The sequence below is a fragment of the Ambystoma mexicanum genome, chromosome 13 (genome assembly GCF_040938575.1).
Source record: "Ambystoma mexicanum isolate Mex_15411 chromosome 13, UKY_AmexF1_1, whole genome shotgun sequence".
Lineage (NCBI taxonomy): Eukaryota > Metazoa > Chordata > Amphibia > Caudata > Ambystomatidae > Ambystoma > Ambystoma mexicanum.
In genome coordinates this window covers 553,128,323-553,200,411 of record NC_090938.1, presented here as the reverse complement: position 1 = coordinate 553,200,411, position 72,089 = coordinate 553,128,323, and positions in this window count along the sequence as shown.

Below are 72,089 nucleotides of genomic sequence, written 5' to 3'. Positions count from 1 at the left end.
CTCCTTACCTCCATCCCTTCGAGCGGATCAATTACACATGAATTTCAGACATAACTGCATCAACTGGATTAAAGTCAATGGGCCTTATTACGAGTCTGGCTGTAACCGAGCCGTAAAAACCGGCAGGTTACCGCTAGACCCATATTACCATTCCGCCTCCATGATTCCTGGAATCACCGGGGTATTACAACCCCAGTGACCCGGGAATTCCAGAGGTGGAATTGTGCAAGTCCCCATTCCCATGGAGTCCGATACTGGGACTGCCGGGAAGGCGGCAGTTCCATACAGGGCCCCTCATCGCTTTCCATGGCATGCCTGAAAAGGGCAAAAAGAAAACCCAGTGACCATATTACCACAAGCACATTTTTCTTCCCTTTCAAATCTATCCTAATTTCGAATAACTTTACCACAAAGCCAGTCACAGGTGGACATGGCCACTTTAATCCTATGTTTTGTACCTTCTGGTCATGGCGAGTTGCCACATTGTCCGGATCATGACCTTATACCATGACCCCGACATTCTAGCCACTGCCCATGGCTACAGCCTACCCCTCAGTCACTAAAGCTATACCGCTAATTTTTTAAACTACTTTATGACACTTGTCAAATAGGAAAACACTGCCACATTTGCAAAACTATGCTTTTCGATCCTGGCCAATGAGCCTTACGCAAATTTGCTTGCTGGAAATCCACCCACGTTTCAATTTTTCAAAACTGTCAAATGAATGCACATACAACCGTCATATAAGCTCTGCACAAAATCCCAACCAACTTTGTAAACTCATTTGAAATCACGTCACAAATATTCCACCCATCATCATCACCCCTCAACTCCCCAAACATTATTTCATAAGTTTCACAAGTGCAATGGTCAGAAAATATTATTGTCCAGAGAGTTCGACCATGTATTTTTATACATACGTTTATCTACCGCAAACATTTCCAATTTACAAACATCTGAAATCTGGCAGCAGGGCGCGTCCATCTTGTGCTATTGTTATCCATTGCTGCATCTGCCTAAGGTAAACTGGCCTGACGTCACTAAATCATATGCCCCGCCCCTGACCCTCACATCACCAACCCTAGTGATATTCAACACCTTTCTCAGCAACGTTCCTCTTCAGCGTAGCCAAACGCGCCCATAATCACCTACGTGATGTGACGCAGAACCCGAAAGTCAACACACATCGACTAACAACACAGCACGTCACAATTCAAAATATTAAACCGTTCTTTAAAAGAAAACAATAACACTTTACAATTTGTAAAGTAATTTTATTTCACAATAAACTCTCTGAGAACATCTGACTATTCCCATATTCAATCAAATTGCAAATTTGTTACTTCACTCGTGATCCAAAATGTTAATCGTGAGGCACATGTTGTTCTTTTTCCATACACAAAGTGTTCGTTTTCGATAAAGGAACCGCTTGGGTTGCACAGTGAATTGCAGGGCTTCTGCATCAACTTGGGCCTAGACCACCATAAAAGATGTTATGTTACTCCTAATCGCTACTGCAGCATACGGGCACATGGGTCCTGGGCGATCGTCCCAAAAAACAGTCACTGTGAGCCAGCCGTTGACGACTACGTGCACCTGGTGATTGAAGAAGCCATCAGTTGGCATCTGGAATCTATGGCAATCGCAGTAAGGCAGCATGTAGCTATTTGGAAAACATAACAGAAAATATGTATCAATACCTGACCTTTGTTACAATATATCTATTGATTTCTTAATTCGGCATAGAGTTTAAATTTACGATTAGCACACACATCAAACAATTTCAACAAGGACCAAAAAAACATGGAAACTGATACACAATTCGACATGGTCCTACATGACATTTTAATGAAATATTAGCGTTGAACCCGGGTGAATCTAGTGGTAGTCTACATGCACCTAGATTCTGCACTCTCCATAACCACATAAAAAATACAACCACACAAAAAGATAGTATGTGAGTTACATTGCCAAAATGAATCCTCAGAAAATAATAAGTTAAAGCTTGTTTCGGTATACAGTCGTCAAAATCAAAATTACATTACATTTACCATTTCCATTCTCTTGCCGTAACTCAGACCGTAATGGTCACTGCGCTCGCACCAAAGAATCTTCATGAACTGATTTTACATGTTCCTTACATACTTTTGGAATGCATAACCTTATCAAATGTTCATTATTACAAACCTCCTCTCACTGCATTCCTGACGGAATATTCCCTTTCTGTCAAGGTCAAAAAACAATTGACCCTTATACTTTGTGTCCCATTCGTGGGCTTCCTTAGCTTGCAACTAAAAAATCAAAGCTGGTGACCTTCACTCAGAATCTAAATACATTCTCACTTTGCAACAACATGGCTCAACGCATTCATGAGAACTCGTATTCTCATACACGTGCAGGGCCGCTGTTTCCATCAAACACTGCAGGTGGCTGCCTCAGATGCCAGACTCTAGGGGGCGCCCGTCTGACTCCAATATTATTGTAAATACATTGTAACACAGAAACATTAGTCCTTCGCCTGTACTTTACGCACATTATATTGTGGAACACCTCCAAATGTACCGTATGACTTTCATGACAAAAAAACACCACCACCACCACTCCAAAGAGAAAGAAAGCCAAGCAGTTCGTCACAGCCGGTGAGTCTAGGGGAGAGTCGATAAGAAACCGAACTGTGTTGAACAAAAAGTAGCAAGCGGCTAATTTAACTATAAAAGCATAAAGAGCTATTGATAATAGAAGGGGGGAAACCAGCAGCAGAGCAGTCCGGCACCATTTGAGTGCTCACGCAGGAAACTCTGGGCGATTACCCAATGGTGGAAACTACCAGAACCAGAAGGGCTTGGGAAAAGGCAAAAGGGGGTCAAAGTGGTCATACAGGGGTCTTGTAAAATCCTCCGTACAGTCGAAAGTCTTTGACCGACAGATGATTGTGAAGTTAATGGAAGTGAGTCCTGCATGAAAAGAGATGAATGAGAAAGGTACGATTTACAAGATTGTCAAGAATCAACTCAAAGGAGGGATGCCGATAAAAGGGGGCGAAGTTTAAAGTCCTGAAATACTGTATGTTGACAAGAGTGAACCTGACCGAGGGATGATAACAAAAAGGGGCGAGGTCTGAAGTCCCTATTAAGAGTGTGTAGACCGGAGTGAGCCTGGCAAGTAATTGGACTCAGACTAGTAGAAAGAACACACATACATCATATGGGTAGGAAGCGGAGCGTCCTCCCTTTCAGTGAGACTGCATCACCCGGGGGCCCAGATTCCAACCAACTTTCTCCATACAATGCTCTCTCCTTTATGGGGGTATTTCCCTGCCCTTCTCAATTGCGTTCTGCTCCCGGCCAAAGAGCAGATCACAAGTCGAAGGGACAGACGGTGGAAAAACCCAGCGCCCCCCTCCTCTCGCATTCATTCCCAGACTCATTATGATGCACCCTCAGTGTGCTCCGACTGCCTTTCTGTATTCGTTCTTAATGGACAATACAATAACTGTTCTCTTCAGTCAGTCCACTCGAATAATATTTACGTGACCTTGCCCTGTTTTCACTGCTACTTTCTTATTCTGTGAGGCCCGCGGAAACGCAGACTTTATTACTGTGATGGAAGATGTGTTCAAAATAGCTGTGCATTGACGCCATGTTATTCTGCTCGAATTTTTCACACTAGCATTCCACTCCACCCCTTGAACACTCAACTTCCATAACCAGAAGATCGTTCAGAAGAAGCCAAAATCTATGAATCAGTCTCCATATATCAGGAATACATGAAACACAACAACAAAAAACAATCAAAAATATAGCAATACCAAAAAGCCAAAGCAAAGCAGAACGTAGTGCTTCAGGGATCCATGATAATAAGTATTCCCACCAATCTTCGTACCGATCTTGAGTCACCTGGGTTACAACCTTTTTGATGCTTTTAATATGCTTTTCAATAGAGTGGTAATGGTCACCCAGATCAAAAGATCAAAACAACACATACCCTGTATCGGTTCACAACCCAGATTATGCTTTAAAAACAAATAATCAAAAGCTGCCCTATTCTGCAAAATAGCCTTCGTAAAATTTCTATTGCCTAATAATAATTCTATTAACGCTTATGAGGTTTCATTCAGCCCTTTAACTACCAAACAGGCAAGCTTAATGATAGTTGTATAACCACCACCAGCTAAACCCTAAACCCCAACAATAGAAACAGCTAACACCAACACTTCAGCTTCAGAGATAAAATGCACTTCAGAATTATAATCTGGAGTCAAAGCAGTATATGAAGCGGCCCATATAGAATGTGAAAAAGCAGGTTTCATTGGATACATCATTAAACCGAGCCGTGTTTAAGCACATGGGCCACCTGAAATATTGGCAGGAATATAAAAATAAGTAAAGTTACTGCAAGAAAATAACCAACCAGGAGGAAGTTTTACATGTTTCAGCTGGCTAGCTGTAACAATGGTAGTTATACATCATTTTGTTTGAAACATCAGTACACATTTTTATCACTAATAATAATCGTTTCTCAAAATCAGTTTTCTTAATATCTTTATGAAGTTTCAACTGTTGACATGTCTTAATAGAAGTTGGATCACACGCCATGCAGTAGCAGACGTCAGCAGGAGCAATATCATGTGTCAAAATACGGGTCATATTCCTCCATCTGTGAAAAGTGTCATCACAAAACGTGCAGTATTCATAAACAGAGAATTCATTTTGGATGTCTGAATGCTCCACTAAAGAATCATTATGCAGAATACCGAATAAGTTTTTCAAAATCAAAGTAGGCATTGGAATCGCCACCAGAGATGTTGAAATCAAATCAGCAGAGCTGTGCACGTCCGTTAAACAGAAATGCGAAATGTTCAAAACTCGCTGGGCCAAAAAGACCCAATCATTTTCAGGTTGTCTGACCAATGCCGAATATCCATGATGGGAAAAAGAAGCTGTAATTCCAGGAGGAGGCAAAGGCAGGATTTTATTCCTATTCTCAAGCCGTTTCCTGAATGGAATACGATAAACTGCCACAGATGCATCCTCAGGCATATAGTTGATGGGTAGAGCATCAGATTTCTTACAGATGCCCGCTCCACTTGGAGAATAGAAAAATATGCCACATCCTCAGACATGGACCCGGACCCTCCTGAATTGACTCCAACGTGCCACACACAGGCACTCCACCCACTCAGGATCTAAAGCAAGATATCAGAAAAAGGAAAATATCAGTGGGGTACATCACTCACGTAAATAACATTTGTCAGCCGGAATATGCATCCATTTCCTTTCCCCAGGTTCCACGACCAACACTAATTGATCATCCCCAGCTGCGATTACATCAGCTGGCACCGGCGGACCAGTAGGTTTCTCAACCCAAAACTACGACTTTCTCGCCATCACCGAATCCTGGTTGCATGCTGCAGCAGGCCCTGCCCTTATGCTAGCAGTTCCTGATGGCTACACCATCCTGAGAGCAGACAGACGAGAGGCGCGAGGAGGAGGCATTGCTCTCATCGCCAAATCTAGCTCTATGAGATTATCCCCCCCCAGACAGTCAATCCTGTGAAGCCCTCACAGCTAAACTACCCATAGCCAACTCCCAGACTGTTACCATTCACCTCATTTACAGAACTCCAGGCCCCATCGTGTCATTTGAAGAGGATATCTCTACAATTCTCTCAGATAACCTCACAAGTACTACTGATAGGGGACCTCAACTTGGGTTTTAATGACCCACAAGATAAACAAGCAAATATCACTGCCAACATCCTGTCAGAACTAGGCCTTACTCAGAGAGTTAACTCACCGACTCACAACAAAGGTAGAATAATCGACTGGGTGGCGGATCATAATTGTAATGCTGTCATTACTTCCATCACCCCTCAAGCCTGGACTGACCAACACCTCCTGTCATTCACGCTAGATACTATAAAGCCAACACACAAATATACGCCAACCGCTCCCCCCACTCTAACAAGGAACAAAAAGAATATTACAGCGGATAGACTTATCCCTCTTATTCTCCCTACCCTTAATTCTCTACCGGACAGCATGGATCCTAGCATGCTAGTCGATGAGTACAATAAAATTATGACAGCAACACTTGATTCCATTGCTCTTCTTAAAATGGATCAAAGCAAACCTAAATACTTGGTTCACCCCTCACTTGAAAACCCTACGCTTGGAAAAAGAAGATGTGAGGCGTCTTGGAGACTACTTCCATCTGAGGAAAATAGAACTAACCTCAATAATATATCATCTCATTACAAAAAAGAAATATGCTTGGCTAAACAAGAATCTTACAATAACCGAATCTCGCAAGCTAACTCCAGCATGAAGGAATTATTCATAATTTTAAAAGAATTAGAAATACCTACCTAGTGCAAGATACCTGCACTAAAGACAAAACCTGGTGTTCTAACATTCAGCATGCTCTAGCCAATAAAGTTCCCACCCTTCAGGGCAAAATCGCAACAAAAAAAAGCATCTCTAACTACCATGACCCCACCCAACAATACCCCTGTGTCCCCTCACAACCTTTCAACCCGCTTCAGCTTCTGCAAAATCTCTACTCTCGAGGTTGAAAAAGTTATATTATCACTCATACCTTCAAACTGTCAGGGTGACCAATGTCCAGCACAACTCATTACGGATGCGCCGAGGGATCTGGCACCCTTCATATCGAAGCGTATTAATATCTCATTCACCTCGGGCACCATCTCAAGCAACCTTAAAGAGTCTTGGGTTCTCCCACTCCTTATAAAACAGACTCTAGACCCAACCATACCAACCAACTACCGGCCTAGTACTACAGTGCCATTTCTTCTCAAAATAATAGATAAGGTTGCATATCTACAAATTCAGAAGTATTTGTATCTCCACCACCTACTAGGAGCTCGCCAATCAGGTTTCTGCCTACAACATGGAATGGAAACTGCACTAATTGACCTCAAGGCTCAAATTGATTAGCTCAGGGACAAGGGAAAATCAGCCTTACTTCTCCTCCTTGACCTCTCTGCTGCATTTGACCTTGTGGATCACAAGGTCTTATGTAGCCATTTAGACTCAGCTGTGCACTTCTCCAAGGAAGCCATAGTCTGGATTGAATCATTGTTAAGTAACAGGACCATGAGAGTCTTCTCTCCTTCAGCAGCCGCAGACCCTATCTCTATTACTTGCAGAGTGCCCCAGGGATCCTGTGTCTCACCCACCTTGTACAATATATTCACCAAGCCCCTGTTTGATGATCTGGACCATCTTGGTATTACCTACACTAACTATGCAGATGATACACAGATTCGCCTACCACTTTCTGGGGATTATGGTAAGGATTTGGCTTTGGTAAACAGAGTCTACCTCATCATACAGGCATGGATGTCAGCACACAGTCTATGCCTGAATGATGACAAAACTGAAATCATCATTCTGGGCACCAACAATAACCACAAAAAACTAAGCCATGAATACACCTCTTTCATGATCGACAGTAATTCTATCAAAGTTGCCAAAGAGGTAAAAACCTTAGGTTTTTACCTCGATTCCACTCTCACATTTACTAAACAAGTAAACTCCATGGCGTCTGCCACTGCATATACATGCAAACTCATCAGAGCTGGCAAACCATTTCTATCCCAGAACAGTTGCATTATCCTCGCCAGAGCCCTCATCCTGTCCAAACTGGACTATTTTAACTCCCTCTACATTGGGTCCAATAAGCACATACTTATAAGAATTCAAACACTCCAAAATAATCCCATTAGAGCTGCCCTTGGCATAGCAAGGAGAGAGCACATCTCTGAGATCAGGAGACAAAACAACTGGCTATCCACCGACGACAAAATCTGGCTGAAAACCGCCTCGCTCACCTACAAATGTCTGAACAATGCCGCGCCTTGTTACCTCACTGAGAGATTCCGTAGAAAATCCTTGATTAGGCCCACTAGAACAGCTAACACTAACTGCCTTACTGTCCCAAGATTTAAGTTATGCAAGGTTAGGGGCAGCAGCTTTCCGGTTAAAGCCACTCAGCTTTGGAACTCCTTACCTCCATCCCTTCGAGCGGATCAATTACACATGAATTTCAGACATAACTGCATCAACTGGATTAAAGTCAATGGGCCTTATTACGAGTCTGGCTGTAACCGAGCCGTAAAAACCGGCAGGTTACCGCTAGACCCATATTACCATTCCGCCTCCATGATTCCTGGAATCACCGGGGTATTACATCCCCAGTGACCCGGGAATTCCAGAAGTGGAATTGTGTAAGTCCCCATTCCCATGGAGTCCGATACTGGGACTGCCGGGAAGGCGGCAGTTCCATACAGGGCCCCTCATCGCTTTCCATGGCATGCCTGAAAAGGGCAAAAAGAGAACCCAGTGACCATATTACCACAAGCACATTTTTCTTCCCTTTCAAATCTATCCTAATTTCGAATAACTTTACCACAAAGCCAGTCACAGGTGGACATGGCCACTTTAATCCTATGTTTTGTACCTTCTGGTCATGGCGAGTTGCCACATTGTCCGGATCATGACCTTATACCATGACCCCGACATTCTAGCCACTGCCCATGGCTACAGCCTACCCCTCAGTCACTAAAGCTATACCGCTAATTTTTTAAACTACTTTATGACACTTGTCAAATAGGAAAACACTGCCACATTTGCAAAACTATGCTTTTCGATCCTGGCCAATGAGCCTTACGCAAATTTGCTTGCTGGAAATCCACCCACGTTTCAATTTTTCAAAACTGTCAAATAAATGCACATACAACCGTCATATAAGCTCTGCACAAAATCCCAACCAACTTTGTAAACTCATTTGAAATCACGTCACAAATATTCCACCCATCATCATCACCCTTCAACTCCCCAAACATTATTTCATAAGTTTCACAAGTGCAATGGTCAGAAAATATTATTGTCCAGAGAGTTCGACCATGTATTTTTATACATACGTTTATCTACCGCAAACATTTCCAATTTACAAACATCTGAAATCTGGCAGCAGGGCGCGTCCATCTTGTGCTATTGTTATCCATTGCTGCATCTGCCTAAGGTAAACTGGCCTGACGTCACTAAATCATATGCCCCGCCCCTGACCCTCACATCACCAACCCTAGTGATATTCAACACCTTTCTCAGTAACGTTCCTCTTCAGAGTAGCCAAACGCGCCCATAATCACCTACGTGATGTGACGCAGAACCCGAAAGTCAACACACATCGACTAACAACACAGCACGTCACAATTCAAAATATTAAACCGTTCTTTAAAAGAAAACAATAACACTTTACAATTTGTAAAGTAATTTTATTTCACAATAAACTCTCTGAGAACATCTGACTATTCCCATATTCAATCAAATTGCAAATTTGTTACTTCACTCGTGATCCAAAATGTTAATCGTGAGGCACATGTTGTTCTTTTTCCATACACAAAGTGTTCGTTTTCGATAAAGGAACCGCTTGGGTTGCACAGTGAATTGCAGGGCTTCTGCATCAACTTGGGCCTAGACCACCATAAAAGATGTTATGTTACTCCTAATCGCTACTGCAGCATACGGGCACATGGGTCCTGGGCGATCGTCCCAAAAAACAGTCACTGTGAGCCAGCCATTGACGACTACGTGCACCTGGCTATTTGGAAAACATAACAGAAAATATGTATCAATACCTGACCTTTGTTACAATATATCTATTGATTTCTTAATTCGGCATAGAGTTTAAATTTACGATTAGCACACACATCAAACAATTTCAACAAGGACCAAAAAAACATGGAAACTGATACACAATTCGACATGGTCATACATGACATTTTAATGAAATATTAGCGTTGAACCCGGGTGAATCTAGTGGTAGTCTACATGCACCTAGATTCTGCACTCTCCATAACCACATAAAAAATACAACCACACAGAAAGATAGTATGTGAGTTACATTGCCAAAATGAATCCTCAGAAAATAATAAGTTAAAGCTTGTTTCGGTATACAGTCGTCAAAATCAAAATTACATTACATTTACCATTTCCATTCTCTTGCCGTAACTCAGACCGTAATGGTCACTGCGCTCGCACCAAAGAATCTTCATGAACTGATTTTACATGTTCCTTACATACTTTTGGAATGCATAACCTTATCAAATGTTCATTATTACAAACCTCCTCTCACTGCATTCCTGACGGAATATTCCCTTTCTGTCAAGGTCAAAAAAAAATTGACCCTTATACTTTGTGTCCCATGCGTGGGCTTCCTTAGCTTGCAACTAAAAAATCAAAGCTGGTGACCTTCACTCAGAATCTAAATACATTCTCACTTTGCAACAACATGGCTCAACGCATTCATGAGAACTCGTATTCTCATACACGTGCAGGGCCGCTGTTTCCATCAAACACTGCAGGTGGCTGCCTCAGATGCCAGAATATAGGGGGCGCCCGTCTGACTCCAATATTATTGTAAATACATTGTAACACAGAAACATTAGTCCTTCGCCTGTACTTTATGCACATTATATTGTGGAACACCTCCAAATGTACCGTATGACTTTCATGACAAAAAAACACCACCACAACCACTCCAAAGAGAAAGAAAGCCAAGCAGTTCGTCACAGCTGGTGAGTCTAGGGGAGAGTCGATAAGAAACCGAACTGTGTTGAACGAAAAGTAGCAAGCGGCTAATTTAACTATAAAAGCATAAAGAGCTATTGATAATAGAAGGGGGGAAACCAGCAGCAGAGCAGTCCGGCACCATTTGAGTGCTCACGCAGGAAACTCTGGGCGACTACCCAATGGTGGAAACTACCAGAACCAGAAGGGCTTGGGAAAAGGCAAAAGGGGGTCAAAGTGGTCATACAGGGGTCTTGTAAAATCCTCCGTACAGTCGAAAGTCTTTGACCGACAGATGATTGTGAAGTTAATGGAAGTGAGTCCTGCATGAAAAGAGATGAATGAGAAAGGTACGATTTACAAGATTGTCAAGAATCAACTCAAAGGAGGGATGCCGATAAAAGGGGGCGAAGTTTAAAGTCCTGAAATACTGTATGTTGACAAGAGTGAACCTGACCGAGGGATGATAACAAAAAGGGGCGAGGTCTGAAGTCCCTATTAAGAGTGTGTAGACTGGAGTGAGCCTGGCAAGTAATTGGACTCAGACTAGTAGAAAGAACACACATACATCATATAAGATTATGAAACAAAATGGCTTGTTACAAGCCCTTTATTCATACTATATATATATATATATATATATATATATATATATATATATATATATATATATATATATAAACAAACATACATTTGGCTATATATATATGAATTAGAATAAAGGTCACTTCACTGTTAAACATGAGGCAGAAGAAAACTTCATCATGGCCACCAACAACACTGCTTAGTCCCTCAGCAGGTAGGCAAAGAGATCACTGCGTCTAACTGGGTAGGAAGCGGAGCGTCCTCCCTTTCAGCGAGACTGCATCACCCGGGGGCCCAGATTCCAACCAACTTTCTCCATACAATGCTCTCTCCTTTATGGGGGTATTTCCCTGCCCTTCTCAATTGCGTTCTGCTCCCGGCCAAAGAGCAGATCACAAGTCGAAGGGACAGACGGTAGAAAAACCCAGCGCCCCCCTCCTCTCGCATTCATTCCCAGACTCATTATGATGCACCCTCAGTGTGCTCCGACTCCCTTTCTGTATTCGTTCTTAATGGACAATACAATAACTGTTCTCTTCAGTCAGTCCACTCGAATAATATTTACGTGACCTTGCCCTGTTTTCACTGCTACTTTCTTATTCTGTGAGGCCCGCGGAAACGCAGACTTTATTACTGTGATGGAAGATGTGTTCAAAATAGCTGTGCATTGACGCCATGTTATTCTGTTCGAATTTTTCACACTAGCATTCCACTCCACCCCTTGAACACTCAACTTCCATAACCAGAAGATCGTTCAGAAGAAGCCAAAATCTATGAATCAGTCTCCATATATCAGGAATACATGAAACACAACAACAAAAAACAATCAAAAATATAGCAATACCAAAAAGCCAAAGCAAAGCAGAACGTAGTGCTTCAGGGATCCATGATAATAAGTATTCCCACCAATCTTCGTACCGATCTTGAGTCACCTGGGTTACAACCTTTTTGATGCTTTTAATATGCTTTTCAATAGAGTGGTAATGGTCACCCAGATCAAAAGATCAAAACAACACATACCCTGTATCGGTTCACAACCCAGATTATGCTTTAAAAACAAATAATCAAAAGCTGCCCTATTCTGCAAAATAGCCTTCGTAAAATTTCTATTGCCTAATAATAATTCTATTAACGCTTATGAGGTTTCATTCAGCCCTTTAACTACCAAACAGGCAAGCTTAATGATAGTTGTATAACCACCACCAGCTAAACCCTAAACCCCAACAATAGAAACAGCTAACACCAACACTTCAGCTTCAGAGATAAAATGCACTTCAGAATTACAATCTGGAGTCAAAGCAGTATATGAAGCGGCCCATATAGAATGTGAAAAAGCAGGTTTCATTGGATACATCATTAAACCGAGCCGTGTTTAAGCACATGGGCCACCTGAAATATTGGCAGGAATATAAAAATAAGTAAAGTTACTGCAAGAAAATAACCAACCAGGAGGAAGTTTTACATGTTTCAGCTGGCTAGCTGTAACAATGGTAGTTATACATCATTTTGTTTGAAACATCAGTACACATTTTTATCAATAATAATAATCGTTTCTCAAAATCAGTTTTCTTAATATCTTTATGAAGTTTCAACTGTTGACATGTCTTAATAGAAGTTGGATCACACGTCATGCAGTAGCAGACGTCAGCAGGAGCAATATCATGTGTCAAAATACCGGTCATATTCCTCCATCTGTGAATAGTGTCATCACAAAACGTGCAGTATTCATAAACAGAGAATTCATTTTGGATGTCTGAATGCTCCACTAAAGAATCATTATGCAGAATACCGAATAAGTTTTTCAAAATCAAAGTAGGCATTGGAATCGCCACCAGAGATGTTGAAATCAAATCAGCAGAGCTGTGCACGTCCGTTAAACAGAAATGCGAAATGTTCAAAACTCGCTGGGCCAAAAAGACCCAATCATTTTCAGGTTGTCTGACCAATGCCGAATATCCATGATGGGAAAAAGAAGCTGTAATTCCAGGAGGAGGCAAAGGCAGGATTTTATTCCTATTCTCAAGCCGTTTCCTGAATGGAATACGATAAACTGCCACAGATGCATCCTCAGGCATATAGCTGATGGGTAGAGCATCAGATTTCTTACAGATGCCCGCTCCACTTGGAGAATAGAAAAATATGCCACATCCTCAGACATGGACCAGGACCCTCCTGAATTGACTCCAACGTGCCACACACAGGCACTCCACCCACTCAGGATCTAAAGCAAGATATCAGAAAAAGGAAAATATCAGTGGGGTACATCACTCACGTAAATAAGATTTGTCAGCCGGAATATGCATCCATTTCCTTTCCCCAGGTTCCATGACCAACACTAATTGATCATCCCCAGCTGCGATTACATCAGCTGGCACCGGCGGACCAGTAGGTTTCTCAACCCAAAACTACGACTTTCTCGCCATCACCGAATCCTGGTTGCACGCTGCCCTTATGCTAGCAGTTCCTGACGGCTACACCATCCTGAGAGCAGACAGACGAGAGGCGCGAGGAGGAGGCATTGCTCTCATCGCCAAATCTAGCTCTATGAGATTAGCCCCCCCCCAGACAGTCAATCCTGTGAAGCCCTCACAGCTAAACTACCCATAGCCAACTCCCAGACTGTTACCATTCACCTCATTTACAGACCTTCAGGCCCCATCGTGTCATTTGAAGAGGATATCTCCACAATTCTCTCAGATAACCTCACAAGTACTACTGATAGGGGACCTCAACTTGGGTTTTAATGACCCACAAGATAAACAAGCAAATATCACTGCCAACATCCCGTCAGAACTAGGCCTTACTCAGAAAGTTAACTCACCGACTCACAACAAAGGTAGAATAATCGACTGTGTGGCGGATCATAATTGTAATGCTGTCATTACTTCCATCACCCCTCAAGCCTGGACTGACCAACACCTCCTGTCATTCACGCTAGATACTATAAAGCCAACACACAAATATACGCCAACCGCTCCCCCCACTCTAACAAGGAACAAAAAGAATATTACAGCGGATAGACTTATCCCTCTTATTCTTCCTACCCTTAATTCTCTACCGGACAGCATGGATCCTAGCATGCTAGTCGATGAGTACAATAAAATTATGACAGCAACACTTGATTCCATTGCTCTTCTTAAAATGGATCAAAGCAAACCTAAATACTTGGTTCATCCCTCACTTGAAAACCCTACGCTTGGAAAAAGAAGATGTGAGGCGTCTTGGAGACTACTTCCATCTGAGGAAAATAGAACTAACCTCAATAATATATCATCTCATTACAAAAAAGAAATATGCTTGGCTAAACAAGAATCTTACAATAACCAAATCTCGCAAGCTAACTCCAGCATGAAGGAATTATTCATAATTTTAAAAGAATTAGAAACACCTATCCTAGTGCAAGATACCTGCACTAAAGACAAAACCTGGTGTTCTAACATTCAGCATGCTCTAGCCAATAAAGTTCCCACCCTTCAGGGCAAAATCGCAACAAAAAAAGCATCTCTAACTACCATGACCCCACCCAACAATACCCCTGTGTCCCCTCACAACCTTTCAACCCGCTTCAGCTTCTGCAAAATCTCTACTCTCGAGGTTGAAAAAGTTATATTATCACTCATACCTTCAAACTGTCAGGGTGACCAATGTCCAGCACAACTCATTACGGATGCGCCGAGGGATCTGGCACCCTTCATATCGAAGCGTATTAATATCTCATTCACCTCGGGCACCATCTCAAGCAACCTTAAAGAGTCTTGGGTTCTCCCACTCCTTATAAAACAGACTCTAGACCCAACCATACAAACCAACTACCGGCCTAGTACTACAGTGCCATATCTTCTCAAAATAATAGATAAGGTTGCATATCTACAAATTCAGAAGTATTTGTATCTCCACCACCTACTAGGAGCTCGCCAATCAGGTTTCCGCCTACAACATGGAATGGAAACTGCACTAATTGACCTCAAGGCTCAAATTGATTAGCTCAGGGACAAGGGAAAATCAGCCTTACTTCTCCTCCTTGACCTCTCTGCTGCATTTGACCTTGTGGATCACAAGGTCTTATGTAGCCATTTAGACTCAGCTGTGCACTTCTCCAAGGAAGCCATAGTCTGGATTGAATCATTGTTAAGTAACAGGACCATGAGAGTCTTCTCTCCTTCAGCAGCCGCAGACCCTATCTCTATTACTTGCAGAGTGCCCCAGGGATCCTGTGTCTCACCCACCTTGTACAATATATTCACCAAGCCCCTTTTTGATGATCTGGGCCATCTTGGTATCACCTACACTAACTATGCAGATGATACACAGATTCGCCTACCACTTTCTGGGGATTATGGTAAGGATTTGGCTTTGGTAAACAGAGTCTACCTCATCATACAGGCATGGATGTCAGCACACGGTCTATGCCTGAATGATGACAAAACTGAAATCATCATTCTGGGCACCAACAATAACCACAAAAAACTAAGCCATGAATACACCTCTTTCATGATCGACAGTAATTCTGTCAAAGTTGCCAAAGAGGTAAAAACCTTAGGTTTTTTCCTCGATTCCACTCTCACATTTACTAAACAAGTAAACTCCATGGCATCTGCCACTGCATATATATGCAAACTCATCAGAGCTGGCAAACCATTTCTATCCCAGAACAGTTGTGTTATCCTCGCCAGAGCCCTCATCCTGTCCAAACTGGACTATTTTAACTCCCTCTACATTGGGTCCAATAAGCACATACTTAGAAGAATTCAAACACTCCAAAATAATCCCATTAGAGCTGCCCTTGGCATAGCAAGGAGAGAGCACATCTCTGAGATCAGGAGACAAAACAACTGGCTATCCACCGATGACAAAATCTGGCTGAAAACCGCCTTGCTCACCTACAAATGTCTGAACAATGTCGCGCCTTGTTACCTCACTGAGAGATTCCGTAGAAAATCCTTGATTAGGCCCACTAGAACAGCTAACACTAACTGCCTTACTGTCCCAAGATTTAAGTTATCCAAGGTTAGGGGCAGCAGCTTTCCGGTTAAAGCCACTCAGCTTTGGAACTCCTTACCTCCATCCCTTCGAGCGGATCAATTACACATGAATTTCAGACATAACTGCATCAACTGGATTAAAGTCAATGGGCCTTATTACGAGTCTGGCGGTAACCGAGCCGTAAAAACCGGCAGGTTACCGCTGGACCCATATTACCATTCCGCCTCCATGATTCCTGGAATCACCGGGGTATTACAACCCCAGTGACCCGGGAATTCCAGAGGTGGAATTGTGTAAGTCCCCATTCCCATGGAGTCCGATACCGGTACTGCCGGGAAGGCGGCAGTTCCATACAGGGCCCCTCATCGCTTTCCATGGCATGCCTGAAAAGGGCAAAAAGAAAACCCAGTGACCATATTACCACAAGCACATTTTTCTTCCCTTTCAAATCTATCCTAATTTCGAATAACTTTACCACAAAGCCAGTCACAGGTGGACATGGCCACTTTAATCCTATGTTTTGTACCTTCTGGTCATGGCGAGTTGCCACATTGTCCGGATCATGACCTTATACCATGACCCCGACATTCTAGCCACTGCCCATGGCTACAGCCTACCCCTCAGTCACTAAAGCTATACCGCTAATTTTTTAAACTACTTTATGACACTTGGCAAATAGGAAAACACTGCCACATTTGCAAAACTATGCTTTTCGATCCTGGCCAATGAGCCTTACGCAAATTCGCTTGCTGGAAATCCACCCACGTTTCAATTTTTCAAAACTGTCAAATGAATGCACATACAACCGTCATATAAGCTCTGCACAAAATCCCAACCAACTTTGTAAACTCATTCGAAATCACGTCACAAATATTCCACCCATCATCATCACCCCTCAACTCCCCAAACATTATTTCATAAGTTTCACAAGTGCAATGGTCAGAAAATATTATTGTCCAGAGAGTTCGACCATGTATTTTTATACATACGTTTATCTACCGCAAACATTTCCAATTTACAAACATCTGAAATCTGGCAGCAGGGCGCGTCCATCTTGTGCTATTGTTATCCATTGCTGCATCTGCCTAAGGTAAACTGGCCTGACGTCACTAAATCATATGCCCCGCCCCTGACCCTCACATCACCAACCCTAGTGATATTCAACACCTTTCTCAGTAACGTTCCTCTTCAGCGTAGCCAAACGCGCCCATAATCACCTACGTGATGTGACGCAGAACCCGAAAGTCAACACACATCGACTAACAACACAGCACGTCACAATTCAAAATATTAAACCGTTCTTTAAAAGAAAACAATAACACTTTACAATTTGTAAAGTAATTTTATTTCACAATAAACTCTCTGAGAACATCCGACTATTCCCATATTCAATCAAATTGCAAATTTGTTACTTCGCTCGTGATCCAAAATGTTAATCGTGAGGCACATGTTGTTCTTTTTCCATACACAAAGTGTTCGTTTTCGATAAAGGAACCGCTTGGGTTGCACAGTGAATTGCAGGGCTTCTGCATCAACTTGGGCCTAGACCACCATAAAAGATGTTATGTTACCCCTAATCGCTACTGCAGCATACGGGCACATGGGTCCTGGGCGATCGTCCCAAAAAACAGTCACTGTGAGCCAGCCGTTGACGACTACGTGCACCTGGTGATTGAAGAAGCCATCAGTTGGCATCTGGAATCTATGGCAATCGCAGTAAGGCAGCATGTAGCTATTTGGAAAACATAACAGAAAATATGTATCAATACCTGACCTTTGTTACAATATATCTATTGATTTCTTAATTCGGCATAGAGTTTAAATTTACGATTAGCACACACATCAAACAATTTCAACAAGGACCAAAAAAACATGGAAACTGATACACAATTCGACATGGTCATACATGACATTTTAATGAAATATTAGCGTTGAACCTGGGTGAATCTAGTGGTAGTCTACATGCACCTAATTCTGCACTCTCCATAACCACATAAAAAATACAACCACACAGAAAGATAGTATGTGAGTTACATTGCCAAAATTAATCCTCAGAAAATAATAAGTTAAAGCTTGTTTCGGTATACAGTCGTCAAAATCAAACTTACATTACATTCACCATTTCCATTCTCTTGCCATAACTCAGACCGTAATGGTCACTGCGCTCGCACCAAAGAATCTTCATGAACTGATTTTACATGTTCCTTACATACCTTTGGAATGCATAACCTTATCAAATGTTCATTATTACAAACCTCCTCTCACTGCATTCCTGACGGAATATTCCCTTTCTGTCAAGGTCAAAAAACAATTGACCCTTATACTTTGTGTCCCATGCGTGGGCTTCCTTAGCTTGCAACCAAAAAATCAAAGCTGGTGACCTTCACTCAGAATCTAAATACATTCTCACTTTGCAACAACATGGCTCAACGCATTCATGAGAACTCGTATTCTCATACACGTGCAGGGCCGCTGTTTCCATCAAACACTGCAGGTGGCTGCCTCAGATGCCAGACTCTAGGGGGCGCCAGTCTGACTCCAATATTATTGTAAATACATTGTAACACAGAAACATTAGTCCTTCGCTTGTACTTTACGCACATTATATTGTGGAACACCTCCAAATGTACCGTATGACTTTCATGACAAAAAAACACCACTTTTTTGCTTCATGCTGCCACATCCCATCCCATCCTCATCAACCCTCACCTCCCCAGACAGTATTTGATAAGTTTAACAAGTGCAATGTTGTGTTTTTTAATATGTTTTTGCGGCGATGTCCGCTGACACCAAAACACGGATCAAAGATGGCGGACACATCGGAACAATCTGATGCACTTCATGCTCTGCACCATCCAATGAGCAAATGCGTCACATGTCCACGGACATGACGCGTCCGATTAGCCAATCGTTACCTTGCCCACGGAGCGAACAGGGAAGTGTGTCCGCGGAGCAGACATAGACATCACAAATTTTTTTAGACCTACTTTTTGATCGTTTAAAAAAACTAGTGCACGGATATTCACTAAAACCGCTGCTCCTGCTGCAAATTTGGTGAAAATCCGTCCAGTGCTTTGAGCTGTAGCCGGGTGCAAAGTTTATCCCCCATTTAGTCTATGGGAAAAAAAGAAATTTTGGGACACCCCATATAACTTTGCGCACCCGAGTGAGTCCCCGTGGAGTCCCCGCTTTGCCGCTACACGCTGCTGCAGTCTGCTCTGCTCTGCTCTGCTCTGGATATTTACTTTACTTCGCCGGACTACAACGCCCAGCAGGCTGTGCTGGTCCCTGGTGGAGGCGGGCCTACATAAGCCCCGATCCGCGCGCACCGCGCGCGCGCACCCGAGTGAGTCCCCGTGGAGTCCCCGCTTTGCCGCTACACGCTGCTGCAGTCTGCTCTGCTCTGCTCTGCATATTTACTTTACTTCGCCGGACTACAACGCCCAGCAGGTGAAATCAACCTCCAAGAAAGCTTTTCATCTTTTTACTTCATATACAAGGTGGACTATATTAATCACAGCCTATTTATATTTATTTAGGCTGTGCTGGTCCCTGGTGGAGGCGGGCCTACATAAGCCCCGATCCGTGCGCACCGCGCGCGCGCACCCGAGTGAGTCCCCGTGGAGTCCCCGCTTTGCCGCTACACGCTGCTGCAGTCTGCTCTGCTCTGCTCTGGATATTTACTTTACTTCGCCGGACTACAACGCCCAGCAGGTGAAATCAACCTCCAAGAAAGCTTTTCATCTTTTTACTTCATATACAAGGTGGACTATATTAATCACAGCCTATTTATATTTATTTAGGCTGTGCTGGTCCCTGGTGGAGGCGGGCCTACATAAGCCCCGATCCGCGCGCACCGCGCGCGCGCACCCGAGTGAGTCCCCGTGGAGTCCCCGCTTTGCCGCTTCGCCGCGGCGTCTGGGGGTCCACGGGGGTCCACGGGGCCTTTGCTTTCCTTTTTCGTTTTTTCTTTTCTCTCTTATTCTTATTCTTAAACGGTAGAGCATTCTACCACACAGTCTGTTCTGGTCATAAAACTTGTGTCGTTATATTTAAAGCATGACCACTAAAAGAAACGAAATCTATCGTCTTACAACCGATATGCCTACGAACACACGGCTTCGAATAATGTCAGAAACACAGCCTTTGCTGGTTGCGTCGGCGGTCGAAAGACTTCCACCAAGTCCTGCAACAAATATCTGTTCCACGCCTGTCCAACACTTTGCTCAAATCAAATGCAAATCAAAAGAAAAAATGAAAAAACCACCGATGGATAATGCTGACATTCGGAAATATGGCTTCGGGGCGCAGTGTGGAACGACTACCCCAGTACCCCTGACTAATCAGATGGTAACTGTTGCGCATGTTAATGATATTATTGATATGGTACCAATTAACTCTGAAATAGGTAGTGGGAGTGAGCGGGTGCTTATATCAGATGACAACCTGAATTTAAAAGAGACATTGGAAACCTCTAAAATGCCTGCCTCTATGTCAGACAGTATGCTTTTAAAAAATGCCTTGTCTGGTGTTGTGCAACCTGGAGCTGCTGCAACACTTGAAAAACCAAGTGAACTAACAAATGCTCTAGAGAATAACAACTCGGATTGCTCGGCTAGAGCAGAGGGCTCTAAATTATCACAATCTCCAGATATGTTCCATCGTCCTGATTGTGACCTATCGACTCTGGAGGTATCATTCATACCACCAACTCCACGAAGATCGAATAATAATCTTACGAGTCTTGAAAGATCTCTTACTAATCACAAATCTGAAAATCTGACTTTGGAAGTCATGAATATAGCATTAATGGCTCTTGCGAAGCTCTTTGAATCAGTGGATAGCACCTTAAAGTGCCTCACTGCTAATGTTAAAACTCTTGAAAATAATCAAACCAAACTATTATCAGAGATGTCCTTTTTACATGATGATATTAATGTAAAAATAAATAATGTCACTCATTTACAACAAAAAATAGCCGAGTCTCTGGCCCAGAAGCCGAGTTGTACATTAAAAGAAAGTGTGATTGGGACCTGTATAAGCACTCAAACTATAGAAGACCCAGATTGTCAAATCGTAGAAATTATTATGGACTCTCAAATTTGTCTTGAATCACACAAATCCAGTGTTCCATACTCTTCCAAGACAGCGGTTCCCTTCGTACCAGGTATCATAGTAGAAAAAATGGCACCCCAAGAACCTGTCATATTACCCTCCATTGAATGTTCTTCAGCACAAAAAGATAAGAATAAAGAACTAGAATGTACTCAAACACACAAAATGACCTACTCTGTCTTTGATAAAAAAACTATCAATGAAGTGAATGAGAATCTCTCAAAAAAGAAGAGCTCTAACCAAACGGCTGCAAAAAAAACAAAAAATATGAAAACTGTAAAAGCAACAGCCACTCCATCTATCAAACAATTTGTCAATAATATCACAAGGGCGAATTCTAGATCAACAACAGCAGCGAACCTCATAACTAAGAAATATGTTGCTCTAGCAAAATCTAAGAAGCCAAAAAACATCGTCAGCACTCAGTCAGTGGGAATGATCATGGATCATCCTCCATTGAACGATCTGATCACATTAGCAGAGACTGAAAGCTTATCTCTTAGAACTCAAAATAAACACGCCTGTGTGCCTTCGAGAACCACTGTTGAAAAAACAAATGCGGTGAGTGTACCAGATACAAAAGTGACAGATGTAGTTGCATCATCAAGAAAAGCATTAAGGGAGGAAATTGATTTATATCTGGAGACACGTAAATTTGACCCCCCAGTCTTTCCAATCATAACTAATGGTCCAGCAAAATTTTCGACTCTTAATTCTCCGGATCCTACACCTTATGCGATGCCTAGTGAATCAATAAAGCCATCAGTAAAACGAGTATCGTTTGCTGACTCATTGCCATATGCTGATGAGAAAACAACACGAGAGGGGTCTGTTAATAATAACATGTCACAGTCAGATCTAAATGAAATTAAAGAGTCCATTGCACGCATATGGATGTTAAATTCCAAAGCTCAAATGCAAAACTATCCAAAAGATGATAAATTTAAAAAACAATCAAACCTACATCAATTCGCTAACCAAGACCCAAAGCTCACTTCTGATAAACCAACACAGTCTGGCAGAAGACAGCAAACAAAAGTAGAAAATAGACACTCCTTGCTCTTAATGGCACGAGAAGATCTAACTACATCATACAACATGAATCGACAAAGCATTCTTAGACTTTTCTCGGATGTGAAATCCTTGCGAGAGATCGACTCTAATGATATTGATCAGATTGAATTCCCCCGCAGTGAGGATTTAACAACAGTCCTTATATGGTGTCGGTCTCTAATTATTCATAACATCATTTGGGCTGCCCGGAACGAACTATTTGATTTAGGATTTGCACTCTCACGTAATAACAAAGATGAAGGACCTATCAAATCTTGCTTGAAGTCTACCCATAGATTTCAACCATACATCCCTAAACATAGAAATGAAACTGATACACCTATGTACAAGAACTCAAATGTCATTACTAGAGTATAACTAGATCGAAATAGGGAGCAGAGTGATTTGTCGGTGCTAAGTTGGAACACTCGAGGTTTCTCTCATCTTATTAATAACCCTGAGAGCATACTGAGTGATTATGATTTGGTTTTTTTACAAGAGACTTGGCTGTCCACTGCACCAACTTGGAACAATTACGATATACTACTTGAGCCAGCATTGTGTGCCTTGAGAGGTAGACCCATGTCAGGTCTGCTTACTGCATCGAATGCGCTAGCAAATATCCACCTTTCTCCATTGCCTTTTAGCAACCCGTTTATCCAATGCTCCTATATTTCGGTTAGTTCTCTCAAAATTGCTTGTATTAATGTTTATTGGAATCCAATGGGCATTACAACTGCCAAGTTTTTGAAAGATATAACAGATGTCCTGGAAAATGTTATGCTTGTGCGAGAAATTGTATATTTTGTTATTGCAGGTGACTTGAATTTGCATCTTCTTAACAAAGAAACTTTAAAAGATCTTGAGCGTATAAGATTATGGAACAAATTCATGAAGACATGGAATTTAATTATGCTGAATGGCACAAGTGCAGCGGATTCACCTCCATTACCGACATGGCATAGCCAAAAACAGTCAGCAATTATTGATTTTATCTTTGTTTCCAGAAATCTATTCGCGCACACTACTGATTTTGCCATCAAGTCATCACAATACAGTGACCACTGTCCATTAACATTTAAGATCAGGCTGACCCCAGCACCGATTGTTGAAACTCAATCACTTACGGGCAAATACGAAACCAACAATTCTCTAAATCGATTAAAATGGTCTCACGAGTCCTTAACATGCTATCGTGACCATATAAGAACTTATGTAGAAATCTCTGCCATTCGAACTAGGAAAGCTCTATTTAAAACACAAAAGCGACAAGCTCTCAAACTAGCTCCATCTTTAAAGACTCACACATTAAGAGCTATCAAAACTGCATATAGAAATTGGATGAAAGAATACAAAATAACAAAGCAACAAAAAGAAGGAGAAGCTATGTTAGACCAGATTAAGAACAAAAATACAGCACAAATTTGGCAATTCCTAAACTCAGTAACTAACGCATCGCAAGTATCATCTCATATAAATGGAGTGTCGGAAAACGATTGGTGCAATCATTTTTCATCCATATATCTTGCTCCAACCGTAAGCGAGCCCTCGGACATGATAATGTCACCTTTTACTTTAAAATTTGATCAAGATGACATTTTTTTATTATATTAACAAATCAAGCATGTCACGGGCTCCTGGGCCTGATGGACTCTCGAACGCAGTTTTAAAGAAACATATCGATATGTGGGCACCAATTCTGTACTCACTTTTTCAATTAACCATATACCTTCAAAAAATTCCAAGTTCCTGGACACATTCTATCATTGTCCCTATCTATAAAAAAGGAGATAGGCAAAATCCCTTGAGCTATCGACCTATTGCCTTATTAGATGTACCGGGAAAAATTTTCTGTAGGCTAATATTGCGTGATCTGAACAACTGGTCTCTCCAGTATAAGCGTAGAGACCCGTTTCAATCGGGTTTTGTAGCAGGTCTCGGAACAGCTATTAATCTGACCATTCTTAATGCAATTAAACAATCCTATGCCATGCGAAAGCAACCCTTATATGTTGCATTTGTGGACTTCCGCATGGCATTTGATTCCGTTGACCGAGTACGTCTTTTGAGGAAATTGGCGCATTACGGTTGCCCAGGGAGACTGTTAAAAATCGTGAGTTTGCTACACTCTAACACTTCTGTCCAGGTGAAACTTAATTTAGAGGGTCTGTTATCTAAATCTATCCCAACTGAGAGAGGGCTCAAGCAAGGATGCATACTTGCCTCTACTCTTTTCAATCTATTTTTGCTTGATTTGGCGGATGATCTCGCGGCGGCACAATCTGATCCCCCAAAGTTGGGAAATCAAGCTGTTGCTTGGCTTCTGTATGCTGACGATCTAGTCCTCATATCCCAAACTCCAGTGGGCTTCAACACTTATTAAATGTCCTCGACCTTTATGTGACAAAAAATAACCTCACAGTGAATGAACATAAAACACAAATTATTATCCTTGGGAAACAAAAGTTGTCTCTACGGACTAAATATACATGGTCGATATGCAATAAAAAACTACAGATCGTGAACGAATATAAATATCTAGGAGTATATTTTAACAACTTTGCCTCAGAAAATGCACTGGAGACAATAATTCAAACCAAACTAACAGGTTTAATTTCACAGGCCAGAATAATTCATGCAAGATTTGGTAAGTTTACTTGCATTCCAATTATGAAATTTTACCAGCAAAAGGTAATACCTGTTCTTATATATGGTATGGAATCTCTGCTCCCACGAACTCTCAAATTCTGGAATAGTATTGAAGCAAAATTTTGGAAACAAGTATTTGGACTCCCCAAGTCCACACAGAACATGTTACTGAGGTTTGAATTTGGCCTGCTGTCCATTCATGTTCAAGTCACATGGAAAATGTGCATCCTTCTAAGAAAATGTCTTATGGGGATAAATAAGCGAGATAGCCTTGCCATCTTAGCAAATTACCTTTTATTCTCCACTCATTTATTTCCACAAAGATGGAGAACACATGTCATGAATGCCCTTGTTGAAGCACATATATCAATTGATCTATTGATTGCAAATCCGAATCGAGCAAAGACTAAAATGTATCAGACCGATTGGATAACCACTCAAGAAAAATGCCTAAGACTAAAAGACTTTAATAGATCTCTCTTTGGTCACAAGGAATTTGGTAGTATGGCTGAATATCTCATTAAATGTCCATCTGTAAATTTAAGAACGAAAATCTTGCGCTTGCGATTTAATCTATGGCCAGTCAATGAAATTTTGGTAAGACGTGGTGTGGTCACAAAGAAGCAGAGCCATTGTCGATTTTGTAATGATAAATCTCAAACAGAAACGCTTGTTCACATCATTGTCCAATGTAATGCCTTTGTTCCACATCGATTTAAACTGATGAAAGAAATGACACGGGAACATGTCAGTCGATCCTGTGATGAAATATGGTATGAAATTTTCAGTGCAAGAAAAATATCGATCATCATTGCTGCTATACAATTACTTGACATAGCATTTCCTTATGCAAAAAGAATTTCCTAAAAAGTTGTATCCTTTTATACTTGAAAAAGAGGGAAAAATATTTATTTGTAATTTTATATAGTTTTTTTTTATATGCTGTAACTAAATGTTGATTTTATTTGTTTATCTATAAAAAATGAAAATTTGTAAAGTTGTACTAACAACTAAATCAAATAAAAAAAAAAAAAATAATAACTTTGCCCCCCCCCACGGACCAAACCTCAAAAAGAAACTTTGCAAAAAAATTCAGAGTGGGCCATATACTTTTTTTGCAAAGTTTGGTTAGGATTCGTCCATGGGGAGTGAAGTTATAATCCGCCCAAAAAGTGCTTTTCCTATGGAAACAGCAACTTAACCATAACTACACAGCCACTTGAAGGCATGCGTCCCCAACCAGCACGATCCTCCCCGCAATGAGAGGCAATGATAGACTCTCCCAAAATGGGAATAAGGCCAAAACAAGTGCGGGTGAGCGTAAATGGGAGTTTATCAATCAGAATAGGGCATGCAAGGAACTCTGCAAACTCCGAGAGCGCTCTGTCCGACAATAGCAAAGACAGGCGTATATATTTACAAAAAACGTCATCAGAACCTACATACTATAGGGGGCACAAGTTCAATGGGATTGGGTAGCGACGACTAGCTATAGGTGCTGCTGCGATGTGGTTGGCCTTGGCTGGAGGACGTCACTGGTCAGCCTCGTGGGTTGGGCTGGGCCTGGCAGGTCAGCTGGGTTCATCCGGGCGGTGTTGTTGTACCACTGTGGCCAGTGTCAGAGATGAATGTCTTTTCCTGACTTCTTTGCCCTAGGCCATGCACACCGCAGTCATTCAGTCATTGCAATATTATCTTCTTTAGTAAATCTTCCAATAGGTTATTCTACAGGTTAATGCAACATAGGAGGAATGCACCTTGAGAGGGGTTCGATGGCGATTCATCAGTACATGGTTACCAGTATCCTGTTGACCGGGTACCATAGGTCGTGGGGCTGGGTCTCAGGGCATGGGACAGACGGTACATGTCCTCCTGTTTTGTTAGAAGTCGTTATGAATGTGTTGCTATAATGTTGCCATAATATTGGGGGTCCTAATGTTACAGGGGCCATTAACCTAAGATGATCTGGTGGGTTGTGGGGTTTAAGAGGGGGAACCTCTGGATTTGTGTATTCAGGCGGAGGTTTACTGCTTGGCTGTAAATAATGCAGGTGGCGGGCCGTGGCCTTGGGTGCTGCAGAGGGAACTACAAATCTTTGAAGCGGCTCCAGCCTAGTTGGGGGAGGTGGAGCAGCGCAGCGCTGGCCTCTGCTCTCTCGTCTGGCAGGCTTTGCAGGGAGGGAGGGGGAATGGCCTTGCTCATATTCACAAAGGTATCTTCCTCGTGTGTTGCCGACCATAGGTGAAAGCATCATAAACATTCGAATACTATACAATACTCATTGAATCATTCCAAAGCTTGGATTTTAATTTTGCTAAATGCCTCTCAAATATAGCCAGTCCGAGCACATTATTTGTACACTATGTTTTAACAATTACAACATTTTGTTATATGCATATACATTTACAGTAAGTGAGGTAGTAGTGAGGTTGGTGGAGCACATAGAAAACGACTCGCCACCGTACGTGACGGTAGTGTCACATAAGGGGTTTGGACATACACACATGAAGGGTGCATTCTCACACGTCCTTCACATGAGCCCTCAGTATGGTTGCGTTTGTCTTTCTTTGCACTCTAGCAGCATTAGTTTGGTTATGGCGCGGGACCGTGGGGTGTAAACATTTTCAATGATACGCATAACAAATAACCCCCCCGGGACGCTTCTACTATTTGCACATAACTGCAGTGGTGTGGGTGCTTCATTGCTAATGCCATGTGAACATGTATTCTGCCATATCTGTACATTTTACAGGTTTTCTAATCAAAGAGGTTTGTGGAGAAAATGCGCCCATTGCAGGTAGTTTTGGCATTAGTATTTGGGAACTTCTGCTTTTATCTGATGACCATTTTACAGTTCTTTTTCCACCCGGCTCTGCTGGCCGGGTCATGTTGGGAGCAGTGATACACTGCGGAAGGTGAAATGTTACAGTGTTGGTATCTTACACTAGCTCATGTCCGTCTTGTTCGTGGGAACGGGCTCACAGCGGATCTGCCAGGGAGCTGCGGCCACAGGGATAATTGAAACTCTCCAAAGGTGGGGGCCGCGCTGCAGTGCGCCGAGCTCACACTATCTTCATTAGACAAAATGGTTTCTGAGGCCTAGCTAAATTTAATACGTTTGGGCAATGTCTTCAGCAGGTGAGCCATCCACCACCTGGGCCCTGGTGGTAAGGAGGGGACGCCTGATGAGCCATGGCCCTCCCCTGGGGAGGGGATGTAGGCAAGGGGGGTCTTTTGGACCAATCCTCCCCTACATTTCCCCCCTTTCGTTACTTAAGTAACAAATTATTTAAATCCTCCAATCTCCTGCACTCTTCTTCGTCAATTATTGCGTCATCCCATGCAGGTGTGCCTTTTATGGGCATCCACGCTCTACACACCCCCCTTAAGCTCTCACCTCTCCTAGCATACTCATCTGGGGTACAAGTCAGGTATATACATCCGCTCTCTCCTTCCAAGTCTACCCACACCTCCTTGTACCATTCTAGTGCCCGGGGCTCTCTAATGGTGGTATGCCACAATTTATCTACGATATCCTTGTCGTGATACATAGGCACTAGCTGATATCTTGGTGTGTCATCTGTTCCTGTTTGTACCTGCACTTCCTGCATATTTTGTATTGTACCACGGGTGTTGCCCATTGTCACCATCATCATCGCACCATTCGGTACTGCGTTAGCACAACATCGAAGACCCACCTGGCACAGGCAAAAAATAAAGAGGAGGAACACCACAGCCGGCATAAAAAATTTCACAGTCATTCCCAGCCATGATGGAACCCAGGAGAAAATATTGTCGAACCAAGTGCTTTCTTCCGCACCACCTTCCATTCTCATTCTTTCTCCTAGGTTATGTACTGCTTCGATCACATGGGACAGGGAGCCGTTGTCTGCGTCTTCGGAAGGTACGAAAGTGCAGCAGGCACTTCCGATTTTTTGGCAAACACCTCCATCCATCACTGTCAACAGGTCCAAGACATACCTGTTTTGCATGGTCATCAGCCGTAATGCTCTTAGTTCCACTTTTATTACGTTGAACCCTTCTTCAGTGTCATTTGCCAGCTGGATCAGCTCCCAACGTGTTATCTGGAGCCATTTTGCGTTTGCTCTTGCCTGGATACTTGGGATGAGTGAGGCAAAGAATGTTTCTGCCGAGCTGAATAATCGATATCTGTCTGGGATCTGTGCCAGCAACTCTGACAATGCCTTTGATGTGTAGTTTGATGCTCGTCTGTTTCGGGACAGCGCCTCTTCGTTGTTCCCGGAAGACAGGACATAGATTTGTGACTCTGCAGGGGGCTGGGCCGCACTCTGTTGGGTGTTTTCTCGCGTCCTTTTGCTCCCATCAATGTGGCTCTCTGGGATTACCATTAGTGCTGAGTGCAGAGTGGCCATTGAGCAGCTGCCACTCCATGATTGTGGGAGGTGCAGGTATGCCTGGTTGCCACATACCCAATACGTGTCCATCAGGGCCGCTGTCCCTTTTCTTAAATCTGGGATGGTGAGGGTCTTGTTACAGTTCTTGTTTGTCCCCATGGAGGCTTTCCCCTCTCCTTTAAAACACAGTTCATAGTCTATTTCCTTCTGCAGCTTGAAGGGTTTTTCAGCGGCTGTTACCCAAGTTAGTTTTGAAATGTGTTCCTTCCATACTCGTGTGCACGTTTCTTCTATCCATTGCAATTTCTCTGGTGCCACACCCCTCAGCGCTTCAGCCTTACACATTACTTCTTCGTCCTTCCACTTGTTGTCTGAAAAAAGTGTCCCTTGTATTATAAAAAATGGTTCTTCCAGACATACCACTCCTACTGTCTTTGGATAGCAAGTTTTCTCGTTCTGCAGTATCCTAAAAGTAACCTCATGTGCCTGGAAGGTGTTCTTAATTCTGCACAACGTGAGATGAAGGAGACATTGGGCATCTACAATAGGCAACTCTTTGGGTAACAATACCTTGGGCGTGCCTGAAGCATGGGGAATGAGGGAGCAGACATAACAGCTTTCATTTGTTGTTTGTTTAGCTGTCGCACTCATGTCCGCATACCATTTATTTGTCTGGTGGGGGTGTCGCGGGTCTTCCATTTTATCTAGTCCTAACCCATAATACTCATCATACTTCCTCCTCCACGCCTCCCTTTTTCGTCTGTTATTTTTGTTCCTCATGTACTTCCCAGCTTCATGGGCGATAGACAAAGTGGGCCCCCCTTTCTCCTTCCCGTCCCCCTTTGCCCAATCATCATATAATATTTTGTGTGTTGCTATCATTCTTTCATTTTCCTCCTTCACGTTGTCTGTCAGTGTGTTTTTTGCTATGGGGGCAGGCTGGCTGGTGGGGGTGTCATACAACCAAGATATGGCGGAGGGGTTTCGGTTATTTAAGCTGCGGGCATTGTAATTAGATATTTTTGGCGGAGACACTGTGTTATTTTGCATTTCTCCCTGTAGCCCTTCATTTTTCGAGATGACAGCATTGGATGGTGTGGTATAATATCCCCATACAAGTTTAGTTCAGTCCCATACCAAAAAATCACCTTCTTTAGTATTTACACTTGCTGTTGCATTGGTCACAGTAGTGCTGTTAATCCCTCCCCCCTCGTTCATCTCAATAGAGAAGAACGCTATGAACCAATATGTAACCAGGCCAAACATTATTGTAAAAAACAATGTGATGCACACAGACAATCCACACTCAAACGAGTACCTGCATCTCTCAGCTAACAATTCTCTAAATCTAATAAATCTATCCGTTGCAGGCTGCCCGTTAGATGCCATGGTAGCTCCTGTTTGAGATATAAAAGTGCATTAAGTGCATGAATGTAAACATTTTGTTGGCACTACCAGTGCCAGTATATATTGAAAGGGAATGGAAGCGGGTAGGGCTGTAGGGTTGGGGATGCACAGACAAGGGAGTAGACACTGCATATTTTTATCACATCATTAATTACATATAAGTTCACAAAAAGATTTTTTTTTTTTTTAAACACCCTTAAATGTAATTATACTTGTCAGCCACTTTCTCAATCAGGTGCATTTCTGCCACACACACAAGTTCATATTCACTCATTCTTTTCATTTGCATTGTTTGCTGTTGTCTGTGCCCCCTCATCCACCTCTTCCTGCACATTATTATATGCTCTGCATACATCCGTCAAATGTATCCAATACTTAAGGCCCTTCACTTTTACAGCCGTAGGTGTGCAAAACACCACTTCGTATGGGCCATGGAACCGTGGTGCATTCCACCGGCGCACAAAGCTCCGGACATAAATGAATTCACCCGGTGTCAGTTGTACCTGGGCTTCAGGCTCTGTAACTGACCCTGTTGTGTTCCCTTCTTCTCTCGTGAACGGTGGTGAGAGCTGCTTTGATATTGCGCGCGCTGCCCTTGTTAATTTTTTCAAGTAGTCCGTGAACTCCTCTCCCAGTATCGCAGCGCTTCTGTGTGCATCTGAGTGTTTGCGTAGTGGGGAGTGTGCTGTGTGCATTCGTCTCCCGGTCACGATTTCATGCGGGGACAAATGGTGGTCCTTGCTTGGTTGATTTCTCAGCTCAAACAGTGCAAGGGGTAAACAGTAAATCCAGTTCTTTTTTAATGAAAAGCATAGTTTCGATAATCTTCCTTTTAACAGGCCGTTCATCTTTTCTACCACGCCATTACTTTGAGGATGATAAATAGAGCACAACTTGTGCTTTATTCCCAATAGCGTCGTTACTTCCTTGAAGAGTTCGTTTACAAAGTGGGTGCCGTTGTCTGAGCGAATCACGTCACAAATTCCCCAGCGCGGGAATACTTCTCTCACTAGGAATTTTGCAGCGCTTTTAGCATCAGGTCGTGCACATGGGCCTGCTTCCACCCATCTTGAAAATGGGCACACAACCACAATCATGTAACATGCCCCATTACACCTCTCTCCCATGTCTGCGTAGTCAATATGTAGCTCTCTGAAGGGCCCAATCGGTCTTGGAATTGTTCCCCTTAGTGTACGTAATGCCATTCCTGAACTGTATATCTGGCATGTTGTGCACTCCAATGCCAATCTTGACAAGTGCTCCTGAAGACAGGGCACGAACCACTCTTCCTGTATTTCTGCTGCAATGTGTTGTTTCGTGTTGTGTGCTGGGAAGTGTAATTGTTGAAACGCTATTTCTAATAACTTTACTGGCATTACCACCTTTCCTGAGTTATTTTGTCGCCACAGTAAGTCTGTTGCTGATTGGCTGCACCCTCGTTTTACCCACATCGCCTTTTCATCTGCACTTGCTCCTTCCTGCAACTCTAGTATTTGTGAGATAGGCATTGTATTGTATCCTTCTGGAAGCTCCTCGTTTGTCTTCTGCTGTAGCATGTACTCACCTGCTTCATATTTCTCAAAGTATGAGGCTTCTTTGGCAGCCGCGTTCGCTGCCGCGTTTCCCAAAGACACAATGTCTGTGTTGGACGTATGTGCTTGGCACTTCACTATTGCTACCATCGTGTGATCTCGTAGGGCTTCAATTAACTCCTTCAGTAATTCTGCATGTTGCACTGGAGTCCCATCTGCTCGTCTAAACCCCCTCCGTCCCCATCTTGCCAGACCCCCATGTACTGTTGTCGTCATATAAGCTGAATCCGTGTAAATTGTCACCGCGCACCCTTTAGCTGCGTGCAATGCTTCTATTAGGGCAATGAGTTCTGCTGCTTGTGCTGAGAAATGTGATGGAAGGCGGTATTGCACTAGTGTCTCATACTCACCGTCTTCTAATCTCACCACTGTCATACCCACATGTTTTTCTCCTGTGTTCACGTCAATTGATGCTGATCCGTCTACAAAGTACACTTCCCCCTCGGTCAGGGCATTCTCGCACACCACTGTGTCCTCCCCTCTTTCTCCTGTGTAAGTCGCACAATCGTGTTCCTGCATGTCCTCTAGTGTGCATGCTTCTGTAATGAATGTTGCCGGATTCACTGTCCTGCATCCCACCACATGGATATTGGCGCTGGACAATATTATTTCATAGGCGGTTGCTCGCTGTATGGTCAGTGTGCTCTTTGACCTTTCCAGTATTGCAAATAATGAATGTTCCACATACAATGTCACAGGGCATCCCATTACTATTGTGGCACTTTTCTCATTTGCGAATGCGGCTGCAGCGAGCGATTGCTCGCACGCGAAATGTCCTTACATCACAGCATCCAAAGTGCCACTATAGTAGGCCAAAGGTTTGTGTCCTAGGGACGTCTTTTGTGTCAGTACAGCTGTCATGAGTGTCTCCTTGCAGTGTGAGAACAGGTAAAATTCGCGCCCATAATCAGGATTTGCGAGCACTGGAGCGCTTGAAATCAACTCTTTTAATGATTTGAAGGAGGCGCTCATTTCTTCTGACCATTCTATTTTCTTGTTCTCCTGTTGGGCCTCCTTGAGCGGTTGCAGTAAGGGTCTGGTGTATGCTGCATAATCTAATATCCATGCTCGGCAATAGTTGCACATTCCCAAGAATTTCTGCATCTCCTTCACTGTTGTGGGTTCTCTTACTGATCTTATTGCTTCTACCCTGTCGGGGATTATTCTTTTTCCATCTTTTGATATTAGCTGTCCCAAGTATAGCACTTCTGTCAGGCAATATTGTAACTTTTCCTTGTCTACTTTGTACCCCTTATTGGCCAACAGGGTCAGGAGTGTTATTGAATCTTTTCGGCATGTTTCTTCATCCTGTGCACAGACGAGTAAATTGTCTACGTATTGAATGATTATGCTCTCAACTGATAAGTTTCCCAAGTCTTCATGTAATATGCGGTTGAATATGCTCGGGCTCTCACAGTATCCCTGTGGTAATCTACAATGTTCATATCTCTTCCCCCCTAGTGTAAATGCTGTCAGGTATCTGCTCTCTTCGGCCAAGGGGATGGAGAAAAATGCGTTTTTCAAATCGACCACCGTGAAATGTGATGCCGTTTTTGGGTTGCTGCATAATATTGATGCAGGGTTCGGGACCAAAGGGAACTCTTTCTGTATTACATCATTTAGGGGGCGCAAATCCTGGATCATCCTCCAAGACCCTCCCTTTGCTTTTTTAATTGGGTAAATGCATGTGTTACATGGGGAGTTTGAAGGCACTATTATCCCTTGTGCTAGTAGTGCATTTATTGTCTCTTTTATCCCTTCTTCAGCTTCACGGGACAATGGATATTGTTTCACTCGGGGTAGAATCGCTCCTTGTTTGAGCTTTATTGTCACTGGTTGTACTCCATGCAACAACCCTACGTCATGGGGGCCTGTTGTCCACAAATTATTTGGTACTAGCCTCATGTCATCATCGAAGAATGAAGGTGGTGCTCCCACCACTGCCATCAGTTGGACAGGGATTTCTCTAGCCTGAATCAAAATGTCACAGGGCATTGCTATTTCCATTACTATTTCACCATCCCCTTCCGAATCTGAAAAGAGATCCTCATCAGTTAAGTCTCTCAGGGCAATATTGGCATTGGTACACAGTACTGTACGCCACTCACATCCTTCTATATCCATTCCAATCATAGAGATCCTTTTTGCAGATACCTGTACAGCGTGCAAGTCTAATGATACCACTGATCCTGGTGCTATGTCAGGGTGCACTATTGGGTGGAAGAGGAACTCCGCCGGTATTCTCCAATCCATTCTTTTCAGCTCAGGAACTATAAGGGCCAGCGTCTTTAGTCCTTCAATAAACATTCTCTCGTCCACTGGCAAACCACGTATTTCTGGTGCAGTTGTGTGAGCCTGTACTACCAGCATCACACGTAATGGGCATATTCCTGGTGTTGAACACACTATACCTCTCTCAGTGAATGATATTGTCATATTGAGTCTCTTCGGCCCTTGTACCCACCTCGTCCCGCTCGAGGGGCCCACTCTTGCCACTGCGGACCTCCGCCCTGCTCCTGCTCGTTCCACTGCCGCTGTCCTGCTCCTGCCCAATTAGTTGCCATCCTTCCTTGTATTGCTACCAGCCCCTCCTCTTCCTCATCTCCCTCCCTGCTGTGTGGGAGCGCGGCTACTGCTGCTGCGACCTTCACCAACTTTGTCTGCACTAGTTTCCCTTCGTCTGCCAATCGTTTCTGCGCCACCTCCTTCTCCCTTTCTTTTATTCGCTTACAGTGGTGCACTATTATGCTCTGAATTTCAGGCCATCCCTTCGCCTCAATACCTGCTATCTTGTCGAGCGCCTTTTGCACCTCTTTTGGGAGCCCCCTCTTTATAATGAAGTAAAATAACGTTGTCGATTGATACCAGGGCGTACCCGTTTCTGCTCTCCACATCTCTTGGACCCGAAAAAATGTAATCCATAGCATCTTCCCCATCATTCATTGTACACTGCATTACTGACTGTAAGTCTGGAGTATCTGGAAACGTTTCCCGCAAAGCATCCCACACCCTTGCGCGCACTGTGTTAAAGGAGGCCCCATCATGGCGATCGCAGTCTAATGTTACTCCTGGGAAACCAGCCTTGACCCATAATCTGTTGGCCTGATCCCCCACTGCTGATACGAGCAAGCTCTTCACATCCCCTATTGCTAGGGGTACCCCGGCAGTGTGTTTCTCAAAGGCGTATATCCACTTGCTCGCCCCTCCGGATAACAGGGGCAATAACTTTAGTAAGTTGGCCTTATCCATTTGAGCCCAGGGTATGTAATTCGGCCTCCCTCCTCCCCTATGTATTAGCGGGAGCTGCAACTTTCCCTTCGTTGTCGTATCTGTACCTGCCTTCACTCCTGATTTTCCTAATGATGCCATTTTCCCCACCCGGTTCCTTAATCGCCCCGTCCACTCATCGTCCAGTGTTCTCATTGAGCATGCACCATCCAACCCTTCGCTTCCCCCTCCCATTGCCATACTCAACCTGTCGCTTTCTTCCAAATCATCCCTTATATCACATAGTAGCTCCTCCCTGTCCCCTATAGGCCTCTCTTCATTGTCAGTACATCCCTCTCTTGTCTCTAGTTCAATTATTCATGTTGGTTCTTCCTGGATTCTGAACAGTATCTCGCCTTTTTTCCACCCTTCTTCAAATGTTCTACCCTCGCTCTGCGCTCTAGATGCGTGCTCTGATCTGGCTGCATTAAGTGCGGTCCGCTCACATATGCTTTTTATCCTCGAGAGCTCGTCTTTCGCTATGGAGAGCCTTGATTCTAGATCGTCTGTTAGTTTTTCTATGTCCACCCTCGGTGTGCTCACCTGAGCTCGCTCCGTATGACTCTCGTATGGAGGGGGTGCTGTTGGCCCTTGGGTTGTGATAGTTGTCGGTGGGGGCACATAAGTAGGGTCACTGTATCCCTCTGCGGGCACTGGCTTGTTTAGTATTGGGTACAACCTTGTTACCTCTATCGGTGGCTCTTCTTCTGGCAATACTTTATCATCTTTTTGTATCATTAGTGGATTATCAGTGGTAGATGGTAGATTAGGATCTAATTCCCTTGCCTTAGGCGGCGGTATCTCTTCAAACAGCCTCCAGAGATCTAATATTTCTCTACTATTATGCAACTGCTTCCCCTTGTATTTCAAACAAATGCATGTGGCTACCATTTCTAGGACACTCTTGTCAAATGAACCCCCTTCGGGCCATATCTGAGGCAACCCCTCTCCCTTCAACTCTGTGATCCATTGGTCATGATATTTCTTAATCCGTTCCGTGTACCCAGGTAGGTTCTTGCAAATATGTGATAAGGGTGTTTCTGCCCCCATACCTTGTGCCCACCTGGTACTTGTGTATCTCTATGTATCTCGATATCTCAGTACAAACGTATCACCATGTGAGTTCGCGTATTTTATGTCTTACTGAATCCGGGGGACCTTCGTGTTCCTCCCTCTGCCTGCACACCATGAGATTGGCTGCGCACAGCCTCTATTCTATTCTCTTTGGGGGCACGTACAAGAGCAAACCATCAGTAATCTCAACAATGTTCACCCAAAAATCAGAAAGGTACACACTTACTTCACCTTATTACTCTTGTCTTTATGATGCTTTGTCTTGTTTCACTTACCATGACCACTCAATGGCTATACATTTCTGACCATTTGTACACAACCATTACACCAAATTGTCTCTTGACACATACAATGTTCACACACCCCTCTGTAACACTCTATTCACAGTTCAATTTGTCCTCCCTTTCCTCCCTGGCCGGCTGTCCCTGTCCGTCTTATTCAGATATATGTATATATATATATAAGTTTGATCTTCAATTTTAGGGTAAAACTCTCTGTCTCTTTACTCTATCTCTTTGGTTTTGTACTGACCCACTTTTATTTTTCCCGTAACCCTAAAGAAAAGAATAGAAAGAATAGCAGTCACTAATATATTCTCTGTGTCTCCCTTTGCCAGACACTTTTATCTTATTTTCCACTTCTTCATATATTCCCAGTACTAGTCAAGATAGCACTATGCGGCGCCGCCTTCCACCCCTTCTCGGAGCTAGGTTCCCGTCACTTTTATCTCTTTATCACCTCTTAATCCTAATGGCCATATGCAAAGAAAAGCAAAGAAAGTTTAAGATGGTCCTTAGTAGACCCAATGTGCCCCTTTTTACCCCGCCTCGTTCCCTGTCCTAAATTTCCTCCTCTACTCCCTTTATGATCGCTCGCACTCAATACTCACGTTCCCGTCTTGAACCGGGAGTCTCCGAAACTAGGTCCGTCCAGGCAGTGCTGCCGTACGCTCAACAGTCAGCCCCGGCTCCGGCGAGCGGTACTCAAAGGGGATTTTTCAACCGGGATCCCGTACCCTCTCTCTGTTGAGTGCGCACTTCTGAGCGTACCGGTCGCCGTTGGCGGGCAGCCTCCCGGAGCCGGCGCACTGTGCGTATCCCTTTTCGACCGGAGATTTTCGTGCCAAAAGGGGACGGTAGGGATATGTTGGGAAAAAATAATAATCACGCTTTCGGGGTCACCACTGAAGGCATGCGTCCCCAACCAGCACGATCCTCCCCGCAATGAGAGACAATGATAGACTCTCCCAAAATGGGAATAAGGCCAAAACAAGTGTGGGTGAGCGTAAATGGGAGTTTATCAATCAGAATAGGGCATGCAAAGAACTCTGCAAACTCCGAGAGCGCTCTGTCCGACAATAGCAAAGGCAGGCGCATATATTTACAAAAAACGTCATCAGAACCTACATACTATAGGGGGCACAAGTTCAATGGGATTGGGTGGCGACGACTAGCTATAGGTGCTGCTGCGATGTGGTTGGCCTTGGCTGGAGGACGTCACTGGTCAGCCTCGTGGGTTGGGCTGGGCCTGGCAGGTCAGCTGGGTTCATCCGGGCGGTGTTGTTGTACCACTGTGGCCAGTGTCAGAGATTAATGTCTTTTCCTGACTTCTTTGCCCTAGGCCATGCACACCGCAGTCATTCAGTCATTGCAATATTATCTTCTTTAGTAAATCTTCCAATAGGTTATTCTACAGGTTAATGCAACACAGGAGGAATGCACCTTGAGAGGGGTTTGATGGCGATTCATCAGTACATGGTTACCAGTATCCTGTTGACCGGGTACCATAGGTCGTGGGGCTGGGTCTCAGGGCATGGGACAGACGGTACATGTCCTCCTGTTTTGTTAGAAGTCGTTATGAATGTGTTTCTATAATGTTGCCATAATATTGGGGGTCCTAATGTTACAGGGGTCATTAACCTAAGATGATCCGGTGGGTTGTGGGGTTTAGAGGGGGCACCTCTGGATTTGTGTATTCAGGCGGAGGTTTACTGCTGGGCTGTAAATAATGCAGGTGGCGGGCCGTGGCCTTGGGTGCTGCAGAGGGAACTACAAATCTTTGAAGCGGCTCCAGCCTAGTTGGGGGAGGTGGAGCAGCGGAGCGCTGCCCTCTGCTCTCTCGTCTGGCAGGCTTCGCAGGGAGGGAGGGGGAATGGCCTTGCTCATATTCACAAAGGTATCTTCCTCGTGTGTTGCCGACCTTAGGTGAAAGCATCATAAACATTCGAATACTATACAATACTCATTGAATCATTCCAAAGCTTGCATTTTAACTTTGCTAAATGCCTCTCAAATATAGTTAGTCCGAGCACATTATTTGTACACTATGTTTTAACAATTACAACATTTTGTTATATGCATATACATTTACAGTAAGTGAGGTAGTAGTGAGGTTGGTGGAGCACATAGAAAACAACTCGCCACCGTACGTGACGGTAGTGGCACATAAGGGGCTTGGACATACACACATGAAGGGTGCATTCTCGCGCGTCCTTCACATGAGCCCTCAGTATGGTTGCGTTTGTCTTTCTTTGCACTCTAGCAGCATTAGTTCGGTTATGGCGCGGGACCGTGGGGTGTAAACATTTCAATGATACGCATAACAAATAACCCCCCCCGGGACGCTTCTACTATTTGCACATAACTGCAGTGGTGTGGGTGCTTCATTGCTAATGCCATGTGAACATGTATTCTGCCATATCTGTACATTTTACAGGTTTTCTAATCAAAGAGGTTTGTGGAGAAAATGCGCCCATTGCAGGTAGTTTTGGCATTAGTATTTGGGAACTTCTGCTTTTATCTGATGACCATTTTACAGTTCTTTTTCCACCCGGCTCTGCTGGCCGGGTCATGTTGGGAGCAGTGATACACTGCGGAAGGTGAAATGTTACAGTGTTGGTATCTTACACTAGCTCATGTCCGTCTTGTTCGTGGGAACGGGCTCACAGCGGATCTGCCAGGGAGCTGCGGCCACAGGGATAATTGAAACTCTCCAAAGGTGGGGGCAGCGCTGCAGTGCGCCGAGCTCACACTATCTTCATTAGACAAAATGGTTTCTGAGGCCTAGCTAAATTTAATACGTTTGGGCAATGTCTTCAGCAGGTGAGCCATCCACCACCTGGGCCCTGGTGGTAAGGAGGGGACGCCTGATGAGCAATGGCCCTCACCTGGGGAGGGGATGTAGGCAAAGGGGGTCTTTTGGACCAATCCTCCCCTACACACTTCCGATTACTGTGGCTGTGTAATGTGTATATATATATATATAGTGGCCATGTAGTTATGGTTAAGTTGCTGTTTCCATAGGAAGAGCACTTTTTGAGTGGCTTATAACTTCGCTCTCCCTGGACGGATCCTCACCAAACTTTGCAAAAAAAGTATTTGGGTCACTCTGAATTGTGTCCTGAAATGTTCGCAAATAAACAAGATGGTGGTGTTCTGAAGACGCTTCTAAGAACACTCCCGGTGTCCTGGAATGTTCGTAGGGGGTGTCCTGAGGACACTGTCCGTATTGTTCTCTGTCAAGTTGAATGTGTTCTAAGAACACCCGTGGTGTCCTGAAATGTTCGCAAATAAACAAAATGGGGGTGTTCTGAAGACGCTTCTAAGAACACTCGCGGTGTCCGGGGAGTGTTCGTAGGGGGTGTCCTGAGGACGCTGTCCGTATTGTTCTCTGTCAAGTTGAATGTGTCCTAAGAACACTCGCGGTGTCCTGAAATGTTCGCAAATAAACAAGATGGTGGTGTTCTGAAGACGCTTCTAAGAACACTCGCGGTGTCCGGGGAGTGTTCGTAGGGGGTGTCCTGAGGACGCTGTCCGTATTGTTCTCTGTCAAGTTGAATGTGTCCTAAGAACACTCGCGGTGTCCTGAAATGTTCGCAAATAAACAAGATGGTGGTGTTCTGAAGAAGCTTCTAAGAACACTCCCGGTGTCCTGGAATGTACGTAGGGGGTGTCCTGAGGACGCTGTCTGTATTGTTCTCTGTCAAGTTGAATGTGTCCTAAGAACACTCGCGGTGTCCTGAAATGTTCGCAAATAAACAAGATGGTGGTGTTCTGAAGACGCTTCTAAGAACACTCGCGGTGTCCGGGGAGTGTTCGTAGGGGGTGTCCTGAGGACGCTGTCCGTATTGTTCTCTGTCAAGTTGAATGTGTTCTAAGAACACCCGCGGTGTCCTGAAATGTTCGCAAATAAACAAAATGGGGGTGTTCTGAAGACATTTTTGAGAACACTCCCGGTGTCCTGGAATGTTCGTAGGGGGTGTCCCTAGGACGCTGTCCGTATTGTTCGTTGTTAAGTTGAAAGTGTTCTAAGAACTATCGCGTTGTTCTGAAATGTTCGTAGGGGGTGTCCTGAAAACGGTGTCCGTATTGTTCGCTGGCAAGTTCAAAGTGTTCTAAGAACACTCACATTGTTCACGGACATTAAAAGTTTCCCATAGATCATAGTTGAAATGTTTGACTCTATGGATGTGATATGCTGCGGTGGTTGTTGCCAGGGCATAGAGTCTTGGGTGCATGGCCATTTGGTCATGCACCCAAGACTCTATGCCCTGGCAACAACCACCGCAGCATATCACATTCATATTTGCTTATAACTTTGGGTGAAAAACAAATGTATAAGGAGCAAAGGTATTAGATACTATGGATGTGATATGCTGCTATGGTTGTCCTTATTATTGTATACTTACTGTTTGGTCTAGTAATGGGAGTCCATGTTTTTCTTCTTCATTTCTGTGATAAAAGAAAATTGCATGTTAGTATTAGTATTTTGTAATGACTTATTACATTGTATAAGCAATATACTTTTATTTTTTTCGACCCTCATATTTAGTAGAGTACAAATCAGAGTACTGTGCAATTTGCTCAGTTTCTGTATTTGTTGCTAAAATCATTGGGTCTGTGGGAGAAAAAAAAATCCATGTTGGATAAAAAAAAACCCTTTTTCTGTTATGCTACAGTTTATTTGTTTGTTTGTTTTCAGTGTTCACTTGTTGTTTCTGGCTAATGCGTTATACTTTGCTTTGTTGTATTTTTTTTAGAGCAGTAACAGATTCTTCATTTGTTTTGATATTATAAAATTTTGGAGCAGTTAGATACCAATTGGCATATTCTAACTGTATATTTTTTTAATATATTTTAGTGGTTTTGATTTATCTATTTGGATATTGTTACATTTTGGGACAGTTAGATACCAATTGGCGTATTCTAACTGTGTATTTTTTGGCCTAATTTAGTGGTATTCATTTATCTGATTAGTTGTTGTAGAATCTTTGAGCTGTTAGATAGCTTTTGGAGTATTATAACAGTTTATATTATTTTAACACAAATTTATAATTTTGGGACAGTTAGATACCAATTGGCGTATTCTAACTGTGTATTTTTTGGTCTAATTTAGTGGTATTCATTTATCTGATTAGTTGTTGTAGAATCTTTGAGCAGTTAGATAGCTTTTGGAGTATTCTAACAGTTTATATTTTTTTAACACAAATTTGGTTTTAAGAACATCAAAAAGGCGTTTGTAAGATGTGCTGGTAATCCCTGCTTTAGAGTAATGGTACTATCATTACATTCAAACCATCCACATTTCTTTTTTATATATGCAGTGTAGTGCCCTGAATTGGTTGTGGCTCCTGCGTGGTAGATTATACCTATTGTTGTGAAGGTTTTCTTACCAAGTGATATTTGACCATGTGTGAATCCAGTCAGCTTGCAGTTGTTTTTGGTACCATCTGCATTGTAACGTAGAAGCATTAGTATTACGTATTTGCTATGTGTTTGTATTACTAACGTGGAGCGATTATCTGAATTGCAGGTAGAGCATAACCTACCATGGTTTGCATTTTGAACAAGTTGCTGAAATGGAATGGATTCAGAATTTGGTATTGATATATATATGAAGCGTTCATTGCGGATTTCTTCTTGTGTCACATTGTTGCAGAGAGTGCATGTATGAAATCTAAAAGATTTCATTTATAGGTATGTTTTTGTTTTCCAGTACTTGTAGTAAGTACATTAGAAATTCTTGTGGATCTTCCTGTGAGTTTATAGTGAATTTCACCGTTCCAGCACAGTAGTCCAATTGTCGTCTTATTCCAAAAACACTATATGTGTTGTCAGGATTGTTTGCTGCATTTCTGTGAAGTACTAACATTTGCAAACACAATGGGTCTGTACTGTGTAAGTAAATGTTGTCAACAATTGGTGGTAATTGAAATAGAATATTCATTGCTACATTTGCATAGCAATTTACACCAACTATATTTGAGAATTTAAATGGTCCAGGTAGTTCTGTATCTAACTGCTTTTTTGGAGTTTGTCTTCCTTCTTTAAAGAAGTACCTGGTTTACTTTCTCTAATTGATTCTTTTTTGTTTGTGGTACTTGATGAAGTATTAGTTTCTTTTAATCTCTTTGGAGGATTTGCAGTGACGTCCTGTTGCATTTCTGTTTGATTTAGTTTTCTTTTACAACGTTTTAGTTTTTGTGGAACAGAATATGTGTTTAGATGGGGAGTGTATAGTGAGCGAAGTCTATTATATTCTAAAATGCAAGGAATATCAGCGTTTACTTTACTTGCATCAAAGTTGATTAGAAATAGACCGTCAAGTGTACGTAAGCGTGATAGTGCTACGTAGCTCATGCCTTCTTTAAGGACTTTGTTGCCAATATCTATCATTGCTTTGTCTAGGGTAAGACCTTGTGATTTATGAATCGTGACTGCGTATGCAAGAGTTAGAGAAAATTGTTCTCTGCGTACATACATATCTTTGAAGAGAAGGAATCTAGCTGTTGAGCGTCCTATCCGTTTTACTTCTGAAAGTTTGTCAAAGATTATATTGACAAACTGAATTTTGTTGTCACGTGGGTATGTTTGAAAGCCAACAACTGTACCCAGTGCTCCATTAACTAGTCCTTGGTCCACGTCAAGGTTACGTTTAAGCATTACTCTGCAATTTAAGGATAATTTTAACATCTTTTCTAAGCCTGCTGTGTTTGAGATTGATTTTTCTAAATTATTTAGTCTTGTTGTGGCTTGGTCACACATGGGTAGTGTCATACCATGTACATCTAGTTTGTCTGTGGCGCTAATTTCCATTACTGGTTGCATTTCTTTACTTAACATTATTTCATTGAATTTGAGACAGCTTGCAAGAGTTGGCATTAAGGCCATACAATTGACATTTTTGTGGGCTAATTGTTCCATAACATCTATAGCACATGCATTATCGCCATAAAGTGCATTAATGTGCCGGGTTTTCAATGTTGCTTCTGCTTCTTTAGAAAGTATACCAACTCTCAAACTTTTTAAAATGTTGGCATACGTTAGATCTGCAGATTGGCGCATATTTTCTGTTAATTCTCTGTATTCGAAATGTTGCCAAAGGTTGACATTTCCAATGCTGCCAACAGTTTTACGGCAGAGTTTGTGCCCTAATGTTTTAAAAATAGGTTCACCTTTTACTGGTGTTAATTGAAGCAGATCTCCAAAAACAATAATGTGTTTTCCTGCAAAGAGCTCTTCATAGTCTGTTTTGAGTACTTCTTGTAATCTGAGGTGAATCAAAGCTAACATGAGGTTGGAGACCATGCTCACTTCATCTATTAGTAGCATTTTCATTTGTTTCAATACTCTGCATAATTCCATTGCAGCTTCTGCAGAAAGTTTGTAATAGTGTAATTTGTTCTGTGTTCTACTGGTAATAGTAGTAATCGGTGTAATGTAACACCACCTATGTTGTAGGCAGCTAAACCTGTGGGGGCAGTGACAACAGCTGACAGTTTGTTGTTTGTCAATTGTTGAAGGAACTTACTAATGATTTGGATTAGGAATGTTTTGCCAGAACCAGCTTCACCACTGACGTACAGTAGTATAGGTTTATAATTATGGCAGGAACATTCTTTATTTTCATGATTTACACCATGTGCAATTTGTTTTGTTACTTCTTGAAAAATGCTACTTTGCTCATTGTTTCATTGTTTAGTTTTGATTGTAGTATAGTTAAGAATTCCTTATCTTCCTACTGACACATGGTGTTTTCTACTTCTATCATAGCTAATTCTGCCTCATTTGTTATTAGTGGTTCTCCCAGTGGTTCTTGGCTTCCTGTTACAGAAGGTTGACTACTGTCAGGAGTATCCTTATCTAGTTGGGCTTGGAGTTCTTCTTCATGTTGCTGTTCATCGTGCAACATTGTTTTGTACTGTGTAAAGTTTACATCAGTTATAGTGCTTTCATTTGCTTTGAAAGCATCCTCATATGAGTCAGAGTTATCTAGTAATTTTTCTTCTTTTCTCCATGGTTTGAAGAGTTGTAGCAGGGACATGTAATATACTTCTTTATGTTGAGGAGTCTTCAATGACAATTTGATATGATTAATTAAATTTGGTTTAGTGAGTTTAACTAAGCTGCCTTCACAGTCTGTCACTCTATATTTACCTTTTTTTCATCAGGTTTCATATTATTTTTGTATGTGTAGTTTTGGGCTATTTGGTATAGACACATGTTTTCCAAAGTATTACTTCTGTTTGGGTAGTATGTGTCCAATAAATTGTTTTTTAAAATGTCTTGGCTGTTGGGATCATGTTTGGCTATTGTTTCTATATCTTCATATGATTTTAGAACTCTTTTTCTAGATTTAGCTGGACCAAGACTTAGCCATACTATATTTTCAGATTTACCATACAATGAAGTACCAGTTAAACGATCAGCTGCTTCATAAGATCCACATTCTCTATGGGTGAGCATTTTTATGCCCAAGCTGTATAATTTCTGAAATACTGTTTTATCTGATGACAGGTCATTCCAGAGGTCTTGGAGCTCTGTCTTTTCTGCTTTAGTTAAGTATGCTGTGACATATCGTGCAACTGCAGTAGAATTGTCTGCAATGTACTGCACATCTATGTTTGCATTCCATAAGTGGGCAATGATTGCATTATAATCATTGATATATTTTTCTTCTTCTTTTCTTTTTATGTAATATGTATTTTTAGGTGACTTACCTTTAACACTATGTCTAACTGAAGACATGAGGTTGTTTACTTGACCTGTATTTGTAACTGGTCTAGGGAAACCAAATCGGCATTTGGTGTAGTATTTGCCTTTGTTTTTGTATTTGCGACGACAATATTTTCCACATTTGTGTCTTTGAAATTGTAAAATTTGTGCATGAAGATCACTATTTGTGGCTTCTGATGGAATTTCACAAGTGACATATTTTTCAATAAACTGTAAAACAGTGGCATCACTGTCTTGAGCAAATTTAGGAGCATCTTTAATCCATAAAAGCATGTGGATATGTGGTGCTCCTCTGGCTTGGTATTCTTTTCTCCAAAAGAAGTGTTGCACTTCTCCAAGGGGAGGAACAGTTTTATTACAAATAAAATGTAGCATAGCAATGAAGCGATGGTGAAAATATCTTGAAACATTAACAGGATCCAAAGAACAAAGTTCTACAGGTGTTAGAATATCTATGTTTGTTTTGTTTTTATTTGATATGCGTAGGAAATCATGTAAATCTTCCCATGCATATTCTGCACAACTTAATGTAACAAACCAAGTGGGTGGGCCAAGGTTTCTGATCATACAACGTACATCTCCATGACGTCGAAACCAGTACTCTTTAGTACCACGCATATTTGCTAATAGATTTGTAATATTTGATTGTAAAACCTCATCCTTTTGTTGCACTTTCTCTAATAATTGTGTAGCTGTCATATTTTGAAAGTGTGATCCTGATTTTAATATGTGTGCAACTCTGTAAGATAAAGTTGCTAGTTCACTTTCAAAGAGTAGGTGGAATATGTATTCCACATTTTGTCTAAATCTGGGATCTTCAGAATACATCCGTAATGAGCGGTATTCTGAAGCTGATATTTGAATAGGTCTATCATCATACCTTCCTCCTTTGCCAGTAGGAAAGAGTAGAGGAAAAGCACGTGCTTCTATACTTGTTTCCCATATACTGATTGGCGATCCTTTTGTTTGACGCATTTGGTAAGTTTCCAGTACATCTTGTACGGTGTCTTTACAGTGCAAAGGATGAATTGTATAATGGTCTAAAGTATTTGATATTGTAGCAGGATCTAGTAGCTCAAATTGACCAGCTTCTTGTGTTTCTTGAATTATTTCAGTTGTATCTTTCAAGTTTTCTTCAATATTAATTTCTTTGTAATATTCATTATTCTCTTTAAGATAATGGAAGGCTTGTCTAACTTTATATAAATCTACCAGCTGTTGCCATATTTTTTTGTCTTTTGTAGGTATTCCATTTACTAATATAATTAAAGATTGCTCCATTGGACGTTGCACTCCTAGAGTATGCACATTTTCTTTTAGATTTAATGGTAAATAAACTACTTTTCCACGAATGCCTTTTACCAATTCAGAGGGAGGTAATTTTGCTGTTTTTGGTTGAAGGCGTATTATTGCTTGAAATGGGTGTACTGTTTGAATTATGATGCTCTCATATAAATTAAGTTGTTGTAGAGGTTTTGGTACTGGGTATAATTCCAAATTATTTGTGATAGAACGTGAAGGAGTTTGGTTGTTGTCAAGTTTTGTAGTGCAATAACTGCAAAGTATTAAGGGCTCAGTTATTTCATATTTGTTTTCTGCTACAAGGTAGAGAGCTAATTCAAACCATTTAGAATCTTCACTGTCTTCTATTTTGTATGATAGGTCCACAGTTCTTGTGTTACTTTTATAAAATATTCTACGGCAACATACACATACATGGTTTGGTACTTCAGCTGATGTACTTTTAAATTTTAGTATTTCTTTTGTTTAAAGCTATTTCATTCTGTAAATGGGTTTCACTTCCAAAATATTTTTTCTGGATATAGTGAATTTCTTCAAGTAGGTCTTTTGCTGTACCATGTAGAAGGATGTTATTTAACTTTGCTAGTGCTAAAGCAGGACTTTTTGGGGCCGATTCATGGAACAAACGTGCGCCGAAAATCTTCGCGCAAGCAGGCGCAAGCGGAAAAAAACAGCGTGCGATTCATGGAAGTCCGTCCGCGTGTTCACCTCGGGATGTGCGCCAAACCCGTGCATGACGCACAAGTCACTGCAACATCCCGAAAGGCGTGCGCGACGCACACAGTGAAAGCGCACAACCTCGGCGCATACACCAGAAAGTGGGCGGGACACGGGGCGTAACGCGCGGAATGGGGAACAACACGCGAAAATAAGGGCGTAACTGGGGATGTACTGCAGGGAAGCAGACGGAACGCCCACACGCACTCGAACCACACGTATTCATGGAATCGAATAGGGCAAAGCCACGCACAGCCAAAGACACGCACAAGCTGAAACACGTCCGCCACACGAAGGCAGGCGGTAGAGTCCCAGCGCATCACAAAAGTGGCAACATACAGCAATTGGGCCTGTGCGAGCGGGGCACGTGTATTTCGGGGGTGCGCGGGAAGTTACACACGCGAGTGAGCGGGGTACGTGTATGTCGGGGGTGCGCGGGAAGTTACACACATGATTGAGCGGGGTACGTGTATTTCGGGGGTGCGCGGGAAGTTACACACGCGATCAATCAGGGTACGTGTATTTCGGGGGTTTGCAAGAAGTTACACACGCGATCTCATCAGGGTACGTGTATTTCAGGGTGCGGGGGAAGTATCCCACGCAACATCAGCAGGGTACGTGTATTCCAGGGGTGCGCGGGAAGTTCCACACGCAATTCCATCAGGGTACGTGTATTACAGGGGTGCGCGGGAAGTTCCACACGCGATCTCATCAGGGTACCTGTATTACAGGGGTGCGCGGGGAGCAGCACACGTGAATTGCACGTGTGGGTCCTCCCAGGTGTTCCCTCTACACCCTCCACGGCCACTGCAGGTGGCTCACACCAAAGGGGCCTACCCTGCACATGTCCTGCAGGCACCCCATCCACCATGGCCATGCCCCCCAGCCAACCCACATGTCAACTTGCACTACTGCCCACCAACGCATGTCCCCCTGCACCCCCAGCCACCAGGGGCACCCTCCACCAGGCCCCCACCCATGTCTCCCACCACCCCCACCCCCTAGCCACCAGGGGCAGCCTCCACCAGGCCCCCACCCATATCTCCCACCACCCCCACCCCCCAGCCACCAGGGGCACCCACCACCAGGCCCCCACCCATGTCTCCCACCACCCCCACCCCCCAGCCACCAGGGGCAGCCTCCACCAGGCCCCCACCCATGTCTCCCACCACCCCCAACCCCCAGTCACCAGGGGCAGCCTCCACCAGGCACCCACCCATGTCTCCCACCACCCCCACCCCCCAGCCACCAGGGGCAGCCTCCACCAGGCACCCACCCATGTCTCCCAGCACCCCCACCCCCCAGTCACCAGGGGCAGCCTCCACCAGGCCCCCACCCATGTCTCCCACCACCCTCACCCCCCAGCAGTGCAGGGGCAGCCTCCAGCAGGCCCCCACCCATGTCTCCCACCACCCCCACCCCCCAGCACTGTAGGCCACCTGCCAGCAGGCCCCCACCCATGTCTCCCATCACCCCCACCCCCCAGCCACCAGGGGCAGCCTCCACCAGGCACCCACCCATGTCTCCCAGCACCCCCACCCGCCAGCAGTGCAGGGGCAGCCTCCACCAGGCCCCCACCCATGTCTCCCAGCACCCCCACCCCCAGCCACCAGGGGCAGCCTCCACCAGGCCCCCACCCATGTCTCCCAGCACCCCCATCCCCCAGCCACCAGGGGCACCCACCATCAGGCCCCCACCCATGTCTCCCAGCACCCCCACCCCCCAGCCACCAGGGGCAGCCTCCACCAGGCCCCCACCCATGTCTCCCACCACCCCCACCCCCCAGTCACCAGGGGCAGCCTCCACCAGGCACCCACCCAAGTCTCCCACTACCCCCACCCCCCAGTCACCAGGGGCAGCCTCCACCAGGCACCCACCCATGTCTCCCACCACCCCCACCCCCAGTCACCAGGGGCAGCCTCCAGCAGGCCCCCACCCATGTCTCCCACCACCCCCACCCCCCAGTCACCAGGGGCAGCCTCCACCAGGCACCCACCCATGTCTCCCACCACCCCCACCCCCCAGTCACCAGGGGCAGCCTCCAGCAGGCCCCCACCCATGTCTCCCAGCACCTCCACCCCCCAGCAGTGCAGGGGCAGCCTCCACCAGGCCCCCACCCATGTCTCCCACCCCCCCACCCCCCAGCACTGTGGGGCACCTGCCAGCAGGCCCCCACCCATGTCCAACTCATGTTCCCCACCACCCCCACCCCCCAGCAGTGCAGGGGCAGCCTCCAGCAGGCCCCCACCCATGTCTCCCACCACCCCCACCCCCCAGCCACCAGGGGCCACCTCCACCAGGCCCCCACCCATGTCTCCCAGCACCCCCACCCCCCCACCAGTGCAGGGGCAGCCTCCACCAGGCCCTCACCCATGTCTCCCACCACCCCCACCCCCCAGCACTGTGGGGCACCTGCCAGCAGGCCCCCACCCATGTCCAACTCATGTTCCCGCCACCCCCACCCCCAGCAGTGCGGGGGCAGCCTCCAGCAGGCCCCCACCCATGTCTCCCACCACCCCCACCCCCCAGCCACCAGGGGCAGCCTCCACCAGGCCCCCACCCATGTCTCCCAGCACCTCCACCCCCCAGCAGTGCAGGGGCAGCCTCCACCAGGCCCCCACCCATGTCTCCCAGCACCCCCACCCCCCAGCCACCAGGGGCACCCACCACCAGGCCCCCACCCATGTCTCCCAGCACCCCCACCCCCCAGCCACCAGGGGCACCCACCACCAGGCCCCCACCCATGTCTCCCAGCACCCCCACCCCCCAGCCACCAGGGGCAGCCTCCACCAGGCCCCCACCCATGTCTCCCAGCACCCCCACCCCCAGCAGTGCAGGGGCAGCCTCCAGCAGGCCCCCACCCATGTCTCCCACCACCCCCACCCCCCAGCCACCAGGGGCAGCCTCCACCAGGCCCCCACCCATGTCTCCCAGCACCCCCACCCCCCAGCAGTGCAGGGACAGCCTCCACCAGGCCCCCACCCATGTCTCCCAGCACCCCCACCCCCCAGCCACCAGGGGCAGCCTCCACCAGGCCCCCACCCATGTCTCCCACCACCCCCACCCCCCAGCAGTGCAGGGGCAGCCTCCACCAGGCCCCCACCCATGTCTCCCAGCACCCCCACCCCCCAGCAGTGCAGGGGCAGCCTCCACCAGGCCCCCACCCATGTCTCCCAGCGCCCCCACCCCCCAGCCACCAGGGGCAGCCTCCACCAGGCCCCCACCCATGTCTCCCACCACCCCCACCCCCCAGCAGTGCAGGGGCAGCCTCCACCAGGCCCCCACCGATGTCTCCCAGCACCCCCACCCCCATCAGTGCAGGGGCACCCACCACCAGGCCCCCACCCATGTCTCCCACCACCCCCACCCCCCAGCACTGTGGGGCACCTGCCAGCAGGCCCCCACCCATGTGCAACTCATGTTCCCCAGCCAACATGTCATCACAATCTAGAACCCTGGTCCCTATAGTCAGCCTCCAAATGCAAAACACCCACCCGAGTATTGCATCCACCCACTCATAATTTGCAATTACATCACAGAACACCAATTGCAAGTTCCGAAACAAACACATTTCCCTCACATACACCCAATGGGTGTCAGTGAATCTCAAAACACATATCATGAAATGCATGAAACCAATGAGATACCACACATTGGAGTTCACCAAAAAAGAAATTGTATTAAAGGAAACATAAATAGAATCAAAAATGAAGAAACAGAAATGTGAATGTACAAAAATTAAAAGAAGCATGTCCGTGAAAAAAAGCAAAACCAAAAATAAAATTCCAAAGTAATGTTGTCCAAAGTCAATGTCCACAAAACAAAATCCAATGGGAAATAAAAAAGAAAGCCATTGCTCCATGGTTAAAATGTGAAAAAATAAATACAATCCAGCAGTGAACTATGTACATGGGAAGAAGCCAGGGTCCATTATCCCAACAAAAGAAAGGAAACCTATCTAACTACACTAACTAATAAAATAAACTATATACAAAAATGTGGCCAATGTTCGAAAGGTCCAAATAAAATCAAAACAAAAATGAAACCTAACACTACCTACATAACTATGTACAAGGGCAGCGGGCTAGTTTCACTGCTCACTTGTGGATGTCCCAGGCCAGGGCATCATCGAACTCCTCCTCAATGTCCCGGAGGCGGTCCTCCTCCATGGCCCCGAGGGTCCGCAGGGCCGTCGACGTGTCCACCTCCAAACCCCTGCGGATTGCCTGGAGGCACTCGGCCCGCCTCAGGGCCCTCCACATGGAGTTCTCCGCCCTGACCATTGTGAGCCGTGCCTCTTCCGCCCGCTGCCGCTCTGCATCTATGGCGTGGCCCAACCGCTGCCACACGGAAGACACTCTCTGTCCTGGGTCCTCCTGCCCTCAGGCCGATGCCTGCCCCTCCGATGTTGAAGGCCCTGAGCCTTCATGGCTCCCACCACGTTGCTGCTGCTGCTGTGCCTCTGCCGGTGCACTGCCTCCTGCTGCCTGCACATCCTCCGCCGGCTGGGGTGCAGTCGTAGATGTGGCCACCCCTGCTGGACGTCCGACTCCCGACTGTGGCAGGGATGCCTCCTCCACCAGCCTGGCCGCACCTTCAGAGGCAGCTCCACAGGGCACCCAGGTGACTGATGGGTGGGAAGATGGCACGGAGGACGACTGGCGCGTAGGGGGTCCAGTTGAGGAGGGGGTCGTAGCAAGCCCCATCAGACGGAGGAATCTGGCCTGGGTGACCTGTCCCAGCAGGCTGACGTGGTCAACGAGCCATTCGAGAATGCGTGCAGTCTCCTCATGAAAAGACTGCAGGTCACCTCGCATGGCCCGTTGACGCAACGCCACACCAGCCAGGACAGGCTCAACCCGGACCCGGATAGCCACGTCCGCAGGCAGAGAAAGGCCAGTTGACGTGAGCTCATCCCCTGCCTGAAAACGGGTCTGGACGTAGGCATCCCTGCTGGTGCAAGATGATGCAGGGACAGGATCAGGGACAGGTTTGCACACAGGCACCTCAGCGGCGGCCAGTGCTGCCTCCTGTCCCTGGTCCTGCACTGCACCACTAGCACCAGTGGGATCCCCACCTCCAGACCCCGTCTCTGGTGCTTGCACGGCCTCCTCCTCCACCAAACCCCCCACCAACCTGGATGACTCTGTGCCATCTTCCCCTGTTGGGCCCTGTGGGGTCCCAGCTGCCCCTTCTGCTGCCGAGGAGTCCAACTCCAACCTCCGCCTCTTGGACCTCCCCCCGGCAGCTGCGGCCTGGGGCGCGGCACCAGACTCCTCACACCCAGACGAGATCACAACATGGGATGGGAGCTGGGCCTTGCGTCTCCGGCTGGCGGTGGGATCCCCGCCGCTGTGCTCCACAGCACCTTCTCCGCCCTCTTCATCAGTTGACGCTGCAGACAGGGAGAAACAGAACACAGGCATCAGGACACTGTACAATGGACACATACACACATGACAGTTGTACATGAGTGGCATTGGCAAACCTCAGACATGTCATTACAATCCCCAACACACATGTCATTTCAACTCGCACACATGAGCCATACCACAGCCATATCGCAACTGCCAGCACCATCCATACACATACAACAGCATGAGCAGCCAAAGGTGAGCCAGACATCACATGCAACACAGGAAGTGCACCACACATCTACACACACCACCACACTTGCATGCATGTGTACACCTCTGCCAAGTGTCGCAGTGTTCAGACGGGCATCCATGTCACATCTGCCAATCAGGCTTCCACATACCGCTGTCACATGCATCCATGTTGCATCACTGTTGCACCCTTGTCAAATACACACACATGCACATGTACACAGTGCTGATACATGCAGCCGAAAACAACATACATGCGTGACATCACGGACATGTCTACTTACATACTATCAGGACTGGCAATATTGGCTACGGGTTTTGCTAGGTGATCAGCTATATCTTCGTCTTCACTCGATTTATAACCCTCCCCAGTCTCTTCCTCCTCACCTGAATAGTCCAGTTTCTTCCGACGGGTAAGTCCTGTGTACGGCTTCTTCTTTTTTAGAAGATATGGTCTACCTCGGAAAGAAGCCACCGTGACTCTCAGACAAAGAAACCCCACGGTGACTCCCCTCCGCGACAGCCAGAGGGGAAAAAGCCACTGGAACGGCAAAAAACCCCTGGATCCAATACAGACGTGAAGATTGTGGGAGTCGTCAGCACAGTCGTAGGTTGAATGATCCTTCACCGAAAAACCCAGACAATAGGTAAGGTCGGCGATTCCGCTAATCGAGGGAATAGGAGATGGCAGTTTACAGGTAGGTACCCCTCGGGGTGGAGGACAAGAGTGAACGGAGAAATCTGAGAGCAGTATCTCTTAGAGCGAAGAAAATCTCAGCAGAGATTCAAACATGGGAACAGAAACACAGGAGAAGGCAAACAGGATACAGAGAAAAGGGGGGGGCCCGTAGGGAACGGGAGGTGATGAAATAACAGGAAGATAGCAAGTAGACTATCCGAAGGGAAAACTAGCGCAAGCAACAGGGCGTGGAAATAAACACAGTTGCAACGCGCCGAACCGCCGGCAGCCGAGTGATATATATACAAACGGCGGCGGCCATCTTGAAAACAACTAGACCGAGTCTGATAGACGAGGAGGAACGTAATGGAACATTTTAATGGCGTCCTCGCGTCCACCTTCGCCACAAACGCCAGTCGCTGGCGGCCGTGACAGTATGCCCCCTCCGAAGGCTTCTCCCACCCGGCCTTTCTGGATGTAGTCGGTGGAACTTGTGTAACAGTTGAGGAGAGTGAATATGGAACTGTGGTTCCCAGGTGTCTTCTGAGGAAGGATATCCTTTCCAATGAACGAGATACTCAAGACGTCCCCGATGATAACGGGAGTCCCGTATCCGAGAAACTTCATATTCCTCGGAAGCTGGAACTGGCAAAGTACACAGCTTGGGGGATGCTTGTTTCCGGGTATCTGGCACAAAGGGGCGTAAGAGAGATGAGTGAAACACGGGATGAATCCGCCTGAGTCCCTTTGGCAACTTGAGGCGGAAGGCCACAGGATTAACCTTTGAAGTTATCTCAAAGGGTCCGATGTAGCGGGGTGACAGCTTAGAAGGCCGAACCCATCGAGGAAGGAACTTGGTGGACAGCATGACCTTGGAACCTTTGTCCCAGGCAGGAACTTGACTTCGGTGTTTGTCCGTTTGCTCTTTGTAATGACTGCTAGCCTTAGAGAGGCTCTGACTGGCTGTGTTATGGGCCTCCTTGATCTGCGCAAGGGTGTTCTCCAAAGTAGGAACGTTAGTTTCCTCCCAGAAACACGGAACTATGGACTGCGGGTTGTATCCGTAGGTACAAAAGAATGGGCTAGTTCCTGTAGCCGTGTGGACAGCGTTATTGTATGCAAACTCTGCTGTGGGAAGCAGGTCCACCCAGTTGTCTTGCTGTTTATTTATGAAACACCTTAAGTATTGCTCTAAGGTACCGTTTAACCTCTCGGTTTGTCCATTTGTCTGGGGATGAAACCCCGACGAAAGAGCTCTCTCCACGCCCAAGGAATTGCACAATGCTGCCCAGAATCTGGAGGTATACTGGCTGCCCCTGTCTGATACTATCTTTTGAGGAAGCCCATGTAACCTAAAAATGTCCTTTAGGAATACGTCAGCCATGACCGAGGCGGATGGGATCTTAGTCAATGGAGAAAAATGTGCAAGTTTCGAGAAAGCGTCTACGGTTACCATAATGCAGGTACAGCCTCGGGATACCGGCAACTCCACAATAAAATCCGTAGAAATGCATTTCCAGGGGCCAAGCGGAACCGGCTCCTGTTGTAACAGCCCCATAGGTTTCGAGGTGGAATATTTGCTTTGTAAGCATACCATACAGGATTTAACATAGACTTGCGTGTCAGCCTTCATGTTCGGCCAGATGAAAACCCTTTGGAGAAGTTCCAGAGTACCTCGTACTCCTCGGTGACCAGCAGTCTTGGAATCGTGGCACCACTGAGTGACTCGTCTTCTGAGACTACTGGAAGGAATAAACAGTCTTCCGTGGATAAAGTGCAACCCGTCCTTAGTGGTGACCGGTTGATTTCCCATAGTGAGAGCAGGTTCTTGGAGGCAGGCTCCTCGTACTTCATCCAAGAAGTTAGACACTGTAGATATGATCCGGGTATGAGGAAACATAAGCTCCTTTCTGTAAGGGAAGATAACATCGTCTCTGCGGGAGAGAGCATCGGCAACTAGATTTTGAGAGCCAGGGATGAATGTGATGACAAAATCAAACTGGGCGAAAAAATGAGCCCATCTGGCCTGGCGGGTGTTATAACACTCTTGCTGCTTGAGTATTTGCAGATTTTTATGGTCTGTTCGTATCTGGAACGGGTGTAGGCTCCCTTGGAGCAAATGCCTCCATTCCACACAAGCCAATTTCATAGCAAGTAATTCCTTCTCTATGACTGAGTAGTTTCGTTGGCTAGGATTTAGAGTTTTTGAGTAATATGCCACCGGATGCTCTAGGTCCTCGACTCTCTGAAGAAGAACAGCACCTACGGCTGCTGCAGAAGCGTCAGTTTCCAGGATAAAGGGTAGTAGCTGATCTGGTTGTTTCAAGATAGGAGCTGCACAGAACTTGTGCTTTAAGCTGAGGAAGCTTTCTTCAGCCTCACTAGACCAGATGAAGGGGCCTGTGGATTTCTTGAGAAGGGATGTAATAGGAAGAGTGAGTAAGGAAAAACTTGGAATGAACTTCCTATAGAAATTTGCCAGCCCTAGGAAACGTTGAATGTCCTTAACCGAAGAAGGCGATGGCCATGACAAGATGGCATCCACCTTCCTTGGGTCCATAGTAACCCCCTTGTCGGATAGGATAAATCCCAAGTAAGACAATGAGGATTGAGCAAATGCACATTTCTCAGGTTTTACCAGAAGACTGTGATGTTGTAGTCTGCGCAGAACTTCCTTGACATGTCGGGTATGTTCCTCCTGGCTCCGTGAGAAGACCAAAATGTCATCCAGGTAAACCACTGTGTTAAGGTTAAGAAGGTCGGAAAACAATCGGTCCATGAATCTCTGGAAAATAGATGGTGCATTGACTAGGCCAAACGGCATGACTTGGTATTCAAACAACCCATAGGGGGTGCGAAACGCCGTCTTCCACTCATCTCCTGTTCTTATGCGGAGTAGATGATACGCATTCCGTAGATCAAGTTTAGTAAACACAACAGAGCCTTGGACAGCCTCTAGGATCTCTGATATAATGGGCATAGGGTATCGATCTTTTATGGTCACTCTGTTTAACCCCCGATAGTCGATACAGGGCCGCAGCTCCTTGGTATCCCGTTTGGGTATGAAAAACAGAGAGGCCCCAGCGGGGGATTTGGAAGGTCTTATGAGTCCGTTAGCTAAATTATCATCAAGGTAGCATCGGAGTACAGCCTTCTCCGATACTGAGAGGGAATACATCTTCCCAAAGGGGACTAATGCCTTTGGCACTAGGTCGATACCACAATCCTCTGGACGATGTGGAGGGAGTCTAATGGGGGTCTGCTCCTGAAAGACTTCGTTGTATTCTGAAAGACATTTTGGTATGCAATGGATTGTACTGCCTTCGACAGCAGACATGGTCTTTACAGTTGTGTATGTTGGTTCTGGAAGGCATTCTCTTAGGCAAAAGGCGGAATGGAAACTTAGTAGATTCTTAGACCAATCCACCGTTGGGTTGTGTTTCCTGAGCCAGCCTATTCCTAAGATGACAGGGAAATGGGCCACTCGTATAATATCAAACCTTAAGTTTTCAGAATGCTGGTATATGGACACCTGAATCTCCTCAGTGGTGTGGGTAATGAGTCCTGAACATAGGGGTGTACCATCCACTCCTTCAACCTTTTGGTCCTCCTTTTTCTCGATTCTTAGCAGACCCATCTTATCAGCCCAAAAAGTGTCAAGGAAGTTTCCAGCCGCACCACAATCCAGTAGAGCCTGCGTCTCTACCTCTCTGTTCCGGAAGCGGAGTTTGATGGCTATCACCATGAGACGTACATCTTCGCTCATCCGAGAAGAGGCCACCGAAAGTGTAGTGTAGGAACAAGGTGTAGCCCCTCGATAGTCCGTTCCACTGACTATCGAGGGCGGTCGTTTCCCGATCTCCTTGGGGGCACATCGGGACAGTCTCTCAGCAAATGGTTGGCTCCCCCACAATATAAACAAAGGTTCCCTTCACGTCTCCTCTTCTTTTCTTCGGCAGTCAACGGAGATCTGGTGCTTCCGATCTGCATGGGTTCCTCTCTGGCGTGACGCGATACAGGTGAGGAGGAGGCGGGGGGTATATCCAAGAAAGATTGTGGACCTCGAACCTTCTTCCTTTCGTTTCTTCGTTCCATCAGGCGGAAATCGATTCTTAGAACTGCAGTTTGAAGATCTAGAAAGGTGTCTGGGCGCGGGATCCGGGCAAGCTCATCCTTGAGCTCTTCTCGCAAGCCCCGGCGGAATATGGTATACTGGGCCTGCTCTTGCCAACCTGCCTCTGCAGCAAGTTTCTTGAAAGTGGAGATATAGGATAGTAAGTCGGTACTCCCTTGACGTATATCCAGCAGGTCTTCGCTAGCCACGTGTGAGCATTCGGTTCGCAAAAAGGTGTGTCGCAGCAGTTCCTTAAAGGCCGCGTAGTCCTGCAACACTGGGTCTGATAGGGATACCAATGGAGTAGCCCATGCCAAGGCGTTTCCCGTCATGTGCGTGATCATGAACCCCACCTTGGAATGATCTGTGGAAAAGGCATTCCTGCGGAAGGTGAAGTGAATATTACAGGCCTCCAGGAATTCCTTAACCTTTCTTTCCGAGCCGTCGAATTTACCTGACACCAGGGGTAGTGGGGGTAAATCAGTTGTCTGTTGTTCTCTTGCAGCTACTCTTTGTTGGAGCGCCACGTTGTCAGCCTTTAGTGTTTGGACCTCTACGTTGAGGGTTTGGACAGCTGTCACCAGCTCTTGCAGTTGTTGTGGCGTAGCCATGTTTTCTGTTAGGCGTTGCAAACTATCAGGACTGGCAATATTGGCTACGGGTTTTGCTAGGTGATCAGCTATATCTTCGTCTTCACTCGATTTATAACCCTCCCCAGTCTCTTCCTCCTCACCTGAATAGTCCAGTTTCTTCCGACGGGTAAGTCCTGTGTACGGCTTCTTCTTTTTTAGAAGATATGGTCTACCTCGGAAAGAAGCCACCGTGACTCTCAGACAAAGAAACCCCACGGTGACTCCCCTCCGCGACAGCCAGAGGGGAAAAAGCCACTGGAACGGCAAAAAACCCCTGGATCCAATACAGACGTGAAGATTGTGGGAGTCGTCAGCACAGTCGTAGGTTGAATGATCCTTCACCGAAAAACCCAGACAATAGGTAAGGTCGGCGATTCCGCTAATCGAGGGAATAGGAGATGGCAGTTTACAGGTAGGTACCCCTCGGGGTGGAGGACAAGAGTGAACGGAGAAATCTGAGAGCAGTATCTCTTAGAGCGAAGAAAATCTCAGCAGAGATTCAAACATGGGAACAGAAACACAGGAGAAGGCAAACAGGATACAGAGAAAAGGGGGGGGCCCGTAGGGAACGGGAGGTGATGAAATAACAGGAAGATAGCAAGTAGACTATCCGAAGGGAAAACTAGCGCAAGCAACAGGGCGTGGAAATAAACACAGTTGCAACGCGCCGAACCGCCGGCAGCCGAGTGATATATATACAAACGGCGGCGGCCATCTTGAAAACAACTAGACCGAGTCTGATAGACGAGGAGGAACGTAATGGAACATTTTAATGGCGTCCTCGCGTCCACCTTCGCCACAAACGCCAGTCGCTGGCGGCCGTGACACATACACATTCATCCAAACATGTGTGCCCACACAACTGCATTTGGCATGCAAGTCTACACACACAAGCACCATCCATGTCTCACACATACCAGCCCTCGCATGTGTTAGCCCCACGGCCCTGTACACCCCCACCCATACTCGACCACATACAAACAGATGTGCAACCTGCACACTACTGAATAATCACCACACGCACTGCTCACAATCAGGAAGCATGTACACTCACCGCTCGACTCCAGACGGGTCTGCCTCTCAAGGACCTGGACGTGGAGCGCTGGGGATATGCGTTCCAGGACCCTCATCTGTTCTTCCGACAAGTGGCCCCGGCGCCCCTTGGCATCCGCTGCCTTAAAGAGGTGCCGGGCCTTGTTCAGGGTCCTGGACCTGAAGTCCTCCCAGCGCTTCTTGACATGTTGTAAGTCGCGGACTGCCACCCCCTCTGCGTTGATGGCAGTCACGATGTCAGTCCAGATCCGAGTCCGTCCTTCCTTGTCGGCGCGGGAACTTCCGAAGAGGGCATCATACTGCCCCAGGACTTGCTCCACCAGGACACCAACTTCGGTGGCACTGAAGCTGGTGCCCCTCTGCCTCTCTGACCGGGGGTTGTCAGTGGTCTCAGATGGTGTTTGCCCCGACATGACAACCCCAGAGGCAGGAGTGGGTGGGCAACTGGGTCCTGGGGCTGGGCTGTGGAGCGATGGAATCCCAGTCGGGAGTCTTCGGTTCCAGCAGGGGTGGTCACAGCAACAGCACCCCTGGCTGATGTACAGGCAGCAAATGGCAGGGCACGTGGGCAGCAGGCAGTCAGGCAGCAGCAGATGGCAGGTGGGAGCGTGCTCGGGGATCTTGGGGGCAGTAATTCGGCCTTCTGGGCAGGAGCGTGGTCTTCCGTGTGTGAACGCGTGGCCAGCTTGATACAGAGTGATTTGGCACGTGAAAATCTTGCACGTCAGCATGTAATTCGAGGAAAGGCCCTTAGCGCGTAAGCGCGTCAGTGCACATACGCGATTTCATTGGACCAAAGGCCCTTAGCGTGTAAGCGCGTCTGTGTCGTGACGCCCGCGGGCGTTTCCCTCATAGCACTTGATGACAGAGCACACGTGGAAAAGCTGCACGTCCGAGTGTCAGCGCTTGTAATTGGACGAAAGGGCGCGTACACGCGTAAGTGGCGTGTACGTGTCGGCCGTAGTTAGGCCTTCTGGGCAGGCGCGTGGTATCCGTGTGCTTACGCGTGGCCAGCTTGATACGGAGTGATTTGGCACGTGAAAAATCTGCACGTCAGCGTGTAATTCGAGGAAAGGCCCTTAGCGCGTAAGCGTGTCTGCACACATACGCATTTTCATTGGACAGAAGGCCCCTCAAGCGCAGGCGCCCTGTGACGTGACGCGTACAGACATGCATGGGCATTTCAGCGCGCGTGAAAAACTGCACGTCCGCGTGTAATACGAGGAAAGGCCCTTAGCGCGTATGCACGGCAGCACGCATATGCAATTTCATTGGACCAAAGGCCCTTAGCGCGTGAGCGCGTCTGTGATGTGACGCGCGCAGGTGTTTCCCTCATTGCACGTGATGACAGAACACACGTGGATTTCCACCAATCGCGTGTGAAAGTTCCCGGCACCCCGGAACACACGTACCCAGGCTAATCGCGTGTGGAACTTCCCGCGCACCCCGAAACACACGTACCCAGGCCAATCGCGTGTACGCTCACTCCCCTCCGATCACACGCGATGACACTCGGACCTACAGTCTTAACACGTATCCGAATACGGGAAACCCGCGCACGGCAAAAGACGTGCACAGGCGTCAACGCGTCCGCCCACACGAAGGCAGGCGGAGGCGTCCCCGCGCACAGCATAAAAGTGCGCGCAAACAACAAATGCGTATATACAGCTACGATGAATGCCCCATTTGTCGCTGCACTGATCGTGGGACACCGCAGGAGGAGGAGAATAGCCAGGGCACGCATTTTCGCACCACGGACAAGCCTTTTTGGGATGCCTGACGACCAGGTCTACGGCAGGTATAGGTTTCCACCCCATATCATCCTAGACCTGGTCAGGGAGTGGGAAGACGACCTCACATCCCCCACCCTTTGCTCCCAAGCATTGAGCCCCTTGGAGAAGCTGCTCAATGTCCTGCATTTTTTGGCCACTGGGTCATTTCAGCGGACCACTGCCATAGTGGGGGGGGGTCTCACAGGCCACGCAGTCACGCTGCCTACACCAGATACTGGCAATCATGACAGCGCGCCCCTCAGTCCGCAGGCACATATACATGCACAGAACACCCGCAGAAAGGCAGGCCGTTGTCCTGGATTTTTTCAGGGTGGCACACTTCCCCAAAGTGCTCGGTGCCATAGATTGCACCCATGTGGCCCTAAGTCCACCAAGGGCCATTGAGCACATCTACCGAAACCGCAAGCACTGGCATTCCATCAATGTACATGTGGTATGTGATGCAAAGGGAATCATCACCTCTGTCTATGAAAACTACCCTGGCTCCACCCATGACAGTTTCATATACAGAATGTCCGCCCTGAGCCGGGCCCTGGAAGCTGGGCAGCATGGCGACACATGGCTCCTAGGTCAGTACAAATGCCCTTGCACATGCATGCAAGTCACACACAGACAAATATCCAAACCCTAATGATCTCAACTATTATCACCTCCCCAGGGGACAGTGCCTACCCTCTGAGCAACCACATGATGACGCCAATCCGGAACCCCACCACACCACCCCAGGTAAGATACAACGCCGCCCACATTGCAACCAGGGGCATAGTGGAGCGCACATTCGGAGTGCTCAAGTCACGTTTCCGCTCCCTTGACCGCTCTGGTGGGCAACTACTCTATGCACCACCAGTAGTGTGCAGGATCATTGTGGCAGCATGTGTCCTGCACAATGTTGCAACACGGCAGGGTGTCCCGGTGGACATGGTGGTGCCCCCACATCCCCAACCACAGGCACAGGCGCTGCCCATGGGAGGGGACAGGGCACGTGGCGAGGAAGCCCGGACCCAGCTTGTGGCCACATTTTTCACCTAAACTCCCACCCCTGCGAGTGCACACAGGCCTGGCACATACCAGGTGACAATCGATGATGACAAAGAGACAGTCAACTGTCACAACCCTACCACCCTGAGATAGTTGCCATGGAAGTGCCACATCGTCTGCATCCCTAGCTACTTAAACACAAGCTATCCTGTGTGACCAAAAGGCACACATATGACATATGACATGATATGGGCCATACACAAGTATTTCAAGGCGCAATGAGGCAGGGAGGGGGGAACAAGGGAAGACAGACAACGGTACTACTAGGCCAGGTGTCATTGAGATCGTGCAAGTGCAGGGGTAGGGGGAAGGGAAAAGTGCAAGGGGAAGGGTCGGGGGGAGTCCAGTACAGGGGAAGTAGCCCCAAAAAATAATACATAGGTCGGCTGGTGGCAACTGCAAAGGTAAGTGCAGACAAGTGCTGGGAAGGGAGGGCTGTAGGGATAGAGAGACAGTACTGCAGTGCAGGGGTTGCCAGGGAGGCAGTGCAAGTGGAGAGTGGCTGGGCCAGGGACCGAGGTCGGTGAGAGTGGCCCAGTTGCAGCTCCTGTGCAGTTCCAGTGAAGAATTCTGCAAGGGAGAGGCAGAGAGTAAGCAGAAGCAAACAGGAAGGTCTTGAGGTGATTCCAGAACTGGAGATGGTTCCCCTCAAGTTCAAGTCAGGCAGGAAATCTGTTCCAGGGGGAGGGCCCTGCTGCGGAGAGAAATCTACCCCCAGCTAGTTGCTCTGAGAAGCGGATGACCCGGACATGCAAGGTGTGCATCACACACACCTGCAAAACAGGCCATGGCCATCACTGTCATGTCACTCAAACCCTCCCAAACATCAACATGACATGGCAAGCAATACCCATACACCAACACAGTAACGATAAGCTACACATTGCCATGTCCTAAATGTACAGTGGCATCGGACAATGATGCCTGACCCGGAATCAGATGATATGACAGACCAACAAAATCTCCCACCCAAAATAAGTCACTTCCAAATGCATTACAACAGTCGTAGACGTAACATAACAATGAATGCCTGTCTACATGCACATTATGCATTGCAAAATCAACACTGCAGCTCATGTGTGCAGTGTCCTACTCCTGCATCACACTGCTCAGCGCACAGCACAGTGAACAGCCATTAAGTGACAGACCACATCAAACATCAAATTAGGCATGTACTGGATCCATAATTGGTCACAGAACATGTGCTGCCGGGACACAGTGGGCACCAGAAGGCAAACAGTGTACACGTGGATATGCAAGGGTGGGAGTACATGTAGTGCATCAGAGTGCAAGTGTGTGGTTCTGCAAGGACCTGCACTCCACATATGCATGTGCACTCAAGTGACCATCAGTGTTCCCTACACATCACATGTGAACATCCACCATGTGTACACCCCAGCATGTCAAACCACAACTATCCCCTCGCACCTGAAAGGAAAACACAACACATGAACAGGCATTGATCAGCAGAACACAACATGTACATAGGATACCACCATTACTATGTCAGAGTTCCCATCACACTGCAGGGCAAGGCAACTATCAACAACAACCCCCCCCCTCCCTCACAAATGACCATGACCCACTGAACAACTGCACCTGGGTCATGGAGCCCTCAACCCTCAATTCCACCTGGCCACAGGATCACCTTTACCCTTAGTCACCATCTCCCACCATGTGTGTAAAAAGATGCCTGAACCCTCAGAATCCACACTCATTTCCTAAATCACAAAATCCAAGGCATAAAAACGAACCCGAACACCCTCCAGTAGATGACTTGACGTAGCAGTACCTCACAAAGGCCAAGTACTACCACAATGATGCAACAACCAAGGTAGCACAGCAAAACAATGTCACGACAGGATGTGAGACATGTGTGGTACATGACATAGGATGATGCACCATGAATGGATGTGTACTGTCACAGGTCCCCTGTACAGGCACGGGAGTGTCATGAAACAACCACCCCCACCATGTCCCGGGTGCCTGCAAGGTCAAACTCACACAGGCCCCTGAGACCCTGGTGGGGAAGGAGGTTCAGGGATATGCAGTCGGGACAGGTGTTGACACACTGGATGACTGGAATGAGTGGCAGGAGAGGGGAGGAGGAATGACACATGAAACTAGGGAATGCACGAAAATGTACAACCTGCATGAACACATACACAATCCAAACAAACTAGGACATCATTGTCATGGCCGTCTGTAGTCCAGGCTCAGGAGTGGTACGAACCAACCACCCCCTCTAGGGTTTTGCCGCCTGCAAGTTCGGGGCTTACACAGGCATCCGCAACCCCAGTGGGGAAAGAGGGTCAGGGAACGTTGCTTGGATAGGTACGGGAAGCAGGAACACCGGGTAGAGGGTACAGGTTTCAAAATTGCATAGGAACACGGGTGATTAGGGAGAAAAAACATACCAAATTGAACCACACATACATCCATGCATCAGTACACTCCCCAGCAAGCCTATGCAGAGCAGTTCGAAAGAAAAACAACAAGACACTTAGCTCTGGTTTTGAGTGCTGGCCTCCTGCCTGCGCACTCTCAGGTCCGGTTACAGGAGCACTGCAATACTGCAAAAAGAGCCACAGTCTACAACCTGTACGTGCCAATTACACAAAAACACAACACCAAACATGCCCCATAGCAACAAACTACTCTACAAACAGACAATCTGTGGTCGATGCTTCGTACCCATATATAACATCACCCCTGTGACGGGTCATACACAGTCAATGCAGTAAGTCAGCCGCTGGTGGGTGCGTGGCAAATGGAACACCAATGTGTCACAATTCACACAACATGCAAAGTTCCCTGGGTAAGCAGACAGACCCATATAGCAATGAAACTAGAGGTGTACCTTCACTGGATTTTGGTAACCACTAGGTATTCAAGAGAGACAAGCCATGCAGCTGCTAGGCCTGTTTTCTTGAATTACTTGTAACAACAGAAAATGTGTTGCCTAATTATAGGTAATCACGGAGTGAATCTGTCTGTGGGTATACATTATTACAGTCTCTAAACATGAAAATAATACGATGTATATGACCCATATAGCAAGCCATGACTACAGAGCAAGTTGCGTGCCACCATGACCGAAACAAAGTTGGCAGTGCATTTAGCATGAAGTACGTGGAAAAGACAGGCATGTATGTCCCTTGCTGTATGTCCCTGTGAGCTGCCCCTTTCCATGTCTCGGAAGGCTACATGGTTGATACAAGTGCCTCAATGGACCTTGGTGTACCGGAGGGTATGTGCCACTGCCCCTGCAGGTGTCCCAGACAACCCTACTATCAACAGCCATCAGTCCACAAACACATCTGCGCTGCATTGTGTGCTTCAGCACCAATATTCGTCTAAGCTCACCCTCAGTGCTGTGACTAAGCCTGCATGTGCAACTCGCCTGGTGCAAGCTTTGCTGTGTCGTGGCCCCCCTGTGATGCTCACCTTGCCTGGAGTTCCTTGGAACATGTCAGCAGTTCTACGATGTGGGTCTGCAATCACTGTGCCTCTGCTTGTGCACACATGTGCATGTGGGCACCAACAAACGGGTCCAGATTTCCGTCGTCCAATGGGCCATGTCTGCTGGCAAAGGTGCTCTGGAGGCTCATCCCCCTGCAGAAAGGGCATGAAACACATGATTAATGCTTCAAAGTCATCTGTGTGTGTCTCATCAGGCATCTCATTACTTGACCATGTCAGAGAGTCACATCACAAATCACACCATCAGCCCGTCTTTCACCTCCAAAGTGTGGAACACTATCTACAGCATGAATTGCAACAAGCACGTGTACAGGAAAGATATGAAACATACTACACAATGCATAGCAATCAATGTACACATTAATCATGACACACCCCATCTAGCAAAAGCTGAACAGTGGACAATGACACCTAAATCATCCCCACTAGGGGTGTCAACACAAGTCACACAGCACCAGACATGCCACAGATATGACAGTCCAAAGCCCTTGCGTAATATTCTGTAACACCGAACCATCCTTGCGAGCCCATGGATAAGGGAGGCAGGAGTGGCATATGTGAGTCAAGGACCCCAAGCAGCAAACACATACACAAGACAACCATGAAGGGCCCAGCTGGAACAGACAGTGGATGCCTTCAAAAGCCACAAAGCATCGCAACGTCACATGAAAGCACAATAGACTAGCAATTTTAAACTAACTCAACTATTAACTAATTACACTAACAATGGAAAACCTACATTACCTATTTAAACTAACTATCAAACAGAAACTTAACTAACTAAACTAAAAGAAAAATCAAAAATGGCCACATATGACCCGGGGGGGAGGGGAGGCACCCAGGAGGGGGGAGGTACAGGGTGCTGCTCAACATCCACATGCGATGATGCTGAGCCAAAAAAAAATCGTCCATGGGCTCAATGCCTGCACAGCCCGACCTATGTGGGAGATAGATGGTCGTCCGAGTCTGGCTCATCCTGTAAAGGAGGACGTGGCACAGTAGCCTGGCCACGCCTAGCCGCAGCTTGCCCCTCGTCGGCAGCAAGTCTGCCGGACGGGTGAGCCTGGTTCTGTGTGGCGATGTGACATAGGTCTGCATGCAGAACCTCACGTGATACACATGCTTCCTCTTGCAAGGTAGCACGTGTAACACGGAGTTCCTCCTGCAAGGCCTGGCTGGACAACCGCTGCACCTCCCGGCAAGCCTGTAGCTCAGCCGAGATGGTACGCTCAAGCTGTACAAACCTCTCCTCTGCCTGCTGCCTCTGGGACATCATAAGGACACCCAGAGTGGATCTTAGGGAAGCATACTCCTCCCTCAGGGCATCCATGTGCGCCTCTGCGTGAGCAGCAATTGCTTGACGCAGAGACGACATTTCAGCCTGGCGTGCCCTGTCTGAGGCCGCCATGCCCAGCCTGAGCGAGCGGGCCGTGGACCGTGCCGCCTGCTGCTGGAGAAGCACCTGCCTAGCAGGGGGGAGCACAGATTGGGCCACACGCTCCATGCTCTCAGCGATGCTCTCCATTGCTGCCCCCTGCCGTTCGGAATTGGCAGTCATGTCTTGCTCCCACTCAGTATACAGCGGTTGCGCGCGGCGACCGCGTTGCCGGGCTTGACCCCTGCGGGACCCAAGGACTGGGGGTCCTTGCTGTGTTGGCACCGCCTGCGGCTGCACGACTACCTGCCCCCGTCGACGTGATGTCCCAGGCACATCAGTGACTGGTGTGGAGGGTGACCCTGCGTCCCGATCCACCACGGGCGGAGGAACCAAGACTGTCTGATCCCTCAGTGCAGGTGTCGCAGACAGAGGAGTGTCCACATCAGAATCACTCACCCCTGACACATGGACTTGATGCTCATCCAACTCAACATGGACGTCAGAGTCGTCATCAAGGCTGGACTCATAGGCAGCCAGAGACAAGATGGACTGCAGCACTTGGGGGTTTTCGTGGCCTACCACCCCACGACCCCTACTAGTGCCGGGTTGATGTGGTCTTACCAACCCTGTGTATGGCATGACAACACCATCCTCGGCCTCCATTGCGTCATCACCTGAAAAATAGAGAGAAAAAGGTCACTACACATGTCATTAGCACACGACACACACACACACCGACAGCAAAGGCATCCGGCAGACATGTGACACACAACATATGACCTGGCATGCATGCTCGGTCTACTTTGAATAGCTTCTGTGATCAGACCTGTTGAAAGGTGGCAGTTTCCATGGAAGTGGGTCTATGCAGTGCAGAAAATGTGTACGCCACTCACTACCTACATGTACAAGCACTCCATGGTGTGTGCCAGGAAATGTGAAGGCAGTGCAATGTCAAATTCACACATCACATGCATTGTGCATTCAATGTGTACCATGTCTAGAAGCCAAGCACCCCTCCACCCCAGTACCAAAGCAGGGATGCCTAGCATGGTATCAAAAGGCTGACCATACGCCTGTGTATTGACAGGCAGTGTTGACTGGCATCAACAGCTTAATGTGATTCAAATTACAACACTGCAAATGATGCTGGGACAGTGGGCAGGACACATGATGAAAACTCCGGAGGCCGCCCACGTGTGAAGAAGACACAACAAGAGTTGGACAGAGTCATTGGCCATTGAACAGGCTGAGGCCTGTGAGCCACACAGATTGTCAGAGCCTAAACATGTGTGCAACGCAGGACTGAGCCACAGTTGACATGGGGAGGCCGATGAGATGGCAGGCAATGTATGTAACCAAGGACTCATGTTACAGTGATCATCCAGTCAAGGACACATAGGGGCATGCGTGCAATGCACATGGAGCATGAATGGGCACTCATGTCCCTGCGGGACATCTGACCCATGCACAGTACAAGTGGGATACCCTGCATCGAGTACTTAGGCTGTACCACACGGCATATGTCTGGCAGTTTCTACGCTGGAAGTTAGCATCTACACAGGACACATGAACAAGAAACTACACATTGGCAAGATTGAAGCAGACCAGTGCAAAGGTGGAACTGGGGTGCAGAGTGGCGGAGGAGGGGCAAGGGAGCATGCCCACATGGAGTCCCGCATGCAGGCAGAGGAGACATGCATGACGGTAGCATTGCATTACTTACACATCAGAACCATGTACACGTCACATGTAGCAGCAATCATGCACAACACATCCCACAAGTGAAACACACACGTCCTCAACAAACACGCATCAACACTCACTGGACTGGGCATCAAAGTCCAGCATCTCTCACACTCCTTCGACCAATTCAGGTGGTATGAACTCCGCAACGAGAGCCTCATGCGGAGTGAGTTCTTCCTCCTCTGGTGCAGGCCCACCGCCAGTCACCAGAGTCAAGTTGTAATTTGAGGCACGCTTAGCCTTAGTGCTGCGCTTGATGTCATTCCAACGCTTTTTGCACTCCTGCGCCGTGCGCACCTCATGGCCGAATGAACTGACATGTTCCGCAAAATGCTTCCAGTGGGTGTCACGTTGGGCAGCTGTAGTCTGACTATTGGCACCCACTAGCATGTCACGGCTGTGGCCCCGCACGTAGTCCACGAGGAAGTCCAGTTCCTGCTTACAGAAAGGCTTCTTCCTCGACGTGCAGGAGGTCATGGCTGTGTGTGGGGTCCCAGCCTGTGCTGCAGGTGCAACCTTCCTCCTCTTGGACTGTGGCACAGACCCTGGCTGGCTAATGCCGCCCTGACCAGTATGGCCAGTGGGTTCGGTGGATTGAGCCAAGGGAGTGGCAGGTGGAGGGATGACCAAAGGCCTGACTTGTGTCAGTGGCAGCTGGGTGCCCACTAATGGACTCTGCGCAGCAACATCAGCTGTGGCAGGGTCATTGACCGCAACGGTCCTGGTTGGCAGACTCACAACCGGGGTGCTGTTGGGTGCATCTGCCCCTGCACTTGCCAACACCCGGCTGTTCGGGGCAGCAGATGACATGACTGCCCCAGGGACACGTGTCTTGGTCTGAGCAGCCGGGCGTGCCCCTATGGTTTCCCCCCTGGCCTGTTGGAGATCTACCAAGGGCTCTTCAAGTGCCAACGCAGCCTGCGCTGGCAGACCCTGAGCCTGGGTGGCGGTGTCCACAGCTGCACCTGCAGCTACCACTACCCTTGGGCCCGTGGCAGTCGATGGAACGGACTGCCGGGTCATACGGGTGCCAGTGCCAGATGCAGGAGCTGCATCCCCCGGAACCACAGGGGGTGGTGGCATGGCTGCACCGACACATGGCACAACATTGTGCTCAAGTGGTGCACCCCTGCCTCTTCCCCCTCTGTGGCTGCCCTGGACACCCTGGAGTCCCCCTACTCCCTGGTCACCATGGCCACGTCCCCAACCACGCCCGCCACGAAGAGGACGCCCAGCTGAGGCGCCCCTCACCTTTGGTGGCCTCCCAACCATGGCACAGATGTAGTAGTGCTGGTACAGATGGAGTGGTGCCAATGGGAGGTGTACACCACAATTGACCTGGGCAATTGGTGTGAAGGGGGTGGGAAGCAAGATGTTAACAGCCCTCCTGCACCTGCAAGGCTGTATGTGACCCCGGTGATGTGGTGACGGGTCACACAACGCTCAGGCACCCCAAAACTGCAGTAAAACCGTGCACGCAACCCTGCAGCCTATGTGCGTGGATTCAACCTCCCGCAGTACGCGGTGGCACCCAGTAACACGAATAACGCGTACGCGTGGGACACGCAGGCTACTGTGACATCGAAAATGGGTGCGATACACAGGGGCACCCGCAATGGGAAAAAGAGCGTGTGCGACTCACCGTCTGACTAGCGCGATGCAGAAAAACACGCATAGCCAATACCCCCGCCAAAAGAAGAGATACGTCCTTGATAGCTGTGAAGTTGTGATGGCGCGCGAAACAACAGGAAGCAGCAACACACGTCGGTCTCCACGAAAGGCACGTACAGCGAACTGCTGGGCCCGCTCACCTTTAACCCGTGCTGAGGGAAACGCACGCGCGCGTCACGTCACTTACGCGCATGGGCCCTTTCCTCGTATTACACGCAGACGTGCAGGTTTCCACGTGCGCTTACGCGCATGGGCCCTTTCCTCGTATTGCACGCGGACGTGCAGTTTTCCACGCGTGCTTACGCGCATGGGCCCTTTCCTCGTATTACACGCGGACGTGCCGTTTTTCACACGCGCTGAAATGCCCATGCACGTCTGTACGCGTCACGTCACAGGGGCGCTTGCGCTTGAGGGGCCTTCTGTCCAATGAAAATGCGTATGCGTGCAGACGCGCTTACGTGCTAAGGGCCTTTCCTCGAATTACACGCTGACGTACAGATTTTTCACGTGCCAAATCACTCCGTATCAAGCTGGCCACGCGTAAGCACACGGAAGACCACGCTCCTGCCCAGAAGGCCGAACTACTGCCCCCCAGAGCCCTGAGCATGCTCCCACCTGCCATCTACTGCTGCCTGACTGCCTGCTGCCCACGTGCCCTGCCATTTGCTGCCTGCACATCAGCCAGGGGTGCTGTTGCTGTGACCACCCCTGCTGGAACCGAAGACTCCCGACTGGGATTCCATCGCTCCACAGCCCAGCCCCAGGACCCAGTTGCCCACCCACTCCTGCCTCTGGGGTTGTCATTTCGGGGCAAACACCATCTGAGACCACTGACAACCCCCGGCCAGAAAGACAGAGGGGCACCAGCTTCAGTGCCACCGAAGTTGGTGTCCTGGTGGAGCAAGTCCTGGGGCAGTATGATGCCCTCTTCGGAAGTTCCCGCGCCGACAAGGAAGGACGGACTCGGATCTGGACTGACTTCGTGACTGCCATCAACGCCGAGGGGGTGGCAGTCCGCGACTTACAACATGTCAAGAAGCGCTGGGAGGACTTCAGGTCCAGGACCCTGAACAAGGCCCGGCGCCTCTTGAAGGCAGCGGATGCCAAGGGGCGCCGGGGCCACTTGTCGGAAGAACAGATGAGGGTCCTGGAACGCATATCCCCAGCGC